The following is a 72,089-nucleotide window of genomic DNA, read 5'->3' on the forward strand; positions in this document are numbered from 1 at the left end:
CCAATTACAAACTTAACTAAGCTAAATTGAGCACAAAAAAATCAAGTTCCGCTTAAATCTCTTAAAAATTTAAATGATCAAATATCTTATACACACAAACACCTTGCAATTTTTAAAACTATTTATCTATATATATATTGTAATTTAAAGAAATGAAAAAGTTTTGCTCAGTTCGGCCGTGCGATTCTAAATCCCACCCACAAAAACACTTACCGCAGATCACCTGTACTATATAGGGAGTCTTTCGATAAGAAATGTTTGTCGAAACTTCGCGTCATTTTTGAATTGGCAACATACGACGGTCATTGCATTGATGCATTCACTGATCATCGAGGGAATGGACGCTGAGAGCACATGAACAAAATCATGATTCTGAAGTTCATAGTGAACTTTCATTTGAATGAGTACTTAACCAATCAAAACTGTCTCCAAAATACGAGAGAATCATCTAGCTCTTCTAACCACATCGATAGGTAGGTTGGTACGCTTTTTCACTCGGTTATGTTATTCGTCCAAATTTCTGCAAATGCTGCTAATGAAGGCGTTACGTTATCGAACAAAGTCGACTGATCTTTGTGGTGCAAATCGTATTAAGTTAAGTTTGTGCCTATGAGGCTCCGAAGTACTTAATGAAAAGGCAAAATTTATCGGCCGATTCAGAGTAATTTTTTGAATCAATTTAAGCTTGTCTGTTCATCTGATGTGTGTACACTTATAGTATAGAATGTGTTTAATCTACAGGTCGCAATTTTTAGAATATTTTGAGTCAAGAATGAATCCTTCTCGCAATGGATTAAATCGGACCATTTTTCCGGTCATTCTCCATATAACGCTTTATTCTGAAAATCTCATTGAGTAGCAATCTTTCGACCTTATTAATTAGATGTGACAAATTTGAATCCGATTAACCAATTTTTAAAACCAATTTTTCCCCATATAACCCATCTAACCATTACTATAACAAATAGGCCGTGATCTAGCGGAGAACTTTTTTCGCGGCAAAAATTATTCCATTCTAGTAAATTAACTGGGAACAAAAAATTCATATAAGTCTATTTGTGAGACGCCAACCATAAAAAGCACGCCGTTACGTGACAGGAAAGGTAAAGTTTTACTACTTTATGAAGAAAATAGAAAATTAAATTTTGCAGAATTTGGATCTCGAAATTCGCATTGCAATGAAAAGAATTACTTCAGAAGAAAACAACGCATAATTTGTGATCTTTGGGCGGCTTTATCATGTAAGCGGAGCAATGTAGCTTATTTAATAGTCGACTTTACACGAGTATAAATCTTCTAGTTGCTGGTTTTTTTTCAACAGGACAGCGCCATCGGACCTTGCTTGTGAAACAGTGACCCTATTGCGTGGACGTTTCAAAATATCGCCCATCCCAATTGAAGACTCGCTCTATTGCTTATCGACTTAAGGTTCTAAGTTTATTTAATCGTTTCAATTTGCCATAATTTGTCAATTGAAATGGAGATGTGAAACTTGGGATATATACTCGTAGTTAATGGCCATAGATTGAATTATGCCCGTGATTCGCCCACAATCAGTATTGCATTGTCATTTGTAATCCTTAGCAAATATATGCCAACGTCATGTACAATACCGAGACTCGAATAACTTTCCAAACGACACGTATGCAATTAATATAACAATATACGTTGCGCTTGTTGCAATCTATATACATGCACTACTAAGTTATACTACGTTTTTTTGCTGGCTCGAGCGTTTAGAAACGGTTCTTCTCGACTTTCGTTATATAACGGATTAAAAGTTCCCTGGAACCCGGCCAAACTGTGAATAGCGAAAATAATTGAAGCAGATTGCGTGAAGCTATTCACCAGCATTTGGGAGAGACATCTCATAGCTTTTATATCGTAATAACGCGTCTTTCGAAAGACTTACTCGATATGACCTCTCTCTCTCTTGCAATTCTCGAAATTATCATGGATTTGCAAAGAGGAAAGTAGAGCAGCCTGCTCACGTAACCAGTATCGTAAACTATTTTAAATCAAACTACAATAACGTGAGTAAAAATGTTTTGAAAAGAAAATGATATATATGCTGCTTTTCTTTCTCTATTCATATATATAACATTTACTGCCAAATAACATTGTGCGATATTGTGCAACATGTGTACCTTTTGTATCTGTAATCTACTACTAATGTATTTCACTACTAAATGTGCGCACACATATGTATATACAGAACTTATTACAGGAATCAGGAATCAAGAAATTTAAACATGAGAAACTTTTATAGAACATAAACTACATCTATAACCATCTCGTTAATCTATACAGATGTTATTTTATATATATATATATATATATATATATATATATATATGCAGTTTTAGTGAAAAGACTCATACTTACGGTTACATGCATGCCTTTTTTAAAGTTTGGAAGCTTGCAAATAAAGTAGTACAAGCAACTGTTATTCATGTAATCTGTACATTGTACATGTGTACATGTGTACATATGCCACAGTACTACGGATAATTATATAATTCAATGCGGAACAGAGAGGTGTACGTGCGTATACGTGTTGTATGGGATTATTAGGTGTAATTGATAGAGTATTGGTAAAGCAATTGAACGCTTAAACGCGCTTACAATATTTCTATTTCATCGAAACGCATACACATACAATAATCATTTGAATGCAACTATATTTTGAATCATTTGAATGCAACTATATTTTATTATTTTATGTTTCCGTTTGGCTTGTAAAGAATTAAAATGCGTATCTATTACGAGAGTTATTCGCATAGTCGCCCATCCCAATGTGAAACCAATGCTCTTTTCGCCAAATTCACAAATAGTTTTCAGAATAGTGATCAGAGTCAGTCTAACGGTTCTCGGTTTCCATAATGACGTCGTCATTTGATTTACATTTTTTGCCAAACTCGAAGCATATGCTTTCGAGATTTATCAAATGCTAATCGTCGCTCAGTGTCACTTAGTTTGGGGAATGCGGTGAGTGGGGCAGTAATGTGAACTTCCTCTTATGCACATTTGTCATTATAGCCACCGACTTAAACGGTGAGGCTTCCTGTTCAACTATAAGCGAACTTGGCAACCTACATTCGATCTCCTTTCTCTAATTTATCATATATGTCCGCTTTAAATTCGATGATCGTTCAGCAACGCTTGACAAGCTTGAACAATATTTTCATCACTGGTTAAAGTTTTTAGGCATCTCGAAAGCTCAGCATTACCCAAGCAGCTATGGCCAGCCTTTAATTCAGCTACCTAACCGTGGCAGTGTACCCGCACAGCGTTCGAGTCGTCTTAAATTCTTGTACCTATCAAAAACAATTACTTAACGACGCCCTGATATTTAAATTTGATCGATTATCTTCTTTTCATGCTAAAAATACGAATAGCGTCTATTTTCAGCGTTATATGCCACACTCCTTATGAAACAATGTCTGTATTATCCCATCCTTATGGTCGGTGTTCTTTTTTTTTCGCAGTAGAAGTAGAAGTCTGCCGCGAAGCATTTTCTCCTTAAAAAATTATGACATGGTTTTCAGAGGCCTTGAATAAAATTTTCTCTCATGCCGTTCCATAAATGCTGCGCAAATCGATCCAAATCATTGTCGTTCAGTGCCAGCTTTGAACTGTAAAAGGGCTGCATTGATGCCTCCTAGCCAAGCTTCCGCAATTCTTAGTTATCTATCTTAAAGTTAAATATTAGGGTGTTCGGAAAGTCATTTCGTTTTTTTTTAACAAATACAGCATTTTATTTATTATTTTTTCGCAGGCAAATTCACACTTAAGCCGCATTATCGTTAATATATATATAGTTTGGTAGCTGATGTAGCAAAGCTTGCTTGCGATGGCGTGTTGGACTACGCCCAGCCATTCCGCAAAACTTACGCATTCTGCCTAAACTTTGCTCGTCTTTCGACGACTTTATAACGGCTATATGCCTTCGATAATGTTTTTCCCTTTCAAATCTCTTTAATTCGAATTCTTCCGAGCAAAGGGAAAATTTAAACACCACAAATCGCGTAATTATTTATATGATCGCTGGAATAACGTAACGTAACCGCTTACCTGTTTTCTATGACACAAACTTTTTAAATGCAAGCAATTGTGCTTTCATTAAACGCTTGCTGAAAAATATCTATGTACATATATAGCAAAAAGCAATTAAAAGTTGTAAAAAAAACACACCTTCTATGTACGATTTACATGTAGATTTCAATTATCATCACAGCCAGCAAATCTTTCAGATTATTGTAGCAATTTTCTTGCTTTTCAATGATTTCCGCCAAATGCATCTTACCGCTATCTGTATATGACACCCTTATGATTAATATTCCTAAAGAAAAAATTATATTCAAAACACACGCTTCGTGTAAGTAAGACCGAATAATCTACAATTGATGATATTCTTAAAATCAAGGACTAAGACTAGTTTGTAAGCAAACAATTATGGAATGTTTTCTTAAACTTATTGACAAGAAAACCAATCAACTAATTCTAACACATTTTCCACACAACCTTTTTGTTGAGATACTCAAAAAAAAAACTTTTTAATAATTTCTCGCAAAAAAAAGATGAAAAAAAAAAGAAAAGGGATTTTTTTACCACCTCTTCGACTTTATTCCCGGAGATTGCAAGTTTCTGTCTGGAAATATTCTTCAGCATCGAGTGAGGAGCATAAGGTTTTTTCAAGTAAAAGTGTTGGTTTTCTCGCAAAAAATCGGCTTTCAAATCGTAGAGCTATCTAAAAAATCTCATGCTCTTCAGTAGACAAGGTTCCAGCTATAACTATAACAATGTGAAATTTTCCATCAATAGGTTTGATGGAAAAAAATCATTAGAAATACGGTGAGCAAAGCTGGATTAATGTTTTAATTAATGATTTCAGCCACAAGATCGATCTTTCTCAACCGAGCAGGTATTCGATTCTTAATAAGCAAACTTTCACAAAATATGTTACGATATTTACACATAAGCTACAGAAGGGGAATATGAAAAATTCATTCCAAGTATTTTGTTTTCGAACAGTTTGCCAGTTTTATCATTTCAGGCAGATTAAGTTAATGTTTTCAACCGTTTCAATTTACCCCAAGGTCTCTTCGGATCCGGTAGTTTGTTCCTTGAATTCTGCAAATTGCACAATTCCAAATATAAATTGATACGAAACTGCATTGAAGATAATAATTTAGCTTTTATTATAACTTCCTTGATCAAGTTTAACTGTAGGCAAACCTTACAGTCCAATGTGAACATCAACAAACGTTTGAAAGAACGAAGCTAGTTTGAGAAAAAACCCATTGAAAAATGATTGTCTTTGGGTTGTTGGCATACAAACCATATAAGGACAAAATAACGATTTTCATCTATTGATGACCTACCTGAGTCTATGCATATTTTCTAGCGATTGTTTTCGAAGGAAAATATCTTCCGTTATGGAAATATAGGAACACATGAATATTATCTTGCAGAGCAAACGGCACGCATTCTAGACGCCATAAATTGCACATGTTCTGAATCTATGTAAAATTCGAAATTGATTTTCGCCTGAGAGCCTGTTTGCGGCTCGATATCGTTTTAATATTCTCGCAACGTTATATAGCGTATGCATTGGCTAATAATAGCAATATACATATTTACTAGTTTATAACATAGTATATATATTGTAGTATATATATACATATATATATTTGTATGGATATACGCATGAGTAGCCGACTATCTAGTCACGACTATCAAGTCAGATTTTGCGAATTCAAATTTCAGTGCTTTACGAGCCACTAGTCTGCGGCAACCTGCTCATCCTTTCCCCTCTCCTTACTTCTTTCTGATAATTTCTTCGATAATTTCCTTCTTGAAGTCCGCAAATAGAAATGCTGCGTTCACTAGCATCGGTTAGAATAGCTACGAAATTGGACCAATCGGAATGAAACCGAAAAACCCTTTAACGCGTTCTTTCGCTAATAATTTCTGAATCGTGTCATAGTGTTCGAGAAAAAGTCCTTTGCTTAAATAAATGGTTTTACGAAACCTTTCCCTCTTTTCGCATGATGGATTCGTGTAAAAAGAGAATTAGATATCACAATATCAAGGAATAGATATAATCTTTAAACAAGAGAACTTATTCTGATTATTATTAAAAAATCTGTAGAGAAAAACAAATACGAAAATTACATTCAGTCGTGACCGTATCTTTTACACCCATCACTACGGTCCGGAAAAAAGAAAAAGACCTGAATTTTCGTAATCCGTAATATTAGATGGGCGTGGCTGGGACTTTCTATTTTCAGAGTACAAGTAGAAAGTCATATCGTGTACGCGTTGTACTTTATTAGGAACAAGCAGAAAACACGAAAAGCAAAGGTGTTCACCTGTTTTTGTTACATAGACATGTGGGCATTGCAGACGTGTTCTTTGAAAAAGTCGGGTTATCTCAAATTCTTTCGCAAATTTGTAGGCGGCCATGCGAATGTTTATAATAGACATTACACGGGCGGACGGACGAGCAGCCAGACAGACGGACAAAGGGACAAGTGGACAGACGAACATGCTTAAATCGATTCAGAATTTGATGTAAATCAAGAATATATAAACGATGTAGGGTCGCTGACGCTTCCTTCTGGGCACTGCAAACATTGCGAATGAAAACACTTGGGTGATGGGTATAAAAAAACAAAAAAAAAAATACAAAAAATACAAAAAAATACAAAGAGAAGCGAAGAGTTTTTAAGAGCTGCTGCTATAACGTTAAAAAAAAAATGTTTTTTAACAACGAAATTAAAGAATCTTGAAATTCAATTTAGAATTCACACGCGTCCACAAAAATTTGATATACCCTTTTACGCTTGGTAGCGACACAGATATTGATTCAGAAAGAATAAAAACACGGTTTGAAATTGTTTTCAATGCTTCAGTGGTTAAGGTTAACCATGAAACCGTAATCCTACAGTTAAATTTTTAGTTTTGCGCTTCAACAAATAATGAAAACACAAAAAACTAATTCGACTCGCAAACTATGAGAATTGCACAGTGTTATCAAAAGGAGTAGCTGGTCGAAATAATAATAAAATTGACCAATGGAAATGGGAATACTTTCAGTCAAGGACAATGTCGGTCTATGAGTTGAATGCTTTTTAGATTACCTAACATAATAATATGTTCACTAGGAACTCTTTCAAGTAAAATCCGGACAAAATGCCTTAATGCCGATCAACCTTTCACAGAATGTAAGGATTTACGTACGGAAGGCGAAAGAGGTAAGACTTAAAGCCTTTGCGCAAAGTATAAAATTGAAATTGTGGAGCTGTTTTGTACACTTTCTTCGCCTTCGCTAGGCTTAATCTGAATGGTCATTGATCTTATTGAAGTCTATCTACTAATCGAATATTTTTTCACGTGAATTTTTCGTCTCTTTGGCCGCCACTGCCTGATGCCTGCCATGTACACGGCACAGAAACTTTTGCGCTTTAGTATCCAAAGCCTTGAAATGAAAATTTTGTGAATAGTCTTAACAAACTTGCGATCTATGTATGTGTGCTATTTTTATATTAAAAAATATTACTTGAGTGCTCCGATTGAACTGTTTCCAGCAAATTTTCATATTTCAGTTTGGAGGCTCAAAACCTAGACCTGGAGAATCCAAATTTGTTACAGTCGGTCATTTCTATATCAAATTCCTACTCCGGATCAATTTTCATCATAGAATATTAAAAACCGCAAATTTTTGCCGTACAAAGACTTACTTTTCCTTCGAAGGGAATACAAAAAATTGAATCCTTCAATGAATTCGGAATATTTTTCGCATAAACTTCATATGCCGAAATACTGCTCAACGATTTTGTCAAACATTTTGAAGAGAAAAAATTATTTCTATGTAACGAAACAGAGCATTATGTGAGTAACGGTCGTCAAAATTCATTGTTGATAGGATTCGTGGTTAGAGCAAAACACGTGAATACTCCAAGCTTCTTTGAAATACCTTAAAAGTTCAGATCACTAGGGTGAAACTGATAGGTAAACCGATTAAGAAAATGATTTCAAATTTATCGGTGTAATATATAATATACGTTCATACTTTTCAGTACCTTTGGATGTTACTTACGTGATGTAGGAAACTTTCATTTAAAAAACTTTAATTTAGCTTAAGTTAGCCTAAATTGGAGAAAAATCAAATATAGGTTTATACAGATAGAGAAAAAGAGGTCAGCTTTATTCTTGCCGCAAATTCGAACGCCCATCTGCCTCTAGCAGCTGAGAAGAGCCTTAAATGCATTTACTTCTATTATGATTGTTCAGAGGCCCCTTTTAAAAACCCTATATAGTATCAGTTCAACGATTCAACTGCTGTTCTTCAGTTGCAATTCACCACTACTATTCAATATATGTTTATGGAACGACAACGATTTGTAGTTAAATTTTAATTCCACGCTAACTAAATCAAGTAGAAACACTGTACGTCAAATATTGGTTTTTATACGACGTAATAAATCTTTGACGATGTGAGAGTTAGAGTGAATGAATGGTAAAAAAAAAAAAAAAAATCAATGAACGAAAGATTGAAAATTAAAATCATACATGAATACAATGATTATGCATTTGGCACAGCACGACTGTCTATGCGCGCATAAAAACGCATAAACGCGTAGTATTTTAATTGTGTTAAACAATGAGAAAAACAAAATAAAATGCCATTAAATGGAGATGAAGGAAAAATTAATTAATTTCCTATTTTAGAAATAACTCAGCTGCTCTTTATTAAACTATGCATGGACTTACACATGCTAACCCAACGAACCGCAGCCTCATCTGTTGAGGATTTAATAGATTTTATCCTAAGGACATAGACGTTGACGACGTCAAAAGACGTCATGGCTAACCTAGAATTTCTGAGTCGTCTTAATATCCATCTATCATCTAGAAAGACTTTCGCTTGCATATGTTACTGCCTAACAATCAAATCTATCCAAGCAAATGTAACTTAAAGTGAATGCTAATAAGTACTTAAGGCTAAAGGCTTCATAGTCTAACTTCAAGCTCCACGGGAGTCAGGAGCCCACTCACTATGTAACGAGTATCTGCGGGTAAAAGTGACAGCATTGGTGTACTACAGATTGGTGCTTGCCAAGATCCTTCGGGCGGAAGCTTACATATTTACATACATGTGGAAAGCGCGGTGGAAGCTAGTATCCTCAGTTTGCACGCAGCAGTCAACCAATGTGTGAGTCTTGAATGCTGGGTATGGCCCTTCGGGGGTATCGTGGTGATTGTGGTCTCTATGGTTCCTAAAGCGAATAATTAGAGGTAATGATAGGCCTCAATACTCTCCAGCGTGGACTTGTTGAGTCATACACAATAAACATATCTGGTTTCTCCACTGTAGCTTAGGCTCTTAGCTTATAGGGATTGCCTAACTCTCTGGAGGGCGTCGGTTACGCAAAATCAAACCCACTGTGCCATCGGGCACCGTGGGGTTAAACCATCAAGGTAGTTTACCCACCTCACACCATCAACGACATCGTAAATCGAATCATAGAAATTCAGGACTTATTAAGGCCCCTCGGACTCTCCAGTTGGCTAGACAGTCGGCCCTTTAGGTGTACCGCATTGCGCCTGCTTAGCTCATTCAATGCTTGAAGGCATTTTCAGGTCAATTAACTTTGTTCCTTAATGTTTAAAGTTATGCTGTGAGAGATTACCTTTGTACGTTATTCGTTATATTATACTCGAGTGAAAGTTAACAGAAATTTATTCGATTCATTTGTCTTTGCGTTTTTAGCTTTATTTTATTTCGTTTAAATATTTTTTTTTTTTTTTTTTTTTTTTTTTGAACAACACGGAGTATCAAAGGGATTTATCCAAATTACTAATAACAGCAAAAATATTGCAGTCATGTATGTTGGCAGACATTTACAGAAAATTTAAATGGCAGAATTATTTATGCACAAGCACACACCTCTATGCAAGCACATTTGTTTATACAAGGAACGTATTTGTATGTATTTGATTCCGTATATGAATCAAATGATTTAATTGTTTACGTTCGCTTTCATAAAACTTTTATCTATAGTTACCATCGTTATTGGTATATTGCAGATACGAATAAGCACATATATGCCTGAGGAAACAGAAAGATAGATAATCAGCCAGAGATAAGTTAAATTCTATTTGAGCCGAACTCCTTTTCACATGCGTCATTATTTGTATAGTTGTTAGTTTAATCTCCTGTTTAACTGAAATTAATTAAATAAATTGAAGTGAAGTGAAGTGAAATAATAAATAATTTATTATATTTTTCATTCAATAATTTGCAATAGGGTTCAGTTCTCAGTTAATACGTCTATACAGAAATTCATAGGAGATTTAGGTGAAATGTTAAATCCCACTGGCACACATGTTAGACATGAGCATATAAAATGTCTTATCTTAGCAGATAACAGTAATTTAAGATTTTTTTCTGCATTCAATAAAAGCCTATCTGGACTATTAAAATAATGATACAAAAAAAAGAACATTTTAAATAATTAAAAGATTCAATATATCGATCGTCATCGTAGGAGTCCTTTGAATGCGCTGCATAACTAGGCAAAGTAATTCCCGATGAAAACAACAAATGATGAAACAAATTGGAAGTCAATCCTGTCATGTTCATACTTGTATTCAAAACCCCTAAACCTATTTTATGGTGTACAAATCTACAATTTGTTCTTCCAAACAGAAACTTTAGAGGCGTTTTTTCGCAACAATTTTTTTCGAGTTTACCGCAACCCTATATCCCCTTCAATTTTTGCCCAATAACATCGATATTTAAAAATTCATTTTGAAGAAAAAAAAGAAAAATTATATAAAAAAAGTTGAGAAAATCCTGTTTGCATTTGGTCGAATCTCCTACACCTATCATTTTTTTAATAAAAAAAAAAAAAAAACCAAGTGAGAAATTTATACTCGGCGAGAGCCGAATCTCGCATGACCACCACTATGCTTTTCGCAGTCTACTCTCCAAGCGCTCTTATTTGATACCCATATCGCTGGTGTTATTCACAAAAAATTAATCCACCAAGTCGCGGTTTCATATTCATTTTAGAATTAACCCATTTTCGGACAGATAATATATCTTCATTTCAGGAGTGTACAAAAGAATTTTAAACATTCCGTCCTGATTGCGTTATAATAAATAGGCATAAGACCTCAAAAAAGTGAAAAAAATAAAATTTAATTACTTGTAACTTTGTGTGGGCATGGCCGATTTTTGCACGGAAAGAGTAGAATGTTTCGTAAAATAAGTATAGAAATTTTCAGCCTTCGAGCTTTTCGAATTTCTTAGTAACGAGCAAAAACATCGACATTTTTGTTAAGAAAAACAGAATTTCGGTGAGTTTATGCTCCACTGCAGGCTTCTGTTCTGACTAATTTGGTCCACTTTTAATAGCAATCTGCGTGCAAGAACTTCAAATGTGTCTACCAAATTTGAAGTCGATGTCCTCATTTTTGTGTCCAAGAGAGTGCCCACAACAAACACCATGCAGACGGACAGACATGGCTTGATCAGTTCAGAATTTCACGCCGATTAAGAATATATATACTTAATAGGGTCTCTGAAGCTTCGTTTATGGTTTTACGTACATTTTCTTTCAGCGGTTGGTATAAAAAAAAAACATTTTTCTCTAATCCGTAATATTGGATGGGCAGTTTTTCCACCGTTGTAGGATCAACTATAGAAGATACGTGAAAATTTTTATCTCTGTATCAGTTGCTGCTGGCATTTTTAGTTTCTGTCGACCGACTCAGTCCACTTTCAATATCGACCCTTGTGGCAAAATTCAATTTTGTTTTTGCCAAATTTGCAACCGATAGTTTCTCATAAAAGCATACATAGAGAGTAAGAGAGGCAGATATGGCTTGACAGAATTCAGAATTTGGTACGGATCAAAAGCATTTCTCTAAAGCTTTCTTGTGGATCTTACAAGCAAGCTAATGAAGTGAATGTATCGCCCAATCGACACCAATTAAATGCAAACCTTGCGCATCGATACAAAACTTGACGCTAAAGAAAACTATACATGCCTTTTATAGTCGCCAGGACAGTGCAGTAGAGCAAGGATATATCTATGTTTGATAGATTTACAAAATGAAAAACAAACTGGCAGTGAAAACTAACGGGAATTTTTAAGAAAAGGCCACTTGGCTTACAAGTGTGCACCTCATGCATATATGTGAGTGAAATTTATTTTCATGTTATGCATAAGGTCATGGCGAAAATCAAGTAAGTAAGCACGAAAATAACTGGAAGTAATTACCTGGCTAATGTCGCATTATCTCGTCGACTCGGGTAAAACCACATTTCGCAAATAGTTTCCAATGCACACTTTTATTCGTAGAGCATATTATTATTTATTTATTTTTTTTTTTTTTTATGTTTACACGAATTTCGTCTTTCAGACAATGTATAGCACTTTATATGTTTAACAAATTTGCGAGAGGTTTAAAAAAAAAAATTGCGAACGACATTCTTCACCGTTCCTTTGCTTAGACTCATTACATTTACACAACACGAGTCTTATGTTTGCACAAACCCTGCACTTGAGCAAGTCTGAGAGGATTTGCATACTTCGCAACACGCTCAACAACTATTAACGTATTTGTATAAAATTAAGAGAAAAAAAAACAAAAATGCCTTATTTTTTGCATGCCTAATGGGAAGCACTCCCGGCTATAAAATAAAAATGCAAAAGAAGTAAAAAAGCTTTGCATTTAAATTCATATGCAACTTGGATACTCGCCACCTGACGCAAATACGACCTACACGAAAATTTTGTTAGCTTCCCTCACAACCATACCCGTAAGGCTGTTGATTATTTACACTAAATGGCCCACATCTCAATATCTATCCGCAACTCTCATCAAATTGTACATATTTTGTTATTCATTGATTTGTCATTTTTGCTGTTGTGGGCATAGTAGTAGGAATATTAACTACCTGTGCAAACCCGATTAATAGAGTTTGGAGTAACTCTATACATATCGAGCTTTAATCTATTGCGTTAATTTTTCGATTGCAACAGCGGGTAGATAGACAGACGAGTCAAGCCTTGCACAAAGCGGTTTGGGAAAATTTCATTGCCTGTCAGCCTAAAGATGAATTTCTTTTCATTGTCTACCAAAGACTTTCTCCTATGTACAGCCTTGATTAGCATAAGATTCTATCATCATTCGATTATTCGTCTACTCGTTCTCTTTACCGATTCCATCTGTTCGTTTGCCTGTCCCGTCCATCCATCGATCCCGCCAAATCTTCCATTTATTACATCTGTTCGCCCATTCCTCCCGGCATGCATATCCCGGCAATCAAATGCTCGAAAGGGTTTACATGAAAATTTTAAATTTGACATAATAAATACATTTCCGCGATCTATACACTGTCACCTATCGTTTATAGAATCTTTGATGTAAATCTATGCTCAATCAATCAACAAAACTGGTCCATCATTGAAAAAATATTGGAACCATTTGCAATTTAACTAAAATGAGGAGAGGAATAGAAAGAGAAATGGATAACAAATGTCCTTATGCCCACTTCCTTCTCCGCCCCATTGACATTTAACATGAAAATTGTATTATAATTAAATTTGTTTTAAATAAAGATCAGCTACTTGAGTAACAAAATCTGATTACTTTTCTTCGTTTGCCTCATTCTCTTGAATTCCATTTAAGTTAAGATTATTGATTACTAAAAAACTTCTGAACTTTTCATGCAACTTTGACAGATTATGAAGATGTTTTTTATTTTGTTTTACTTATGAATTTTTTTTCGATTTGATAGGAATTACAAAGATCAGATCGAAGCCAAAGTACAAAAAAATATGTACTTGCAATAATTATTGGATGGGTTGGTTATCAATTATTGCTGATGTGCCTGCCAGTATGTACGGCGATTGTGCAATAAGTTCATCAACACAATTACATAGCATTTCACTTATATATAAATACATGCATGCACGGTGACAGTGTATTATTATGTATAATACATGGGTGAGCAAAATGTGCCGTAAATAACTACAAGTTTCGCCTACCGCATTAAACACACATACAAATGCGTCCCAGACTTTGAGAATACATTCACATATTATAGGCTATAATAATATTCACCTATTAAAACAATTGAAAAATTTCGATTTACCACCGATTCAGCCAACACATATGTAATCGCGTAAATTTGAATTATATTTGCTATTCAAAGTGAGTCGTCATCTTGACCTCTTCTGACGAGGTCAATGCAATTCAACCGTATATATGGAATTTCGAAATATTGCAAGCGGTCATCCGCATTCTGCCTCATAGATTTCCATTACATTTCATCTTATAGGAATCCCAAGTCCTAAGATCTTATGCCTAACAAGAGTTGCATTGTCTTTACCAAGATATCTTCGAATTATAGAAAAAAAAAAAAATTCTTTCAAATACATTTTTTTATTGTAATGAACTAAAAATGAAAGATAAATTTCCTGGCAAAGCTACTTCTATGATAGCTTGAGTCTTTCATATGTAAGAATATCGAATTCTCTCTAATTCGCTCTAAGACATGTAAGATGTAAAACTACATTTTCCACCTTTAAGTCTATTGAAAAAAAAAAAAAGTTTATTTGAAAAACTTTGTGTATTACATATATAATGTTTTTCTTTTTCTTCACGATACTCTATTATAAAATGCATAGGCTACTGTAAATTCAAATTCAATTTCATCAAAGAAATCCCGGCGCCCTTGCGCCCGGCAAAAATTCAATTTGGAATTAATGTACTTAGGCTAGACATGTCAAAGGACCGCATTTCATGGCAGAACACATTGTGAACACTCAACAATATTAAAAACACTATACTGTATTGTTGGTGGAATCAAAGCGGTGCGCAGAACACAGGGGGTAGGTAATACCGAAAATAACGATTTTGAGTTTTCGTACTGAGTCAAGTAAAGTTTCCTCTCCGTTTTCCTGAAAGAATATGAGAATTTCACCGTACGAAAAAGTGGTCCTTTGAAGCCTACTGCGTAAGCATCCCCTTTTTTTTTTGTATCGTCATTAAGAATATTTAGATAAAAAGACTTTGGTTATTAGCCAAAAATACGGGTATAAAGAATGCTATCGAACAAATGCATTGTACTCATGTGTGTGATATGGCTTCGTATGATATTTTGCCGCATCCGAAAGTACAATTATCTTTTCGGCAAAGACGTTTTGAGGAAAAAAAAAATTCACAGATGCTATTAAAGGTCATACGTCAATCAGCCTACGTAAACACTATGAAGAACTAGCGAATGACACAATCGCCTTATAAGTGATGGATCGAGCCTTAAAGTACAATTATTCCGAAGAAAAGGAAATTCGCAGAAGATATCAAAGGTCATATTTCGAAAAACCTACGCGAAAACTATGACTAAACTATGTAAACCAAACTTGATTTGGGACAGCCTTTAGCCGGCGAAAAATGAGTAAATCAATTAAACTCTTTTTCATTTTGGATATACTCTCGATGGATAAATCGATAAACATTTATGATTGAAGTGAAGAGGAAAATCTCTGGTAGCACGACGAACCAAAAATGATTTTCAAGTATTTCTTTTATCGTAAGTAGAGGGTATACGAAATTCGCCTTAGTCTACTTTTTAAAATTCGATAATGAAATTGAATACAAAGTCAGCAAATTCATTCACTAAGCGAACATAGAGAAATACGCTGACGTATGCTGTGTATACTGTGTATAAATAGCTGCTGTGTTTAAACATAATATTAATTTTTATCTAATAATGCTTTCACCGCATGAAACTTGAAGGCAGGCGTAAACAATTATGCATTCTATAGATATGCACGCTCGGTCGTACACTATTTACAGTGTTATGCAAATATATCATCTATTTCACGCTTGCAATGTAATAATATATGTTATTCATGTTCATGGCCATTACAGGGCGAGTCCCGAATGCATTTACGGCATTTTTCGTTTAACAGTTTTTGTTTAACAAAATATATACGTGAAACAATTGCTTATAGTTTCAATTCAACTAACAAACAAACATACAAACGCTTAGTGTAAATGAAGAGTCGGATGTGCGTTCAGCATAGTTTTGTTAAGTGTTGAAAAATGAAGGATCGAGCCATGCTTCACGCAGAGGAAAACACCATCCTGGCAAAAGTAATCGATTGGCGTTACTGATTAAATTTCATCAATTAAAGGAAATGGACAGTAGTTACGATACTTTAAAGGTGGCGTATTTGAAGCGAAAGAGAAAGAGCTTTTAGGCGCAACAGAAAAACTTGAAAAGAAACAAATTAGAACATTGGACGAATCTTTCATGCCCGCCACTTATCTTACACAAACAGATGCAACTTTGCGCGTTCGGCGGGCATGGCCGATATTTTCATTTTTGTACAGATACTTGTAACCCAAACATGAACCTACGCGGCGGACGAGTAGTAAACAAAATTAATGAAAATTTAAAAAAAGAAAAAAAAAAAAAAAACAACCTAGCGGACGTATATCGTTCAGTTACGAAACACAATAAATAAATGTTGATAATTATATATGAAAACTAACACTGACTTTATTAAAACTCAAACAGAGAGCTTTTTTGTTCACATTGGGCCTTTTTTATACACCACAGCGAATGTTCGATTGTTGATTTGCTGACGAAGATGAGGACATTGCCTCGTTCTACAAAAAAAAAAAAGAAGAAAAACAAATGAAAAGAAACTAATTGATAATCTTCTTCTTGCCAACCGATGATAGCTTCATTTTGAAAACGCTATCTCCTATACATGCGAAAAAGCCATTGCTTCAAGTTTCGAGTTATCCAAGGCAAGTGCGAAGTTATCCAAGGCAAGACGGCATCTTTCAACATTAATATGTTGGTTTTGTTTTTTTTTTTTTTTGTAATAATGACTGAACAGAAATCAGAATCCATATTTAAGTCATATTTGCCGTTTATTGCCTTAAATAAAATGAAAAATGAACACAGGCACACAGGCACACAAGCGCACAAGCACACAGGCATACATTCGACGTGCATGAATATATAAAAAAAAAAAAAAAAAACTGTACGGCTATTACTTAAAATGTTCATATTGAAGAAGTGCAGTTAACACAAGTGGCACAAGTTTATACTTTGGTGCTGTCGTCGTATGCAATGTTATCATAGCACTCCTGAGGGGGACATCTATTAAAATCAGTATTGCATCGCACTTGTTCGGTTAGGCGACGTTTCGTCACAAAACGTGTTTTGTTCAGCATCATTAGAGACTTTCGGCTCATCGAGATGTGTTTAACATTAATGTCATCTATTTTAAATAAAAGGAAATGTGCGAAAACAAGTGTGAATAAAAATGAAGGAAATATTTGCAATTCAACTGAATGTTGTAAGTACGCACTTTATGAACTAACATGAAAGTGTATTTGTCCGTACATACCGTTACCGAAGAATCTTCTTTCGAAATTTCGCGGTAAATCGCTATAATCGCATTGGTTCTTGTTACAACTCTCGTGCAATTTGAATATAGTTTGCCGGCGAGCCATACGCACTGCACCGTCAATGCTGTCATCGTTGGCGCGGCCAATGTCGCTGACTGCATCGTCATTACCATCGTTGTCGTCGTCGTCGTCGTCTAGACGTTTGGGCCGTTGCAGTTGATGCGCTATATGTACAGCATTTCCGCGAATCTCTTGGGCAGCATCCTCTTCGGTTAACTGAAAAGCGTAAATGACAACGGTAGCTATTATAGTTCATTTCAATTTCATACGCCTTCAAATTTGATTTTATGCAACCGACCGACCGACCGACCGACCGACCGACCAACCATCGAACACCCAATATATGAGGAAAGTCAAAGAGCATAACGGTGTGGGCAATTGTGAATGGATGCACGTAGTTAACACTTTGCTTAAACTTTAATTCGTTGTGAAACGTTATCCAAAAAAGCTTTTAAGCATTTACAATAGCACCAACCGGACAAGGCTGGTACTTATGCATATCCATAGCAACAAATAAAATTACAGATGCACACACGAAACTAAACTAATTTAACTTTTTGCCATTCACACATGAAATCTAGTTTAAAGCAAACGCTGTTGCTGCACTTACCGCACTCGATGTCCTAAACCAATCCAATTTAGTTGTAGCCAACAACTGTGAAATTGTAGCGAAACGATGAAAGAACATTGCAATGAACTGAATAATCAAAATCACACCAAAAAATACGACAAAGCAAAGACCAATCGGGTCCAATTCTTTGTAACGGCGATAAATATAGATTTGCGAGTTAATATCATCGTATGTAATAAAATCGATTGGATCGATCGGCCACTCTAGATGCAAGTAATCCTTTTTAAGCTGCAATAGAAACACAACCAATACAAAAATCGAATTTATCATAACAAAAGCGAAAGCAAACATGTTGCGTAGCTCTCGCAGGCTGTCGGCAATTTCTAATTTTTTCTCTTTGGTATGAAACAATGGTCGAAGGTATAGTTTAATCAATTCCTTCCAGAAACGTTTCTCACGCAACGATATCTCACCCAATTCGGAGTCAACGAGCAAGGGATCATTTATCCAGCCCGGTAGGTAATCCTTTTCTTTGTTGTTTTCATCTAACTGCTGGCTGGGCGCACTGCTCTCGTCTTCCTATATACAAAAGCAAATAGACAAACATTACGCAAAATCTAAATTGACTTTTGCATAACAAAAACTTTGCATTCACTTATCCAAAGATACAAATACTAGCACGCATGCACATACATATAAATTTGTAAAATTCTTTGGTTTGCATGGAAATTGTCTATGAAAGGATTTGTCTGCGCGTACATCTACATACATATATATATATATATATATAAATATATATATGTAGAGTGCAGCTTACCTTCTTGGGCGCAACCTCTCGTGTACCCCAGGATACATCGTTCATATTAAACACCGAATATATGAGCAATAACATATACATCGATGGAATGGTGATATAATAAATAAAGCCGCAAATTAATGCTGCAACCTCTTGCGGATGTACAAGACCTGTATGTCAAAGAAAAAAAACGAAAAAGTCATATTCACTTTAGATCAACTTCTCCGTACATTTCATCCAAGTTATGGTCAATTCTTTTAAACAATTTTTACATCCATCCTTTAGGCGGAGGAAAAGCAAAGTCCCAACTCACAGCACAGTGACTCAAATATTAAATATCTCTACCGATTTTCAAACACCCGCGATATAATCATTATGCTCTGGCGGGCCATACTGTGACTGGGTTACGTTCGTTTAATCTGTATATTGTGTGTGTAGTAGTATAAAATCGTGCTCTGATGAAAATGTTTTCATATATAATTGCCCTATCTTATGCATTAAATACGTATTGTTATCTGTAAGCCGTTTATAGCATTTTTAAAAATACTCAGCGTATTAAAGTTTTGCACTGACCGGCGATAAAAATTTGCAAGAATACCAATAAAAAGAATAGCGAAGCCGGAGCAAGTGGCCCATCGTCAATTATTTGTATGATAATACCAATTAGAACGGCCATCATTACCAGACAGTACAATGAACTGATAACGAATGCTAACAGTAACTGCAAAGAACAAAAGAATTATCCGGAAGGATTCTTACTAACAGATGAGAAGAAGAAGAAGAAGAATAAGAGGACTCACCTGATATTTTTGTTTCAAATAAATACAAGATAGAATAAAGGTTAAAAGCGGTATAAAATTCCATAGGAACGCGTTCCATATGCCCGTGCTAAAGACGGTAACCAGAGCTCCCACCATCATTAAGAATATGGTGCCCGGTCCCAGCACTGTTCCAATCATTAACATGGCCTGATATATAATGTATGGCATTGATATCGAACTATTGTTTTTTATGACCATATCGGCATCGGAAAGCAAATCAAATATATTCGCTATAGTTGAGGGAACCCAACGTCTGCGCTGATTATAAAATTCATTAAACATTTCGGGTGAATGGGTGTACGCATCAGCAGCCGCGGAATATTCAACACGCAAACCTTGCTTAAGTATAAGAGTGCATAGCCAACGATCCTCGCCCTGATCGTATTGCACATAATGCATTGGTTCCTGGGAAACTGTCGTATATTTCTTCATGACGCTATTCTCCATAAGCGCGCTGCCACGAAACAAACTAAAGCAGCCAGGGCTACATAATACGCAACCGATTACATGTTCAGTCGCTTTTTGCAACCAATGACCAATGGCATATTCAAAAATCTGATACCATACCATCGGTCCACGACCAACGGGATGAATACGGCCGCAAGCAGCACCCAGTTCATCAATAGCTTTCATGCGATCTATCAACAATTGGACAGCTTGGGGTTGAAAATCAATATCGCCATCTAAAGCCAATAAAAATGTATTCTCCGCTATGACTGCCTTACGCTTCGCCGACACGTTTTCCAGTTCCATAATACGAAATCCGAGCAAATAGTACATGTACATGACTTGCGACCAACGTTTTTTGTGGCGAATTTTATCCTTATTCTTCAGATGGGCAATCATTTTCGAACGTCCCGGCAGTGTCCACACCAAGCGTCCCCCATAAGGTGTCTCGATTTTAACGGGCGACTTAATTTTTATTTGCACACCGTACACTTCGAAGGCCGCCTTTTCAATGCTAGTAATCAATAGCTTAACGTATTCATTTAATGGCGGATTTTTTGCATTCTCCATGCACTTCTCATCCAAAACGAACGCATCATCAAAGAAAATATTCGCTATGCAAGCATTTGTTTGAAAACAATGCGATAAAGCAGAAAATACAAAAAAAAAAAAAAAAACCTTAAGTTTACAACTAGTTTTTAGTATGAAACTATTACATAATAATAATGACTTCTTACCACTAAGCAACAGTACACTGAATAAAGTGTTATTTGATGTCTTCGTTTAAAAATCTTTCTAACTTCAAGTGAAAATCACTTTTCTGACTGCTCACTACTACTAAAGCTCAAAAGTTGAATAGGTCTACATATAAAATTTCATTACATAATTCTAATGAACTGTAAAGAGAGTTGAAAGAGTTGAACGAAAAGGTATTAACACATACACACATAAGACGCCTTCATAAATTGGTGCCTCTTTTGTATCCGTAGTAGTGTTCTTATCATAGAATAATCTGTTCGCACTTCATAAGTAACCCCATTAAGTTACGCAATTAAAGGCATACATGCCTACTTAAAGTAATAACATAAACGCAGTTTGCAACCACAGCGGACACACTCGGCAACGAACAGTACAAGGGTCATATTGTCACAAATAATTTGCAATTTTAACAGTGATGACAGGTAGATCAGCGAAAGAAGTATAATAAAAAAATAAAAAAAATTAAAAAATAGTAAATGTAAGAAAAGGGGGGAAAAACAAGAAAACGAAAATTATTTCTTATAAGCCAGAAAACAGAGAATAAAATACGTTCGAGATGTTCTGGGCTTTTTTCACAATTCTCTGCTTATTTTTACTTTTCTTTTTCTTTTCCTTTTGTTCTCACTGACAACATTATGTTCCATTATTGTCCTGTTGAAAAGGATTTACGAGCAAACCTCCACAGAACCGTAAGAGACGGCCGCTTGCTGAAGAATTGCATTAAAAACAAACAATAAAATAACAAATGAATATGGTTCCTTAAATTGGAATCCATATTACACGGACATATGATACGGTTTACATCATACTTTACGTGAAGAATAAAATAAATTAAGCAGAAAATTCGGCAAATTTACACCGAACAATTAATGCTCCCTATTCATATGTATATAGGTGGCGAGATATGATAATGTACATGTCTATAGTCCTTGATTCCCCCCGGGGAATCCCTGGAAGTTTCTCTATTCCTGGCAATCTATGAGAATCAGAGAAAAAAAAAAAAAAAAAACAGTACAGCCTTAGGTGCGTGCATAGCTTTCTTGTTCAGTTCAAGATATGTTGTGTTCTACAAAAAAAACTATCGCTAACTGGGCAAAGATGTGCGTGCACTGCATTATTTAAAGTATTAATTAAAACATCGACTTTCCTAAATACCGCATTTCATTTATGTTCGCCGACCAATTGTGTAAACTCGAACAGGTCGTAATACGTAGTTTCAGTATAAGGTCGCAAAATAACTTACTTTCGAGTTCGTAATATTCATCATCCGCTTTTCCACTGTTTATGTAAATTTTTGCCATACGTCTTGCACATTGATCCTCGTCGAGTCGCACAATTGATTTTAAAAATTCCATCATTTCATCTTGAGTTTCATGCCACATGGTAGCACAAATAATCAGTTGAGGTATTTTATCCGTTTCGAGGATATCTGTTGTCCTATTTCCGTTCGGTGAAGGCGATTCGCTCTGTAGATGCAAAACTGTTTATACATAACAATTTACAAGTGAAATATTTCATTACTCTGTGAAGGATGGGTGAAACGCAGGCAACAACGGCTCGACATTGCGCTGAGTGATGACTCAACTTGTTAAACCATTAGTGGTTGTTAGTCATTTTGTGTATGTGTGTGTATCGGTGTGTAATGAAGTGCAATAATATTTAAAAGGGTTGGTGGACTGTCCGCTGTATATAAATGCAAATAATTTTTTTCGATTCTTCCTTCCCCCACCCCCACCTCCTAACATAAATGCATGAACTTATTAAATTATTGACTTTATACGAAACTCTTGATTGATTTCATTGCCAGTTATTATAGCGTAAAAAGTGTCATGCAACCGTCGAGAATGTATATTAAGATCTGTGACGCAATACGCGCCTTCCACTCAGACAACAATTTGTAAGGCTTTGCTCTTAGGTGTGGTAATATTACTGAGATCGATCGATGGATTACGACCGGTATTTATAATGGGTTTGTTTTTTTTTTTTTTTTTTTTTTTTTTCTTTTCTTTAATATCACCCCAATTAGTCAGGAGTTGTTGACTCGTCGCGTAAGACGTTGACAATCAGAAAGAAGTGACGAACTGGACAACCAAGCAACCAAGCGATAAGCGTTGCCCGAAAGCATTACCGAAAGATCGCTTATAACTTCAATATCAATTAGTTACATGCTTGCAGAGAGTTTGCATTCGTTTCCCGCTAAAGATTCATTCATAGGCGCAAAATATTGAAAAGAGAAACCAAAGTCGAATTTGATGACTTCATTTGCCTTCACTCGAATTCTATTCAATGCGAGTGTGTTTTGTGTATTGATTGCTTGTTTTCTTTGTATTCGTCCTTCGACAGACATTCATCATTTTGCTGTTATTCAAATCTACTTACTTTTATTGATAAATAGTCCTCGTTCCAATCAGCTATGCGTCGATTCATTGTAATACATTGTTCAATGAAAAAGCCACTGTACCACGGACATATGAACAGCTTTTCGGTGGGTAGATTTTTATCATTTTTCGGATTCCAAATATGTTTCGTTACCCACAATTGTGACAACCACCACAGTATCCATAGCCATATATAGTCTTTAGTAAATGCATTCCCCCCCAATCGCCACCACTGCAAAGTTTGGCCAGCATAATCGTCATTATCATCATCTAATACCGGTCCTCTAAATGACAAATAATTCGGCAAGTAGTCATTAAATGAGCAAACGTCCGTCTCACGCAACCATATCAGTATGACAATCGTAGCCGCAGACAGTGGTGTAGCGAGGCTGATTGGCAGAGCAAAGCTGAATTCTTGTATTTTAATTTTGCAGGCAAACTTGCCGAATATGTAGCACAAATATGAAGATAACACTTGCGACAGCAACAAACTGACCACAACGTTCGGATTTGATTGTACGATGAATTGCTGATAATTATGATTATGATGATAATGATTATGATGATGATAATTGTATTGAATTGTTGATAATTCTGTCGTCAATAAATGCGCACTCGGCGAAATTAAGCCAGATGAGAATGTTGATAACGACGGTGGTTGCGATAAATTATGTGAATCAATAGTGCCAAATGAAATCTATGAAATTTAACTCAACATCATCAATAACCGAGATATGAAATTTAATCAATATTATGACTTATATTGTGTTTATGAAATGTCAAGAAAAATGCGTATCGATGATTATGATTATGGCTAAAGAGGAAGAAATTCTTCCTTTATCTGCTTATAAATAATGCATCAACTGCATATGCATATTATATGTATGTATGTATGTGTGTATGTATGTATGTATCATCTTAACATTCTTTAGCATTCATATTTAATACTTATATTAAATGCCTTAAACTATTCGCTTTGTTTTTTGTCGCACACTTTCTGAACGCAATATACACCCACCTCGTTCTCTTTCTTGCCTTCTTCGCTCTTATGTTTGCGTAGCCCTTTCATTTTCGAAAAGTTTTTTTACTTTTAGTTATAACTTTCGCAAAAAATCTTGTTTCTGCCTGGTGCTCTACGAAATGCTCAACCATAAAATACCTTTAGCGATACGTTTTAAATTCAAATCAATTGTTTATAGATTTCCCGATAACGATGTCCCTACGATATTATAGATACGATTAATACCCATATGTAGCTTTAAGGTTAGCCAATTTATGCGGTTAGCTGGTAAGAAAATCTTTTTCAAATACTTTAAATATTACGACGCGTTATAAACAAACGCGCCTCCCACCTGGCACCTGGCACCTGGCACGAGCGTACAGGCAGCCTGGCGTGTAGCAAATGTAACTTGTTAGGAAAATGAATTTCAATGCCACATAAGGTCACGTTAATTATTACTTACATATGAAGTGGCAGTCGAGAAGCCTTAAAATGAAAGATAAACACATCCCCACGCAATGATATGGAAAAAAATGAAAAAAATTTTTCTTTGGAATTTCAATTAATCGTTGATGAGTTTTGCTAACAGACCACAATATTGAAGCTTTAACGAGAAGCAGAGCAGACTATTAACCTACAAACGATAATGTTCACCTTGTATAAACCTTCAGTAAAACATTCGAACAATCTCATAAATATTTGTCGGAATACAAGTAAGTAATCACTTCGCAATGACTGGCTTCTCTATCTAACAACTGAAAGAAGTTGACCTGAATAACCTGAGCATAGGGTTGAGAAAGTTTCATTGTAAACTGAATATGTTTTTTTTTTTTTTTCTTTTTTTTTTTGGTATGTTTTTAACCCTTAACTCTTATTTTACCTTTTTAATTACAATGTCATGAGGTTTCCATGCTTGTGTAAACTTTGTGAGGTACTCTTCCATTGGTTGACCAGTCAATGCGAATGCCGTCAATGTAAACACCAGAATTTTTACCGGCGACAAATATAAGTATGTGTGATAACGGGACTTAGTGCGACGTACCAACTTAATTAAATTGACTGAAATTGAATAAAAAGCACATGATAACGACTTGATGATATTCCGTTTATGCCGAAAAAAAAAAATAAATAAATAGAAGTAACTCACTCTCATGCATATGTACGAATGCGCATTTACTTACCTATGCTGGAATATGAATTGATGTAATTCTCCCACCAACGAAACGATATTAATATCAAGGGCACCACTAATATTTGCATTGCCATTGACTCGTTAATTACGGGCCACACCACAAATGTGCTGGCCTGTGCTATTAAAGCGAAAAGGCTAATTGAATAAACGGCTATAGATTTGCCCCGAATTTTGGTTCCCATTAAAATATCTATAAGAAGACAACACGCATTAAATACTCGCCGGATAGACATTGAAGCACAGAAGCATAAATAACATAACTAAGCTAGCGCATCGATAAATGGACAAAAACTTTAAACGGAAAATGCAACGTTAGTGCACTGCACTGTACTGCTAACTATAGATCGGATTGTTGTAATCCTGAATAACTAACTAAAAGCGCAAATAATTAAAAGGACTTATCACAAAACAGTACTCCTTTGAATAAACTCGAGCGATTTGAAGAAAATAACTGCTACCTTTAGACCATCGACTAAGTTAACACCGATCCGTAGCAACTAGATCATCGATGCCATTATCGATTCTTAACAAAACAGTGGATGAAGATCCACTAATCACTTTTATCAAAAGTGATTATGATAGCAATTCAGGGTTCAATTCTTCTTTAGGTTACTGAGCCTAAAACGAGTACGCGAATGGGTAGATTAGAGACCTAGCAGATATACTGATTAGATAACATAACATAGCATTAACGGACGATTGGATTTTATATATAGGAGCACGCTGTCTAAACAAAACAGGCTATGTAAAGTACGAATGCGGGAATCCTTAAAGAGCATTAATAAATCAATGGGCAGATATATAAAATAAATTCGTATTCTTATTAGAAAAACACATTGACGTTCGAGTAATAAGATATATAAAGGTATGCCTAATATGGTTGATATTTGGGGTTCGCATGAATCCCCATTTTTGTTGTTTCAACTCGATGAGATCAACTTACTCAATACAGATGGTATAAAGCATACGCCGTTACAGAGAAATAGAGCTCGAATTGAATCGATGCGCGGGAAAACGTAAAATATGAGCACTGACAAGCCGGCCACATGCAACAGTTCAAATGCAATAACCTTAAAAGAATAGAAAATGAAAATAAAGCAAATTTTTTATGTTAACGAAGTAAAAATTTCGGATCGCAATTAATTACCAAAACTACTTCGAGCCATGTTGGCGATTTGACGTCTTTAAATACGCAGATACGTAACGAACGGAAAAAAGTAAATACTTCTGGTGCCGCAAATGAAAATATCAAAGCCCAAATCCAAGTGATTCGTTCAACCGTCGGTAGATTTGCTTCAAAATTTTCATTTGGTTCTAAATGATAGATGAAATGAATTTTCATAAAATTACGAAACTATTTACTGAAAGTAAAACTTGAGAATATTAATTCACCAATTGTCCCGCCGATAAAAATCAGAAATTCCAAGGAATATAGCGGGATCAAAAAATAGCTTAAATACTTTTAATTTGAAATGAAAACAAATCTTGACCGAATCTTTTATACCCATTATGGTGACCTTAATAAAGACTAAAAAAAAAAAAAAGAGCACTAAATTTTCATACTCTCAAATATTGGATGGGCGGGACTGATTTTTTCTATTTGCAGAACAAAAGCAGAAATTTATACAGTGTACGCGTTGTACGGTACGAATAAAAAGCGGAAAAACACGGAAAGCAAAGGTGTTCACAGTTTTTGGTGCATGCACGTGTGGGCGCAGAGGCCAGCTTCAAAAACCCCCAAAGTATACAAATTCTTGCACCTGAGCATGCCCGTCGATTTACTCGTCCATCTGTTCGCCTGCGCAGTTGTGTAGTATCTGTGATAAACATATCGCCTACAAACTGGCAAATAAATTTGCATTTGAAAATGACCCAAACGAAGTCATCTACAACGCCCACACGCCTATGCACAAAAGCAGTAAACATTTTTTTGTAAACCATTTAGCCTATCTGCCTGTCTGTCTGTCCGTTTGGCTGGTATCTGCCCATGCGTTTTTGTTTTCAAGCTGCATTTTGCAATCGTTGAGATATTTTGCGGCACAGACGTCATAGACGAGATTTGGTACTACCTGGACGTACTTTGGCCCAAGGACGAAATCTATTGAAAATGGTTTGGGTCGGTCCACTTTGTCGACCACTTCCTATATAATGCCGTATTCAGAAAAGTCTTTATATGGGGAGAAATTGCAATTTTGAAAATTTCTCGGCAAAAGTGGCCAAGTGGTCCTATTTCGGCATTCTGAATGGATGTGAAAAGTTTGGACAAGTTGCGGCACTCTTTTGAGTCTGCTCTCACCCAACCGTCCTCACGGAAATTGAATCTTTATGTGGTACGGAATTTCCAATATTTCATGGCCCGTAATAGTAAATTCAAAAAGAAATCTTACCAAATTTGGACAAGATACCTCTATTGTTTGGCTATCACCGCATATAAAGATTCTCACGAAACGTTAACCCTTTTATTCCAAAAAAGCCTAATATTTAAATTTTTTGGTATCAAAATTTGTTTATGATAATAATTAAAAAAAAAAAAATTAAAATTGTACCTAATTGGAAGTACATGGGTCTATTTCTTGGCTCTACTCCGTATAAGATGTACCATGAATAGGAAGTCCGTCGGGAAAAGAATTAATTTTTGATAATCTATGATGCGTTTCAGCAAAAAAATTAATGGTAGTGAATGTGGATCAGATAGGTATATTTATAGGCGCTATTACGAAACCCAATCTCCTATTTGGATAGAAAATTTAGCCTTGTGTGAAAATAATGTGCACCTTTTGGAGTATTATTACCAAAACAAGTGAATAACTTTATTGGGCGAGGTGGTGTAGGGTATGTAATAGACGGCGTTGTCCAACTATAATATTCTTACTTGTTTTTTGAATGACCTTAACCGAAAAGAGTGCATGACAGCAGAGTTTTCACTCGTTAGCTTTACTCATTTAAGATAAAATTATTAAGAAAGCTATCAGAAGGTGAATCAGGAGCCGGCGCAGGAACGAACTCTTTTTCACTTTTCAATATTATTTCCTAGGAAATGGTTTTTCCATTTTATTAAAAAGTTACACACAGCACACATACGTACATGCAAGACGTTTGCTTTCGCACGTGACTTATTTTCGTTTCTTTACAGAGACTTGCGTCCTTTGGAAGGTTTTATTCGATTTCCTTAATTTCTGATCTTATGCATATAACAATTCCTTTCGTACGTGCGACAGTTCTGCGACAATAATTTTTGCTCTCCACAGACCTGTAGATTGCTAGGCAGACCAAATGCCAGAAACTTAATAGCTGGAACTGAATTTGGAATTTGCAAATAAATTTGCTTCAAAAATTAAAAAAAGAAAAAAAAAAAAATTACGATTCACGACAAAAAACAAAACCTAATAGTCGTTTCCATTAAGCCGGGCCGAATAACAAAAGATCAAATGATATGAAAGTGTATTCCATGTGTGCGTATTCAGTGTATACAGGCGCTAATCATCGAGCATTTTCGATATTCATTTCAAGGTTTCATTGCTTCACAAGCAAAAAAGAGGACAGAGTTTCCGGTGCCGTACTGTGGTTGGCGATAAAAATCGGGTCTCCTACGCGAATCGCAAGCGCAAAAAGTTGTGGGTTAGTCCAGGAGAGCCATCCACATCGACACCGAAACGGTACATTGATGGCCATAACATTTTGCTATGCGTATAGTGGGATCAGCAAGGTTTAGTGTGTTACGAGTTGCTGAAATCGAATGAAATTGTTCCTGCAGATGTGTACCGACTGTTGCAAAATACACCAAAAGCAATAACGACTGAAATGACTACCAGCACACGAATTAACTCAAAATATCGTTTTGGCCACTTATTGCAAGTGTTCTCAAGGATACACTATTGTAGCTCGACTAGGAAGTTCTGCCACACCCGATGAACTCACCAGAATATCACTTGTTCACATCGATGCAGTATGGCATGGCTGGCACGCAGCTACCCGAAGTTGAAGAAGCACAAAAATCGGATCGATGATTGGATCGCTGCCAAGCACGGATTACCAGAATTTGTAGACAATTTTTCTCAATAAATGCTTTTCTCAAGCGAAGAAATGATCAAAACTAATGCAAGCACCTATTAGATGCATATATTATGCGTACTTACATATAATAATAAATTGTTTTTATGCAGTAGCGTTCGTCCTTGTCCCAGAGAGAAGAACACATTAATTTTACTAAATTTTCTCGAACAACAGAAGTGCATAGGCAAACACGTTTAAATCGAATCAGAAAATGATTCTGAATCCATCAATATATTACATATATCCGCACAAACCTAATAAACCCTATATACAAAGTAGTGCAGGATATAATGATGCATGCAATGAGAAGAATTATATTTGATATCTCATCAACATATTCATCAACTATATAAACGAAAACAAACTATTTGCATATGCTTGCGCATATATAGTGCATATAGAGCTCACGCATTGACTATATATATGCCCGCATTTCTTTAATACAGCGAAAGCCAAATAAACTCTTCATTTGGAAAGCAACTACTGCTTATGCTTGTATGTAGTGTGTGTATGCTGCATGTATTTCTTTAAGAAAACAAAAAACAAGCTTTCGAGCTCATAGCATATGGTAACTAAATTATGCACAAATCATTCAACAAAAAAAGAGATGATTAGAGAGGCGGCCGGCCATATTATAAATGGTCTGAGCAGATAATTTTTCGGAATATGACAAATAATACAAAAAGCCATTAAACTAATTGCATGTCTTCAAACAATGTTTACAAAATTGAATTTTGAAATTTGAAGGTATTTTTCTCGAAATCGGGTTTCTTAAGCATGCTGGCGCGTTGTAGTTGCCATCTGATTACCTTGAAATTTTGATTGCAATCTTGAAATAAGGACTTCCACTATGTAACGTAGAAACTTTCGAATAAATGAATATTCGGTTTTTCGAAAAATGGTCATTCGTTTTTCGTTTCGGCATTGGAAGCCAAGGCGGAAGAAAGATAGTCTTTCGAGAGCCGCCAAGTGTCCGCGTTGTTTTTGAAAAATGCAGAAGGAAACGTCTTATGTATAACGAAAGTTTTCATTTACTTATGAAAATAACTCTATGCCTACAGGACTTAAGTCCTGTAAATATTACCACTTAACGGATTCTGGATCAGTATAAACGTTCAATTAATTGTGTCTGTCTCTCGATTAAGAAAAATAGTTAGGAAAGAGCGCTCGGGAACACTCAGAAAGTCTCTCTTTTAAGACAAATAATTACATATAGATCTACTTGGAGATCTAGTCAAAGACATACTCCTTTTACTTCTCGTTAAAATCTCTTCAATCAGTTATCTTACTATGTTACCGTTATTTCATAATTAGAAACAATAGAACAATTGGAAACACGAACCAATAGTTTGACAATATGTTACATTATCTCTCAAACTGATCTGAGCCGCCATGAAGATGAACGAAACTTTTGATATAACTGCTGTGCCCAGCATAACCACAAAGACGAACAAATATGTTAAAGTTTTAAATATTTTAAGTACAACACCAAGTTTCGACCAATTGGCCGCCGAACCCGTAGCTCGCTTGGATGGTGGATCCTGAAAGGAATCCCATAGCGGCGGCCGTTCTCTATTCTTACTACAAAAAGAATAAAAATAAATTGATTTTTATAAAAATATTTTTCCATCAATATATTGACACTCAATATTATATTATTGAACACTGACCGATTTTTATTAAAAATCTCGTCACTTAAATAATCATCGACGTTCATTGACATAGATAGATTTTATATAAGATATTCCGTGCGGCAATCGTACAATTTAAAGAGAAACAAAAAAAAAATGTGAGAAGAACCCTGCTTCCTCGCTTTGCAAGACGAACGCTTCAACTGAATATAAAGTGAACGTAAATGAAAATTACATGCAGCATACATGTTTTCCATTGCTTGTTGTTTACTGATAAAATCGATGGTAAGATAATAATAAACATATGAACTTGACAATACAAAAAAAAAAAAAAAAAAATCCATTGTGATGCACCGCTTCGCTCTCCGCTATAGTTTTTGAGGTATAACCAAAAAACCAACTTTTTATTCCTCTTGAGAAACAAAGGTGTTCTCAGTTTTCGCGGTGCTGTGAATGTATCCTCCAACCGATTTGACCCATTTTCAATACCAACCTCCGTGCAAGAACTTCCAATGTTTCAGTCAAACTTGGAGTCGATGACTTTATTTTTGCAACAATCATTATACAGACGGAGGGACGGACATGTCTATATCGATTTAGAATTTGATACCGATCAAGAATATATATATACTTTCTAGGGTCTGTGATGCTTCCTTCCTTCTGGGCGTTGCAATCGGTTTGACAAACTAAATATACCCCTCGTCCTTCGGTGATGCATATAAAAGGATATAATACGATCTGTGCCGGCGTTTATAGGGATACAGGAAATAATTATATTAATATTGCTGCTTGTTCATTACAAAGCATAACAATACTTGGATACATGTCTCTACAATCAACGTAAAAAAAAAAACAAACATTTATTATAAACACAAAAAAAAAAAAAAAAAAATGAAAAAAATTGTACATTAACTCGTAAAACATATAAGTAATTACAACATATAAACAGTGCAACTATGAAAACCAATCAAATTAATTATCGTTACATTTGCGGTGATTAACATTTTTGCTTAGTTGGGATGCTTCAACCATTGTAGTCGGCAAAGTTTTATTAGCCGTCTCCGGAAAAAGAAGCGTCAAACATCCGCTTACTAAAGCAAACGATGCGAACAAAATTTGCGGTGAAAATTCATAATAGTTAACCTTGACGAATACATAATAAGCTTTAAAATGAATTATTTATCACGGCATGCATTCGTGTATATACTTTACCAATAACGGAGTTTGAGGGGCCAGCATTGAGCCGAAGCGTCCAATCATTGAGCACAAAGATAATAAACTGTTCCGCACTTTGGTGGGAAAGATCTCCGAAGTGAAAAATTATAAAATTTGAAAACTGCATGTAATAGCAAATTTTCCAATTAGAAATAAAGCCAACTCTACACCCTGACCATCTAGAAATGTATTAAAAATGCTTTTAAACAAATCAAACTATACGCGCTTCACACTGAACCTTAGATATCCATCACTTAGATGTACGTTATTTATGGCAATTCTTAGATCTAAACATGACCAACAAGGATTACATATACATAAGGTTTTCTTTTCCCAGCTACAAGACATTTTCCCACGTCTCGTTGCAGTTCGTCCCATTTTTCTCGAAAATAAAAACAAAAAAAAATAAAAATTCGATGACGTCCGCGACAGTCAGTCAATATGCTTGGAAAAAGTTGAACTCTTTTGCATAAGAAACGTCGAGATCTGATGACGCATGCTGGCGAATTCGAATCACATTCAAAATTCTCGCATACAATCAGAATATATTTTTTCATTTTTTTTTCATACAGCGTTAGCATGCAATGAATGTAATGGAATGTCGCTGTAGCATACGCTTAAACTGAATGAAGACGTCAAGAGATATTAGAAACGTATGTATGTCACATAGGCACAATTCACTCTCAAAACTAGTAATAACGCTGTAGTGGGACACGCTAAATGCAGTGATACATAATAAACGCCTGCACTGAAAGTGGTCGGAACAGTCGGCCGATCCGAAGCATTTTCGATAGCGTTCGCCTTTGGGCCTGTAGGTTGAATGCAAGAAAACAAGCCGGACGGATGGACGGATGGATGGATGGACAGACAGACTTGGATCGATTCTAAATCGATAGAAGGTGGATCTGCCTTACATCCTTCTGGATGCTGCATGCGTCCGCACAGGTGGTGTAGAGTATAGAAATCAAATCACTATAAGATGTTACTTAAGTATTTACAAAAATACACTATATATATATACATATAAAAAGGTGAAATAGCTTGTAACGACCGGGATGCTCCTTGACATGGAGAATATGCCCAAGTCGTTTTCTTTTGAATATATTGTAACAACGGACTAACTCTATACGAAATTTCAATTGCACCTAAACACAAAACTCCGTCCAAATATATATTAACTTAAGAGACAGCGACGATCAAGAAATTTTGTACTTTGCTGCATTATCGTGATATGATCTGATCGTAACTAATCCAATAGTATTGATAAGCAATAGGAGGATTAAACTTATTTTGTAGTATCCGATGAGGGATAAAAAGGTTCAGTGAAAATAGCTTGACAGTATCATTACAAAATACATACATTTGGCGAAAAATATTGTCGCTGCCATACATAAGGCACACGTTAGCATTGAAGCGAACAATGATACTCGTCGTCCCAGGGTATCCATGATAAAGAGTGGCAATATAAGACCAGGAATTTGTATTAAGCCGTTCCATATGAAATTGTTATACTTGTTGCCTCCTAAATTAACGGAAGTCAAGCTTAAGCCCAATGCTATTAGTGTATGCGTGAACCAACATAATGAACAATTGGCTATACGCCAAAAAAAAACTTTGATAGCATCTTTAATTGGGTAAATCTCCTCAGCGTTATCTTCCAGTTTCTGTTTGTTCGATTCCATTAGGTTGACAAGATTTAATTCAGGTATAAATTTGCCATTAACACGTGCGGCTTCTGTCAACACTGCAACGGCTTTGCCTTCTTTGCCTTGGCTCAGCAGCCAACGGATACTCTCCGGTAAAAGTGTTAGTAGAAATATATGTAAGATAGCCGGTGCGTACAGAACGCGTAAAAGTATTCGCCAATTGTGAAATTGTTTCGCGAATACGCCCAGCAGAACTTCACCTAATGGATAGAACATGGTAATAATTGTGGCAGCTGCAACACGCCGTTTCGGCCCCACCAACTCAATAGCCAAAAGAAATGCGGTTGGGTAGAGGGTACTACCTACAATCATGTCGAACGTTTCGAACGTGAGAAACATGCCATAGTTCGTTGCGAACGATTTAATTAAGCCCATAATTGAACTTAAAAAGCCTCCAATAGCCAGCATTGTTCGACGACCAAATCTGTAAAGTCAAAGGCAACAAATATGCTTGTTAAAGGTGATATGTATCATAGTATATTTGTATTAAATCTTTTTGATCAACATGAGAATTGTATACGACTGATAACGACCTATTGACAAGAAATTTGCTGATGAGTCGCAAATTATCAAAAAACAAATGAAAATTTTACATTAAACATCCTACGTCACTTACGTCACAAAAGCTTACTTTCTTCAACAGAACCCTTACGCACAAATTTATTACCGTAATTTCATATGTCGAATCACTAGTCCAAGTCCATTTTCACCATAGAACATTAAAAGTTGCTCTTCATTCTGATGCTAACTTTTAATTTTTCAAAAATCTTCATACCCCACATAGTTTTCATACAAGAACAAGGCACAGACGTCAGACAACAGACGGACAAATATTAAAATTGAAATAATTCAAAAAATTATTGTAAATCGATCGATATAATAGAAGTTGGAACTGCCTCAAGTCCCTCTAGTTATTAAACACATAAGAAAAAATTTAGTTTAGTCTTATTGCAAGCGATATAAGGCAATAAAAGCTTGTTGTTTTTTCATATCTCTCATGCGATCAGATGCGATTTTTAGCGATAGAATAAAGGTTTATGTATTTGATGATATAATTTGTTGGCATTGATTTCGCGCAATCCTTGTTTCAGACCCCAATATCAATGAATGTTACAACCGGAAGACTCTCTAATAGAAAGTGGTAAGCCAGATGAAACTGCAATTCGTTTATATTTACTTTAAGAACACGTTATTTTAAGCTAAAAGTTAACTAACTCGGTGACGACTAGAAGTAAAGTCATTTTATTTCTTTTTTAAACGAAATTTTTTAACACAAAATTTGAAAGGATTTTTTTAATATTCTTTATTGTACTATTCAGTCGCTTTTTTAGGTCTAGAACCAATCTATTATTTTCCTGTTCAGCCAATATCTTTTTTACACAAATTTTTGGGAACGTATCGTATCATGAAGAAAGAGAGTTAGGTGTAGTTTATTAATTGCTAGTTAGATTATTATGACAGAAATGTTACACACTGTGATTTTTGCCTCCTGTGAACGAAACATTAAATTATTTTTTAGCAAATATGTACTGTGAGGAGTGAAAGTCGTCTCCCGTTTTGACCTCATATATCCTCTGTCTTGCTGGGGGAGGATTAGGCTAAGCTAGTAATAAGTTGATTATTGAGGTATTTCTGCTTGAGGTACGGTAAGGTTGGCAAAGGACAACTTTCAACGAAATACGATTCAGGTGACTTCCGTCATCGTCCGAGTCGAGGGACCGACTATTTCTGTCTTTGTCTTTTTTGCCTTCTTCTAAAATAAATTTTCTCTACAATCATCCAAATGATAATGTGGAACAAGTAAAGACTTTTAGAGCGAAAACGACGCTCAAAAGAGATAAGCGGTAGGTGATCTATGGTTATTTGAAGAATTAAATTTATTAAAGCGATTTAGGAAATGGGCGAATTGCCCATCCATCGCTCTTATCGTTTAATATTTTTTATTTTTACGTGCAAAGAATTCTTATAGAGTTTTGTTATTTCATTTTACCAATCAGATGATTCGTGTTATCAGCTGTTTTCTTTTATTCATTCCACCCGTTCGTAGCTAACTAGAAGAAGTTGTATGGTAACATTAAAGCGCCAGTTAAAGTCTAACTGGATGTTCTGAAATACTTTTGATATAAACTCCAACTTAAATATTTATTGAAAACCGCACACTGGATGCAGTAAACAAATATATATATATATATTTATATATGAAACGTTTTTTGTTTTTACTTACTTGTCGGCCAATAAACCACCCAATGGAATGCCAATAAATTGCCCGATATTATTAAATGTCCCGGCCATAGTTAGTTTCCATTCGTTAGAACAAAGGAAATTGAACTGCAAATGTATAAGATTTCTCTTTTGAATATAAGCAGTCAGCCGCAGGATGAAAGAGATATATATGCTTAAATATTTATAAGTTAACTGGATTCACCTCGTTAGCAATTGTGTACTCTAGGTCTCGAAACTTGTAATCGTAACAATTCTCCAGCTGTGAACTGTTAAAGTTCTCCGCAGAACATTTCAGCTGCGTATCGGAGCTATGAATAATAGCGTAGCGATGACATTGATCGAAATTGGAATTAATAGATGGTATTGTGAAATTCAACCACGGCTCCCAATATTCACTTCTGGCGCTATCGCATAATGTTACATTGCATCTGTATATATGTTGCATATAAATTTGGATATGAAAATAATTATTTCACATGTATTGCTACTTCCAACCAACGACAAAACAGTTGCTGCTACAGTCCATAGATGTGTTGACTTTAATATTTGAAAGCTTAGACTTGAGAAAAATCATATTCACCCTAAAACTAAGCTTTAAACAAAAGTGAAATCTCATCTGTACGATGTCGTTCATCATTGATTTTCCTCTCATAGGATATTATTTGACTTATATTGAATGAGTTCTTTTGTGGGTTGCTTTATATTAACCTGCGGTTTCATTTCTAACATTTTGATAGAACTCTTCTAAAATGACTAACAGACAGATCGGTTTGAAACGGACCTGGGTCTCTTAGAGGTGTTTTCAATCAAAAATTAAATTGCAAGTTAGAAAACTCTAACTTCCAGTTAACACTAAAACTAATATTTAAATTTTTGCTGTAAAATTTCTTTCAATTAACCTTGAACTGACGGAACAAGTCCAAGGCAACAGCAAATAGACGAAGAAAAATTGTGAATAAAAATTCACAAACGGCAAAAACGTCAATCTCAGTATGTGATCATATTCAGTCACAATAACTTTTAGTTAAGATTAAGATTTAGTTAAAAGATCCGTTTGCTAATAAACTTTCAATTTAAGAGATTTGATTGAGTTTTTAAATTGAAATTAACTTATTGAAGACGGCCTTTAGTGGGATTTTTATGATTCTTCAAATTTTTAGACTTTCCAAATTTTGTACTCCTAGAAAGCCCTACTCATGCGAACGGATATTCATCAGATGTGCTTATCTTATTCCATACTTAATATTGATTTTTCAAAGGTGTTGTGATTTAGTTATAAGAAAATTTCAAAACGTTGCAAATAGAATAAAGCAGAAATAATCTCAAAGTTTGGGTTACCGTGTTTTTCGGTCTATAAAACGCACATCAAATTTGTGAGATGATTTTTAAAAAAATATATTTTAATATTACTTTTGGAAAAAAATTTTAATTTATTGTTAACCTAACTTGTACTGACAGTATTCAGTTCATCTTCACTCTCGTCTTGTTAATGTCATCGTTCGTATGACTTGCATCTGAATTGTTGTTGGCGTATCACACGTATCCCAAATTAAAAGACGATTTATTAAAAAAATATTTTAATGTTACCTTCGCGCCATAGGATGTACCCAAAATTTGAGTTCATTTGCGTGCTATGTAAAAAGGTGGGTCTTATAGTCCAAAAAATACGGCAATTTTCAAAACATATCAATCCCTTGCAAAATTGCTGTCAATTATTTAATGGAGGAAAAGTTGCTTCATACAAACAAGCTTTCATATAACAAAGAAAATTGCAACAGTTTCATCGCTGACTGTTATAAGCATATTTACAAACGCATGTACCTATAAACGACGGAACTTGCTGTAAAAACATAAGAAATAGATTGAAAAGCGTTGAAAATCATGGGGAAGCAAAGTAATACATAGTTGAACAACTGAAAACGTCCAAATTCTCCAATACGAACGAGTATAGCATCCAAACTGCTCTCGTTAGCGATCTCTTTATCCCGTACCTCGGACTCTTCATTAAGTTCGGTATCAATCATTCTTCGTCTTTAATGAAAATGAAGGATTCGTTTACCTATGCGGCAGACAGAATAGAAAATCGAAACAGCTGAAGAAAAAGAAAAATATTCATAGAAAAACTTTCAAATTAAAATGCAGAAATTTCGCAGTTATGTTGAATTCTATAAGCTGTCATACTTCCTAACTTTTGTATACCTTTCTGAAAGTATTGTTACACTCTCTTAAGTTTAATAAGCAAAAATTGTGAATCCCGACAATACTCTCATACATTCGGAAAACAACAATAATTAAATGATATTGAATGTTTCACTTTCTCCCTCTGGTTGCGTTTCCAAAAATTCTGACCATAATAGTTCGTCATTTTTATACACTACATCTCCTGTACTAAAGGTGTATTAAATTTGTATGAATGCATGCAATGTCTAGTCAACATTGAAAGGGTTTGAAGGACTTTTACTAGACTTCCGACTTCCTTCTAAATCATATTAAATGCGGCTGTGTGTCCGTCTGTCCGTCCGTTCGCTGCCTCTCAATGTATTCATGTATTCAAACTACAAGCCGCAATTTTGTGTTGAGCCAAGTTGAGCAGAGCTATTAGAAATAACTTGGATCATGCCACTTTTATCACCACTTTCCATATAACCTCCTATTTTAAAGAAATCGCTGTACGAAAAAAACAACGCATTTTAAATATTTCTCAATTAGGATCGTTGAAAACTAATATTTAATCGTACTAAATGAGTGCGAAAAATCTGAATCACTAAGATCAATTTTGACATTCTTACAAGAAAGAAGCCATTCCCAGAATGTCTGATGCCTAGCAGTTTATGATAAAATTGGTACAAAAGCCCAAACTAACTGCTTGAAATAGTCGATTTTCACATAAGCGCAAGTTAGCGATGAGTTTACAGTATCAAGACATAAAAGCCCCTCTTTTAATTTGAATATATTAAAACGAATAAATTCTCATTTACACACACATTACAGAAAACTTAAGCTTCAAAGCTTCTCTTGGTAAGAAAGCGTTTTATACTTTTTTTTTTCATTTCTACAAATGTAAACAATTGACACATGTACAGTATAAATAGTATTATTTTGCACTTTTTATAACATCACTGTATGGAAGATTTGTACTTATTTTACCACTAAAGTGAAATATGTATTCCACTTCGCAAGAAAGATTTTCATTAATACATACAGTTGCTCTCCTCATCGCCATTGAATAATAAATAAATGATAAGGATTGTTAATGTCGAAAAATTTCGTATCTTTGATATAATAACGCACTCTGGCGGAAATTTACCAACCAAACACCTGAATTGTAAGTAAGAACTCATGAAAAATACAACAGATACTAATACGTAAAAAAAAAGACTTTGCTGTGTGTAGTCAAGCCCATGTCATGATATAAATTATTCTTCAACTTGTCTAAATGCATATGGAACTTTATTTTCCCTCGGCAGACGTGAAGAATCTATTTATTTATAAAATAAAATCTTCCATACCTTATACAATGAAACTACGCGAGAAATCTTTTTCAATCAACTATTTTCGCACGACTAAAAATTATTAGAAGTTTTAATGAAAGCCGGCATTAATCAACCATTTGAAGCATAAACCGGTCTGTAGATAACCTACCTATTATTATTGCATCATATTTTGTAATCTCTCCCAAGAAATCGATCGAAAATTAAACATGCGAATTTTAATAGACATAAACGTTATTTAAACGTTCCGAAATTAGCCCGCAAATATGCTCTCAAGTATTATAAAACAAGTAAGAAAGTTATATTCGACGGGGGCGGAAACATTCTTCCAAGCTCTTTTATTTGACACCCTTATTGCTAGTGTTATTAAAAAAGATTAATCGTGGTGTCTACAATATTCGTTTTGAAATTAGCCCATTTTTAGGCATTTGAGAAATGTACAAAATAGTTTTAAACATTCTCTCTTTTTTGTCTTGTGATAAATAAGCATATAATGTCAAAAAATTAAAAAAAAAAATTAAATTTAGTTTTTAGTAGCTTTGTGTGGGCATGGCCGAGTGATTACAGAACGAGCAAAATTCCAAAAATTTTTATTAAAAAACCTAAGTTGTGTTTAATTTACGCTCAATTACGCGCTTTTGCTCTGACCAATTTTTCGTCCATTTTCAATACCAACGTGCGTGCAGAAACTTTCGTTTTCACTTCACTTTCAAATTTGAAGTGGACATCTTTAATAACACACATCGCATAGACGACCAGACGACCCGACGGACGGACGTGGCTAAATCAACGCAGAATTTCACGCTGATCAAGAATATATATACTTTATAGGGTGTCTGAAGCTTCGTTTTGTTTGTTACATATATTTTGGAACAAAATGAGTATACCCCGATCTTAGAGTGGCGGATATAACAAAATTTGTATAAACAAAATTTAATTGACACTGATGCTTTTTTTACTTCTCTTTTTTCTGCTTCTTTTTGTTTACTTTCTTGTCTATGTTTTCTTCTTTACTTTAATAGATTTTTTGGAGGTTTTTTAACAGATTGGCTGTGTTAACGAAAGTGGCCACTCTGTTATGACCGTTTTAACAGACAATGGCCGCTTCAATAGAAAATGGCCCATCTGTAGATCACGGGAAACCGTGTAGCCACAAGTCAAGGACTTAAAGCTCAAACTTATATTCAGTAAAAAGTATCTATAGAGATATAGGAAATGCCAAAATCTTTTCTTATGTAAATCTAGTAAATTATTTATTTTATTCTACCACTAAAAGCACAAATCGACAAATAAAAATCTAGCTCTAGGAGAAATTGTTTACTTTTGCGCGGGGAAAAAAAACCGAAAGGGGTACTGACGCACGTTTACAAGTCGATATTTTAGTCGATAATTTTTAAGCAAAATATGCCTCGCTCCAATGCGCCAATCACTACAAAAATGAATCAGTTTTACAAAAAAAAATCAAAGCGATATATAGCCTTGCTAGAGTGTTAAATATAGACCATAGGAGTTTTACTTTACTTGCGTAAGTCTGCATGCATAAAGAAGCTCAACGTTTAATTGCATTCATGTATCAATTGCTGCTGAGTCATTATTCTCCGTTGTCCATTTAACCAATTTTGTCCTTTAGGATGTGTAAAAATGAAGAAAAACGTATAAAAGATTCAGTGATAATAAAAAGCTGGTAAACTAAGCTCTTTCGACTTCCAAGACCGCCATATTGAAAATCGTAAGCATTTCGCTAGCTTCAATTTGTCTGACGGACTGCGTTTCTTAATTGATCTATAATGTCCCTGTGACATGTATAAGGAAAAACTTCACCTATATATATATATATATGGTTTTAGTGACAAGAAGACTGAGATTCCTTCTAGGCTTGATGGTTTCTGGAAATATCGTCCTTCGGAAAATATCTTCTTTTGGGTAGTTAAACAAAGTTCCGCACGTGCTATATGTATACTAACGATTATTAGAGTCTGGTCAAGTGTTCGCATTCTTCTTATTCATTGTAGAGCAAATCTTTTTGATATGATGTGAAGTACTCGTGGTTGATAATTGTAACCACAGTCTCTCTGATACGGATATGAAATGACGTAAAGGAAACGAAAGCGATCAGATGATCTTATCTATTTGCTTCACAGTTGCCAGAAAGATTACAATGTCCTGACCTAAATTAATCACAAATATAATATATCTGAGATACATTGTTATGACCTGACCAAGCTCTTTCGACTGATACAACTATTCGTCTATTGATATGAACTTTAATTAAGAACTCCATTTCAGTTAAATAAATAAATAAATTCACTACATTATTAAAAATTTTAAATATCACTTTATAAATATTATAAATAATTTGTTTTTCTTTTTTGTTTGTTTTGTAAATCAACATAATCAGCCATAGTGTAGAAGAAAGTCGTTTCTCCTGCTGCATTCGTTCGTAAGAAGTCACTTGGTTCTTTATCTACGCTGCTTATAATACTATTGTATGCAGAGGTTCATTGCATAATAAATAATCATTAAAATAAATCAATCAAAAATAAAATTTGAATATATATATGTATATAATATAAAATAATACGAGAAAAAATGAATAAATAATAATAAATAAATAAAAATAAATAAATAAAATGTTTTTGCTAAAGTATTGCTTAATTGCTATGGTCGTAGAGTTACGCATTGTTAGAAATTAAATAAAATTTGTGCGTGTACACATAATCCATACATATATATATATATATATAAAATCCATAATTATAAAATTACCTTAAACATATTGACTAAAAATATATTTCGAATTTTTCAAACATATCAACAATTTCTGAAGAGACTGTAAATGCGTATTTTTCTCAATATAAATAAAAATCTGTCAGATTCTTCTCTATATATACTAAATGGTATTTACTACTATTAATTTTAATCCATCTGTATTATGTTGTGTAAATTTGATCTATATACTATTAGAATCGAAAGTTAAAAATGTTTTTTTTTTTTTTTGTTTTTTTTTTCAAACACTTTGTTTAACGTTGTATACTTATTGTAGAGAGTAAAAGAAGAGCATTTACCGACTTTGGTGTGGCAAAATGAGATCTTTAACAGACGGAAATCATCTAAAGGTTATACATGGGATTGCTGGTAGCATCAAATAGTTGTTTACCCGTTGACTCTATCATTGATCGTAATGCAATGCTGCGTTGTTTGGCAACAGCTTTCCTTAAAGTCATCTCAAAAACATTATCTTCATCCACATTATCCATGGGCACATGATCACGCTCTATTGTGGTTAAGAAAGGATCCTGACTTACTTCACAAGCTAAGCCGCCACCGTCCTCACCCATAGTCGTCGTCTTACACTCAGAAGCAAACTCTTTACTCCATAAATTCTTATGACGACTTTGCAGCACATCGGGAGGAAAGCATTGTAGTAGTTCTTCGAATGACAAATCGGCCGCCAAATTGTTAAGAATTTCTTTAAATAAAAGTTCATCTTTCAAAATGTTGTATAAATTTTTGTTAAAATACACACACATTACCTGTTATGTGAGTTTTCCAATTTGGTAGCATATCTTTTTTGTTCATTAGCTTTTTCAACAACGACTCCCATTGTTTCGGATTGAAGTTATTTGACTAAAATTTTAATTAATTATATACCGCTGATTATATTCCTCATATTATTATACCTTGCCATATTGCCACAAGTATTCCGGACAAAAGCTTAACATATAGTTTATAGCTAAATTTTTGGGTAATACTATTACCAAGAAACTATCGATACCGATCAGATTTGGCGTCTTCTGCACAAACGCAATGAATTCCTCAACAATTTCCCGATCAATTTTCGTCGACGCCAATAGAGACTAAAATTGCGGGTATTATAGATAGATCTAACTGTATATGTGATCGTTTTGCCACATTACCTGAATTTTCAGAGTCAAAGTTAGTAATTCGTTGTGCCAGCCAACAAAATGTACATCCGTCTCGCCTTCATCCTTATTAGGGTAACTGAAATCGCCGCGTCTAAACGGCGGCAAACGATTCAGATATTGGGGGCGATCCAACAGGCATGGTATTGGTCGTATATACGATATCATGTGTTGCTCAAACGCATCGCCGTTCAACTTGTAATCGGGTATAAATGGCACAAAAACTAATTTCTGTTCTTCGGAACGACCGTTTATTAATTGCGATTTGCCAGCGTAATATAAGTGATTTGTCGATTGTAAATATTGCCGCTCCTGACGCAACTCTTGCAAATGGCGCATCATAAAACCGATGCACTCCAATCGTAAACTCATGAAATCTTCATGTAAAGACTGTTGTTCGACATCGGCTGATTGTAGATCCGTGATAAGGTCGCTTAGTGCTTTTAAACGGCCCATATACATGCGAAAGAGAATTTTCAAACCTTTACAATTGATTTCGCTAGCGTTGCTTGGTTCTTCTATTCCATTTAGAAGCGAAACATTTGAGTTACGTTTATACGGTGAATGTTGTTCCTGAAGTTGATCGTAGACAATGCGATTGTAATGCGATGTCGCGCGACGATCCTCGGCGATGGATGAGCTAGCAGCGGAAACGCTTTCAGCATTTGAGTGGGCTATAGACTCGGTATCCTGCTCGCTATTGGCTTTAGAAAAGCCACCTTCTTCGTAAGCGTCATCGATTTGCGGCGGCGAAGGGGAAGGAAGATCCTGATGCCCACACGAAGGATTTACATCAAAGAGGTCGTAATAATATACCTGAAAATGAATTATACGCAATAATTGTGCTTTTCATCGCTTTTTCTCTTTTTCCTCTTCTTTTTATCAATATCACGCACCTGTAAAATATTAACAAAAACTTTTTGCGATGTCTGATAGCCCTTTTGGCCAATGTGCGAAGCTATAAAGTTCAAAAATAATTGCAGCAAACATTCTAACGTGATGCTATGCTCTACGCATAACGCGTGGATAAAAACATCACTAATGGCTTCAATTAATTCTTGCTTTTCGGTGGCCAAGAGTATGGTTTCCGTAAAGTCAGAGAACGAAACAATTTCATTGAAGTGTGGGTACACACCCACACCAGACGAACTTCCCCGCTGACGATTGGTTCCGATAAAGTTGCGTCTTGTATCCTTCAATTGCGAGTGCGAGCATTTTGAATTGTCACCTCCATTGGATTTTGTGACTTTACCTCGTTTCTGCCTCTGATACAATGGCGTGCTATCATCGAAAAGAACATTTTTATGCTTAATTAACGCGATGGCCAAATCGTGCCTATTAGTCTTGCATACAACCTCTTGTGAGACTATATAGTTAGACATGCGACAAGCCGTAACGGCCAAGAGTAGATTCTCATCAGCATTTCTATAGGAATAAATTAAAATTGAAGACATAGTAAGTTAAATTTGCTTTTTCATAAACTGAATACTACTTCTAATCATGTTCATAAGCGCATTATTAACCTTTAATTAATAAATCGGAACTTACAATGAATCTAGAAATTTCAAATAGTTAACAATTTCGCCGCTTATTGAATCGGCCACGACAAGGGAATCGAGCATCACTTGTGGTATATCCGCTGGGGAATATTTAATAAACAAATTAAGAAATTCCAGTGAAAGAGGCACCTGTGTATAGCCTTGTTTGATAACACGACTTGGCGTAAAAAATGGTTTAACGGATTGATTGAGAAACGAGGCCTTCAACCGATCCGTACCCAAATCAATTAGAAACAATTTTACGGTATAAATTAAGCCAGCCAACTGTTCACTATCCATTGAAGGATCATCGCCGGGTGTTAATGACTCGTGCTGTGATGGATGACCCACATCGCCGTCAGCGTCTGTATTGAGAAAATTCTGAATGTAATTTGTATAGATTTCTGGTAACTGTAGATTGCACATTTTATAAAATCCCGTGGCCTGCATGTGTACTTCCTTTTTTTTCGACCTTATGGAAAAGTCTGCCAATTTGCGGCAATTCTCCATAAATTTATTACGTAATTTTGCTTCACGGTTATCGTGAAAATTTTCAAATTGCAAAGAAATGCTCATTCTTAGCATTACGTGGGCCTCCTCCATGAGATCATAGAAATTACTGCTACTTGCAGATCGATAGCTTTCCGCTATATTTTCTAAATCATCAATTACATGCTCTACTAATGGAACTTCTAGATTATATAAAGTCCACTCGTTAACCACAACCGCGTGACTTGAGGTACTTAAGCGCAGCAGGTTGTGTTTTGCTTTGGCTTCGGCTATTAACCGAGCAGCAATATTACGTTTGCCATTATCATTACTACCGGCAGCATTTCTCCTTTTTAGTGTAGTGATAGTGTTATCCCCGTTATTATTTTGGTTGCTAGGTGCGCTGCCGTTACTAATTAACACTAAATTATTGCGATTGACGCACACATATTGCACGTGTATAAACGAGCATAGACCGATGACTGCAATGGGAGCATTTACATCGGGGCTGGATTCTTCGGGGAATTGTTCGACCAAAGTGGGATACTCAAAGCGGTTGTTAAATAATTTTTGACCTACACGCGACGTATGGGTCTCCACAGATTCAGTTGTTATCGCATATATAACGTAATCGTTAATGTGAACTTGTAAAACAGGTGCGGTAAACGAATAGGTAGCAATTGGCTTCTCATTTTCATTGTACCATTTACCCTGTGCGCAAAACTGATACAAATAACCATCGACACTGCTTGCTACCAATAAAGCGAAACCAATGCAACTTTGGTGTTTGGGAGATTTTAAAGTGCGACGATTAATGTGTTTGGATGTGGTTATAGCTCCAGGTACTTGTTGATTGCCCATTTCATATTCAGGGTCTTCGAGTTCCCCTGAATCACGGTCATAGTGTTGGTAAATTGCTTTGAGATCCATACAACGCAAAATGTCGACAACACGCCCACCACCTGATTCCGATGATTTCATGCATATTTGTAACAGTTTGCGTATATCATACTGAACCATATTGTCCTCATTATAGGCGGACACAATTTTACCATTGCTTGAGATGCGCTGCAATTGCAAATAAATTAGAACATCCTCCTGTAGGAAAATAATGACGTTCATACCTGAACATTCATTGCTTTAGCCTCGTTGACTAGTTTTATTTTGATTTCACTTGCTCTAGTTGGAGTAATAATGATCTCCTGTGTGTCACAATTTATATTCGATTTTCCGCAATTTATACCACCAGCGGCGCCATTGCCATCATTATCGCCTATTTCCCATTGAGACCGTAGATCAACCTCAAATTCGCGACCGCAAGCAGAGTTCACGAGACGTGCTACGTTGAAATCAATAGCGGTACGTCCAGGAAAACTAGTTTGCAAACGTCCACTGACTGTCGTTTCCAATGAATCAGTCTCGAAACTATTGTGACTATGACTGGATGGACCCACACTGGTCTTACTTACGATACTTGAAGCTGAACTTGAAATAACTTCTCCACTTTCTGGCAAATCAGCATTATCTTCCGCATCATAATTACCCTGATCGTATACTGTCGCGTGAATAGCTGCTGTTCCATCGCCAGCAGTACACACATTGCTTGCTAGTACATCCACTACACGAAATGCCACGCAATAGCGATTGCTCATGCAGGCGATTACATTTTCGGCAAGATTCAATTTTGACGGAACAAAATTCAAATTCACAAAAAATTTAAATGGCAAAAAGTCAATATATTTGTATCGTGGCTGAGTGCTCTCGTGCACGCACTGAGTATACTCATATAAATATATACGCTCCTTGCTACTCACGATAACATTGCCCGATGTCTGACAGCATTGTATTAAATCTGGTGGACTGCGTAATGGCAGCTCAATGACATCAATGCTTTTAACTAATGGAGCTTTCGGCGTAGTCATTGAAGCAATTCGTATAGTTATGGGAAGGTCAATTAGTTTAGACTCAGGAAACTTCCAAAAATTGGCATAGACCCGCACAAACATCTTAATATCATCCTCCGAGTATACAACGGTATTATTGCTACTGCTAGTGCAGCTAATACTGGTTGAATTGGCATGCACCGGACTTGCTACATTTTCTTTTTCCAAAGTAATTAAATATTTTCCTGGAAAAGACGCACTTATTAAACAATGGTTAAACGAATGTCCCATTGCTTATTTACCCGCTTCGCAATATATTAAATTAACAACTTCGCCTACAGTGGCTAAAGAGTATTTAATAGGCAAACGATCATCATCGTTTATTGTTGCAGCACCGATTTCTGCTGTCGCATCACTGTCACCACCCTCGCCACCTCCACTACAGTGTGGAGCTTCAGCATTTGTCCGTCCGACAATATCATAAATCTCTATAAATTGTTCGGCACTACTAATGGCAATGCGGTTGGAATCTATCAATGTCGCCGCCAAGATCTCGCCATTTAAAGCAAATGTATTTTGCTTTGCAAAATTATACGCTTGCAATATTTTCACCATCTTAAATATCTTATAGGTTGTTACGCGCAATTAATCTGTAAATATTTGAATAAATTATTTACATTAATTATTTACAAGAAGGTTTATGCTTACGTACCTTAAGCTGCGTATACCTATTTACGCATACGATTGCTAGTAAGCGAATGGCAACATCCACAAAAGAAAGAATACAAGGAGTTTATGTCTATTAAAATTCGTATCATTATGCGTTGGAAACGAGGAGAAAAAATTTAATAAATTCATTCAGTTAAATAATATGACTGAGACGACGCCCTTTATGATTAATTTTAATTGTGTGTGCATGATAAAAACATTTGCTTTGTTATATATACCAACCAGCTAGCCATTCATATATGTGGACATAATCACTTATGGGCGTGCATACTTAAGCACAGTGGATGTAAATTCATGTGAGAGTCTATAGCATGTAACAGAGGGTTTATAATAAATATGCGAATTTCAAGCAGATAGCTTTGATATCGTACATTATTAAATAAGGCTCCTTGTACTTATTAAAGGTTAATTAAGTTTCTTTGCTTTTTTAGGCGCGTCCACAAGCTGACTAATCATTTTAACAAAGACCTGCACTTTTTTCCTGAATCTTAAAATTGATAATTCCTATAAAATATATAGCATAAAAAGAAATACATTGAACTTGGAATCTCATGCTGATCAAAAATATATGGTTAAGAATAAATTTGCTTTTAAACATAAAATTCGATGATATCGATGTCATCCCACTATCTTCAGTTGCGTTCCTACTTGCACATGTGTAAGACGCAGGCGATAAAGCGTTTACTTCTAATTCATTTTCCTTTTTCTATTTTCAAGAAAATTAAAGCCTGTCCGGAAATGCTTAATGCTTAAAATTGATGTCGATCAAATGAAATTTTTAATCTACACCGATCAATGGATGATTCATGACTACAGTAATCGGGTATAACCTTGAAAACTTGATTAAAAAATCCAAAGTGCTTGAACGCAGATAAATTACTTTCCCATTTAAATTACACTCTTGATCTGATTGTCGCTAACGGAAATTTATATTTTACATTTTTCCTCATTTTTTAATCATGGAACTTTACAATATATATTAATGTGATAAACTTAATATAATTGTATTCGTTAGGATTATACAACAGTAGAAAACTAGCCTAAAATTGTAGGGGAAAAATCAATAATTTTATGTGGAAAACCTTCCGTCGAGGAAATATATTTCCGATTTATTTGTTTTAATTTATCATATGAAAGAAATTGTCACAACTCTACTACTGCGGTAATTAATGCCACTTATAAAATACCTTATAAAATAATCAGACGTTAACATTACCTCAACGGCTTTGAAAATCTTAAGAGGGAACGAAACATGCATCCAATCGCTTGTTGTCGCGTAGTATATAAATTACACCGGCGTTTTGCCTACATCTCGATTTGTTACTAATTTTGTTTATGTAGTGTTTGAAAATCGTTTTTATTTGTTTATTATTGAATAGCAAACGATATATTATTGTTTTCGATTGTTGACAAATCTTTCCAGCACGAAGTTTCATAACTTTTTATCAGCTGATAAAATCGAGACGAACGTTTCCAATGAAATAAAGAAGATGGCACATAAAATTAGCTATCGATTAAATTCCTTGACAATTTTCTTATAAGAATCGATAATTTCATGATAATTCCTTTGTAATCCCTACATAGTTATCTGCACTTACATAAACCCTTATTATTTTTGTCGCAAGCTCTATTATTTATGTCGCATGCGCTATTATTTTTTGTCGCAAGCTCTATTATTTTTGTCGCAAGCTCTATTATTTTCTATTTATTTATGTAAACAATTCATAATAGTAATCAGCTGTAATTATAAGGCATAACGATGTATATATTGGCATATTTTTTCACCACTATTTTGGTGTTGCCCAGCAACAGGCAGATAAATAAGTAAGTTTTCTCCGTAGATTTCAAACATTACGTGGATTTAAGTTATTGTCTTTTAGAATTGACGATATTAGCGAGCAATAACTAAAATATTTGAACAACCATATGTTAAAAATAATCTTATTATGAAAATAAACGAAAGTCAGCTGATCGAAAGTAATATCAGATCAAAATTGACTAGACGTTGGTCTAGCCGTTTAATATACCAAAACACGTAAAAACTTACTGAATTCAAGTCGAATTGTAAGAACGAGAAAGTAAGACTAGGAAACAGTGGTAATCATCTAAGCAGGAATCTAATCATGTATTCAAATTTGTGGGCGATCATCGTCAAATGCAGCTATGTGCCCGAGAATGGCAATGACGAGGAAACGGCTACTTATGAATTTTAGTAACGAGTAAATAATAGTATTAAGAAATAACACAAAAACTAACTAACGTTCGTCATCTCAAAATGTAGAAGGTGTCTACGCACCAGATTAATCATTTAAAAATGTTACTATTGAATTTTTACGTGTCCTTTTCCATAATAAATAGTGGTTCAAAACGACTGTTAATTGTGCACCAACATATTAGTTCATACAAACAAATTTTTAAATAAATTTTCTATATTTATTTCTTTCACAAATTTTAGAAAATTCCTTGCAATCTCCAAACAATATGTATTCACGGATGAAAGCAGAAAGCAGATGTTATTATAAACGAAAGAGCGAAGGAATAAAGGAAACTTGTGGAAGATATGGAAAAGCTTATGACAAAAACAACGTATTTAGCGAATTTAATATTTTTTTGTTAAGAAAGTCAGAATTATCAATACATAGCTTTTATCTGTTTTTTAAAATTAACAAAGTTATGGGCTTTTCGAAAGTAAGGCCAAGTAAAACAAATATGGTAATGAATTTGAATTTATTAATTTTTCCTAGCACCTCTGTATTCATAAAGACTGTTTCTGGGGCTGCTTTATCGGACGTCATTTTATTATTATCGAAATTTATTTAGACCAAAGAAGTAAATTCTAGAAGTAAAAATAGAGCAATCAATTGCAGCCAAAACTATTGGATCTTTTCAGAGATAAAAAATTTCATAAACCCTTACTTACAATTTATCTGTTCTTATCGAGATATATTTTATTTTTCGGTTTTATTCGGTAACAATTTCAACTATTTTCCAAAGTTGCAAATTTTGTATAATTTTGCTAAGAGCCCAACTAGTACGTAAGTGCACCATCGTTTCGACATTGCACTTAGACGGCTAACTTTTACTTTTTCTACGTTCAAATACAATTTGGACGTAAAATAGCAATGCTTATGTAGACAGAACAAAAATGTTTAGTTATCTCAATACCATAAGATTTTCCTGAAATACTGCAATTCAAATTTCTTTGTCCTGTGGTTAAATGTATTGCATTACACGATGCATATACTGAGCCTGGATTTTTAATTAATAAATTGGTTGATGCTCTCACATACTAAAGCGCTAAAGATTATTATTACGAATAATCATATTTTTTGTAAGAATGTTTATATTGAAAAGTGGCCAGAACATGGTTCCATGTCTTCTAAATTTTTCACATTGATTTAGTATTTAGTAGTAGTTGAACACGGAAGTACGGGAGCGTGCATTAGGAAGAATAGATTCAGAAGATGATTTTGAATTGATTGGAACAGTAAAATATCCGTCTATCTTAAGTCGTTTTGCTTGATACACACATTTGTACAAACGTTACCTACTCTTACTGCAACTACGGTAGGTTATAAATACTAAAAATGGTTGCATTCTCCTTCTATGACAGAATTCATCTGGCAGCATTTTATATTTATTCTCTTCTTCATTTTCATTTACATAGACATGTGTTGCTATGCTTACTATTTTCTATGGGCAACTACGATAACAACCGTTATAGCAGGTTATTTTTCGTTTTGATAAATTAAAACCAAATCGTCTACTTTGTTTTTTTTTGTTTTGTTTTTTCTTTTTTTTTCGAAAATTATCGGGGAGAAATTTGTCAAATCTATGTTAAGTATCGAGAAGAAAACGATTTGGAGCGATTAAAGTATATTGCAAACGGGGTAATTATGGATGATAAGGGAAACGCACAGGATTCGCGGATTGATCCATTTGTTGTGTTGAGTAATGAAAATTGTGCTAGGTAAGATGAAAAAATTGTTTTAAGCAGTAATGCCATTAGTTGCAAATAAATAACTTTTCATTACAAAAACTGAAAAATAAAAAATGCCTTAGCGATTTCTCAAGAAAGGATCTTATTATGAATACCGAACAAGATTGCCTATCAGCTACTATACCACATGTGCGATTTCAACAAGACAGGTCGTTTGTAAATGCATTTACTCAAATTTCTTCCTCGTCAATTTTCCACAAAGATTCACAGGAGGTGTGGCATGTTTTTTATTCTTTTTTTTATTGTAATTTTTTTCGTTACCACATAATAAAACATTTGTTTTAATAGCGCATTAATAAGTCGGATTGGGTATCTGATTACTCGAAAGATATATTTGAAACGTTACTTCAAACCGAAATGAAACGGCGCATAATATATTTTCGTTCGCAGCAGTGCCATTTCCGACCGATGCTATTGAAACTGATAAAAGACGCGTGCGATTGTTATAATTTATGCCGCATTACGTTGCATTTAGGTAAATGGGCCCGCACAAGAGTTTGACACACACAGCGGAGTCCTCCATTTACGAACTTTATATCTTTTAAATACATTACTTTTAGCTGTTTATTTGCTTGACTGCTTTATGGATATGCATACCGTACAGGTCGACCGTTTAAATTTAACCGTCCTTGCCTGCTTAATGATAGCTGCCAAAATAGAGGAAGCCGAAATGGATATGCCGAGATTTGCGCACCTTAATAATTTGGTGGGTGACATATATACTTTAGATGAATTTAAAACAATTGAATGTAAAGTATTGGCAACAATTAATTTTGATTTAATACGACCAACTGCCGCAACATTCTCCGAGTATTTTTCGAATAGCTTTATAACTGTAAGCGATTATCAAAGGCAATTGCAATCTGAATTATTGTCATATACCACCATAGCGGATCCGACAGTTGAACACAGAGACCGCTACAGCGGCTACGCTGACATGCAAGCGACTTTGAATAAAAAATATTTCGAATTAATTGATATTTCACTGAATTGTAAGTCATAATCAAGTACAGTTAAAAAAACAAGTAACGAGAACAATGAACATTTCGTTCCATTTTTAATTATATTTTCAGATTTAAGATTTGCTAATGTTAAACCTTCAGTATTAGCATCAGCAGGTATAGCGGCCGTACGAAAAATGCATGGCGTTTTTCCCGTTTGGACAATGCATTTAGAGGATCTGACCACCTATAAGTATGATACTATATCATCATTAGTTGATGCTGTATTAGCTGTTCTCCATTTACAATTTGAAAACGAATGTTTACAAATTCCTTACTCACTTACCACTGCGTTTATGAGCTTTGGGCAGAGCCCACATTCTGCTATTGCGTTAGCTAGCGATTTAAAGTCTGACACGGATAATGAACATGATTATGTAAACGGTAACGATAGTGATGAAGAAGAAGGTGAAGAGAGTGAGAGCAATAAAGAAGAGCGCAGCGAAGATGCCAAGGAAGAAGATGAAAATGGGGCCGAGAAAATTTCTGACCATTGCTTAGAATATCTGCTAACGCCGAAACGTCGACGGTTACATTGAATTAAACGAGATGTACCCCATTATTTTTTTAGGTTATTTTAGTTACTACGAAAACCGCTATTGCCTTTTTTTATATATGGTTTAACCCTAGAACTTATTATTACCTCGTTGTAGATCTCACTTCCTTTACGAAAAAGAAGGCATTAGTGACAGATTTGATTTTATGTTTACTATGTTAATTTTTGGGCGCTCAAATACAAATGAAATCTGTATGTACTTACGCCAGAAGATTTGTGTTTTTGTAAAACTAGAAACTTAATAAACAGTTAAAGTTTAATTTTATTATTCAATTGTGAATTCTCTTTTTCTATAGCCACATACATCATAATACAATACAAATACATCTGAGATCAACTTAAAAACGCACTAAATTGCTAAGAAGTCAATTATAAAAAAGGAAAACAAGAAATTATAATCGAAGTAAATTTAACACCCATCACTTATTTATTTGTAGTGTGTTTTAACAAATAATTATACAAAACTAAAGATATTTTGTTAAAAATATATAACAGTATCGTAAATGTCACATGTTACGTAAGCGTATATTTTATTAATTAATTATAATTTATAGGCAACCTCAGGCACACCTAACTAACATAACATATGTGAATTCCACATCTAACAACATAAGATTAAATAGGCGCAATTAGTACTGTCCGCAGACTTATGAAACGGATTTTTGAAGTTAATCTAGATACAGGGTAGACATTTAAGATGAAGTTCAACGCCCTACTCAACTGCATTTACGTTAAGGGCCAATAATAAGTTAAGATTTAACTCGACGCAAAGAGGCTAAAAGAATCAATCTATCCAACGATCCAACGTCCAAAACAGTAGACATGATTATTCCGTACAGTAGTGCTAGCACGAAGCAAACCGAAACCGTAAGTAGAATGTTCCGAAATACAAATAGGATTGCAGTAAAAGGAGATGAATATTCCGAATTTCTCCGTCTTTGCGTCGGATCTTTAACGCGTCACAATCTGTCTACACACTTAATAGTTGTGGTGAGTCCAAAAACTACAATTACATCTAAGTAAATAAAAACATTTTCGTTTTTCTTTACAATGCAACAATGAGAAATTACACACACATATATATACGTATGTATAGATAAAAAGAAAAATTAATTATAATAAAAATATAGAATTTACAAACATTTACACAAAATTAGAGTCTTACATGTAACTAACTAAGCTGCATACATACATAGTTATAACTCGGTTTTGCAATTACATATTCTATCCTATACATATTACTCATCGCGGCATATCACGACGTTTAAGTATATCAAATATAACATCCGACGAATTCACTTTAGGACCATTATGATCGGTACCATCATCCTCAGAGTCTGTCTCTTCCAGCAACGGTACCATTTGCGAGGAATGTTGTTTATTCAAAAAACTAAAACTAGACGAAGTTGACTCGTTATTAACACCGGCTGCATTGACATTAGCATTAGATGCATTAATTGAGTTATCATTAAAGTGCATTTCATTCGTCTCATCATACGTTTGGAAATCTTCAATTTTAGTTAACATGGAATATTTATGCAGTAAATGACAACAAATGCCGGCCAAGCATACAATTAAGCCCAAAACATTTATTAAAGTCAATTGATCGCCATTCAATTCAACAGCCAAAGCTAATTGAAAGATATCCTATGAATGAAATTAAATGAAATACGAAAGCAAAACTAAATCATTTTCATTATCATTAAATAGAAAATTTTACCTTAAATATACCAGCTATAGAGAGCGTCAAACTAGAGGTCTTTGATAGCACTAGAAATTCGCTGACCTCCATAAAAAAAGCTAAAACTGCACCAAAACTTATCTTGAATAAATCAACAGAAATTTTCGTTTCAGTATTTGCTCCTAGGTTGGCGAAGACCTCTAAAAGTTTTTCACCTTAAATACAAAAGGGGCAATTTTATGTATGCATATATATACATTTATGTAAACTTGGTTATATGTGCATTTATGTATGCAAATGTACACAAGACAATAAATAAATGCAGGTAAAGAAATATACAGTTATTATCATGTTAATTACCCTCGAATGCTATGAGAAAGGGCAGCAACGACAATATCATCCATGGTTGCATGTGATAAATCATATCGATTGGATTGTGTAGACCCAATTTGGATTTTTGCATAATGAATTGTGCCAAACTCCAACGTATACCGCCGCTTAAAGACGCTACCAGTATAAAAATGAAACCCAGAGCATCAAATTGTGTAGACTTATAAGTGAACATAAATAAACCGACAGCAATCAGACTAACAATAAATACCAAAGACCAGTTCTATTAAGGTAAAAAAAATAAAAGTAAATATATACATTTATATATATATATATATATATATATATATATATATGTTTTTTCTTTGCTTTTCTTTTCAAATATAGATAATAGAATGTCAAACCTTTTTCTCCAAACCCAGTAATATAGCAAATATTAATATAAAGACAATAGTCGATGATTTGGTCATTGTGTATAAAGAGATTGGTACCAATTCTAGGCCCCAATTGGAGAAACCAATATCTATACCGCTGGCTATGCCGGTTGGTGCCATTTTTCGTACAGAAGTATGCCAATCCAATTGAACGCGAGTCTTTTCCATGTGACAGCGATAAATAGCTCTTACACATGTCGCTAAAATAAGTTTTGTTACTAAATGATAGCAAACAATGCTTAAAGGAAATTTTAGCTCCTTTATCAATGCCTTCTGATAGAATATTAAACATATCGATAAAGTTAAATAAAGCAGAATGGTGGCCAATGAACCGATAGCCATTTGCATGAAACGGGAATTATTTAAACGTCCACTTAATGTGCTGGCTTGAGGTATAGTATCAACATCACGATCCGTAGGCGCTTTCAAAGACTTATTCAAATAACCATTTGCAGGTAAATTGCTGCCGCGGTCTTTATTCTGAAAATCCTCTTCACCATCCGGCGTGTATCTTAAACGGGCCTGCTCGGTGCCAAGTTCAATCTCTTCATTATCTTCATCGTTATCGGAGAATGTGCGTTGTTGATTTAAAGCATCATCTTGATTATTCAGGCGGGCATATTTATGATTGTCAAAACGTATTTGAGCCATTTTGAAATTTTTTTGACGAACAACGGACGTTTATACCACGAAGCTCTGTCTGATTTCCACTTATCGAAGCAATAAAAAAAAGAAAAAGAAAAAAAAAAGGTTAAAAGCTTTCTACACTTACGCATATATACATAGGTATACGTACATACCAAGTCTTTATCAGAAATCTTTTTAATTAAACAAAACCTCGTAAAACCCCTTTAGCCCGTATTATTACAACACTTAATTACTTATTTGTTTAACAATCTGCTTAGCCATTTGCCATATGTTTGCCTCTTTTAGTTTCGTATTTGCTTCTATTACCGTAAATTTTTACCAATTAATTTACTATTGTTTACTAATTCTTTTAACATTTAACGGGAATGACTTTTGTTAATAAATTTTTATTTACGACTAAATCGTGACCGTCTGTTGTTTACATTTTGTTATGTATAAAATTTCTTTTTTAAAAGCTTATTAAAAAGCGGTGGTAACATTTAAGATCTCCTTTGCGTTTAACCTGCCAACTTTGTTTAATGCTTTGCGTATTTTCCGTTCACTCTTGCTAAAATTTCACTAAAACAAATTTAAGAAAAAGTGTTTACTAATCAACTGTTGACGTTGAAGAACAGATTTCATATGCTCTTCTTCTTTTTCATATTTTTTCAATTACTTTGATTTTACAAAGCAGCATTGAGAGGTTGAACAGAGTTGCCCGACACCGTAATAGCATAAAGAAAAAATTATGTTTGTGTTAAAAGCATATCAAAAAATGCAATCCATCGAAAAATTTTTCCGAATTATTCCTATTATCAATTAGGGTAGAAAACTTTCGCATTCAATAGATTACGGTTTATTAAAACGATTGGCTCGTTTGACACATCTAAATACTTTCAATTTGCACAATGTGATCAAAACTCCCTATTGTTTACGTATGTATTACCTATCGATTTGCATATATTTTCTACATTATTCAGAGAAATCTTATTTGGTAGAGTCTGTAGCATATAAGTACGCACTAGCATTCAAATTCTCTATTAAAGCAGTTTTTAAACGCCAATTTTCGGTCATTTTTATACCCAGCGCGGAAGGTTGAGTAGTATATTCATTTTGTCAGAACGTTTGCAACGCCCATAAGCAAGTTACGGACACCCGACAACGCATACAAATTCTTGATCAGCATATTAAATTTTGCATCGATTTGAGCATGTCCGTCTGGTTGTCTGTGTCTATCTGTGTAAAGTCTGTTGTAAACTTTCTCCTGGTCGCAAGAAGGAATCTATCGCCTTCAAATTCGACAGAAACATTCGCAGTTCTTGCACGCAGGTTGGTATTGGAAATAGACTAAATTGATCTAAAGAAATGCCTACAGTAGTATGTAAACTAAGAAGATCTTTGCCTCTCAAAAGGTAAATAAAATTGGTTTTTCGCATTTTACTCATAAATTACAAAAATTGGAATGCATACTCTATGGATGATGCTACAGTACCTGCATAAAAATGGAAAAAATTGACCACGTCTGCCCAATTTTATGGTGTATAAAATTTTAATTCCTTTTGCAATATCTTAATCACGCCCAGAAGCACGCTTTAAAAAGCTATAATGTATATAAATTCTTGGCTATTTTCAAATTCGAAAAGAACTTAAGCGTGTCTGTCTGTCAAACTGTGTAGTATCCGTGGTACACATTCTTCGATAGCGCTTACAAATTCTCAAGATAGTTTGAAAATGGCCCAAACAGGTCAAACAACACGTCTATGACACCCACAGATCTATAGAATGAAGACTTACAACACTTTTGCTTTTTTTGTCTTATGCTCGTTGTTCATAATCTATGACAGATACACCACACAAAATTTCCACAAAATTATTCTACAAGAATATAAAAAATTAGTCACGCCCACTCAATAGTGTGATATATGTAAATTTATATTTTTTCGTTTTTTTTAATCTTTTATAGGATAACGATGTAGGGTGTTAAGGATTTGGTTGCAACTGTATATAATTTCCCTACTTTTTATAATTACTACAGTGACTATAGTAAATTTACATGCGCACTGAATGTATCTTTCAAATAAGGACGCTTTTTGCGTGAATAAGTGTAACATTTGCAATGGTGTTAAGTTCGATCAAGGTAAAACATTATTATGAAAATTTCGGTTTTGATTTTTTTTCAGTTAATATCTTTTATTTTTTAGATTGGCATGCGAAAAATGACGGTAGCCTTGTAGTTAAACGGTAGTGATTTTTAATTAGTAAAATTTTATTTTAAATTTTACTTTAAAACATCTTGATTTTGGTATCAAGAAGATATATAGTACACGGTTGCTCAGGTGAACATATGAACGGATAGACATGGTTAGAGGTGCATTCCAAATTTGAAGCTGAACGACGGGTTACTTTATGGAAGTATGCTTTTGTGGACAAGAGCTGGACAAGAATTTGTATACTTTATGGGGTTTTTGAAGTTTGTATATTGTAAAGGAAAATGAAATTTTTACTCACTATAACATTGGGTAGCCGTGGCCGATTTTTTTCGTTTTTGTGGAGGTACTATAGCATTGCCCATAGAATATCTGCTGTAGTTTATGAGTAATAAGCAAAAATAAACAATTTTTTTCTTTTGAAAAACAAAGTTGTTTTCACTTTACATAGTACTGTAGGCGTCTCCTTCGACTAATTTGACCCATTTTCAATATCAACTTGCGTGGAGGCACTTCCAATATTTCTGCCAAATTGTAAGGCGATAACTTCATCTTTATGGTCATGAGCAATGTTTACAATAGACATCATACAGATGAACAGACAGAGAGTTAGAGAGGTGAACAGACGGGTATGCTTATCTCTTCAGAATTTGATGCTGATCAAGCGTGTATACACTTTGTCGGGTCACTAAAGCTTCCTCTTGGGCGTTGCAAACGTTTTGACAAGCACTCATCCTTTGGTGATGGATACAAAATTGAAAATTGTTCAAGTTACGCTACGTCCTGTTTTCAAAAAACGTCTGTTGAAAAAAACGCATCTAGAGTATCAAAGTGTACCCGTATACTGCGATACAATTATGTGTGAGGAATCAAAATTTTGCCTTAGCCATAACTGTCTCTCTATGTAATTCTTGACTAAGGGATCGTTTTGGCCAATAATGGAAAAGAAATTGATTATCTGAAAAATGTACAATCGTCTTACTTCTTAATAATTGTACTATAGATCGTCTGGGAGGACCCTGCCTTATTTACTATCCCTTAGGGATTCCGCCTTATCCCTAATACATTACGATTCGTTCACTTCCGATTTCAGATTTTCCAAGAATGTGAAAACTGCTTTTCATGTTAATGACATCGGTTTCGTTTGCGTCGATAAATCAGTAAATGCTGGTGTGTCGAAGCCTTAGTAAAGCACTTTCTTTAGATTTCAATTACTTACATTATTCCTCCTCATCAGTAAATCGTGTAAGATGTAGCTACAAATGTCTAATAAAAAGCTATATGAGCCATTGGTAAACTGAGCATTCTGCTCAAATTTTCCGGACTTTACTTATTACTTTCGCCAGCAAATCATCTTTCTCTCTCTCTCTCTCTCTCTCTTTCTCTGCATGTCAGCATGCAGGGGAGATCAGCAGACGGATGAAAGGAGAGCGAACTTCAGAAAATTATTCCGAATCGATCGGTATTACGCATTATGAAAAAGTGAGTCCACCTTAAGCCGTTTTGCCAAATTTAATGCACTCTGTACCACAAGTGGTGTTGCGTATAATTAGATCCATACCTCAGTCAGAAGTGTGTTTGATTTACGTTTACTTTCGAAACTACAAAATAAATTTCGTGAATTTTGTTGGTCTCGGTAATGGCTTTCTTGAAATGTGGGCACCAAACTTCATCTTTTACTCAATGTACGGCATTCCGTATGACATCTAAGAGAGCGGAAAAATAATTATGAACGACATTGTTTGGGATTTTTGAAAAGCATTTTGCTTTTGGGGCAATAACGCGTGTATGTAAAAGAGATGATAAAAGAGTTTGGGGTGACGATATAAAGAGAGCGAGTGAGATGCGAGTTGTGAGAGCGGGAGAGAGAACGTGAAATTGCGCTGAAATAATTTTCCTACCAACATAATAGTTGGCAAAAGCTAATTTTATTAATGAAACGGAAATACTACACCCGGTCGATATGATCGTATAGGTAAGCTATACGATGTATTTATAGTCTATAGTCTTTATTCTGATTTAATTGTAAACAGAAAATTCATCAGATTCGATTTCACAGTGTTAGATGATACGTGTGATGTATGTCAACTCGATTGTCTTTGTTTTTATGGTGTTAGTGAAAACTCTTCCTTCTTCCCTGTCTATTGCGCGTGCTCTAAACAAGGATAACAATGAAGTTGGCTGCATTCAATCAACTACAACCACCACTAATATACACTTGTTAATTCTGCTTTATGAAAAGACGAACGAACAGCCTGCCTGTGTACAATATATTACAGTTAAGCAGGAGTAGTTTAGTTACGTTAGAAGGATAATCGAGATTTTTACTGTAAATTAAATTGTGCGGAAAGATAAAAACATTAGTTAGAAAAACATATAAGAAAATAATGAAAAAAAAAAAATATGTTCTTCATCAGACACATATATTTACACACATATACATACTGAAAACATATTCAAACAAGTGTTAGAAACTAGAAATAAAAAATAATATAAAATAAAGAAAAAAAAAAAAAAAAAAAATTAAATAATAAAAAAAAAGATAGAAGAGAAAAACAAGCAAAGAAAACTAGAATATATTTGAAATGCAAAACTGACTTCAACATTACATTGATACACATTATAATATTTAAGAAGGATTTAAGAAAAAAAAAAAAAACAAAAAAATTACGTAAATACATATATACATGCATTGTCGGTAAATGTCGGTATATTGACGCATCACATCCTATAGATAAAGCTAAAGAGAAAAACTTGGAAAATATCATAAAAACTCGTTTCTATAATTTTGCATACACTGAAGTAAATAGAAGTTTTTTTTTTTTGTTTTTTTTTTTGTATATAAAATAATTAATAAACAGAATATATAATAAAATAATGAGCAAAATGTCCTCCACGATTGAAAAGGTATTTATAAACGTATATAATTTAAGAGAACCATTTTACACACGCTTCCATGTATGTACCATATTATACGCAATGTACCATGAAACTCTTTAGTAGTCTTTCCTGCTCTTTCCTGCTCCACCGTACACAAAGTACACACATATGACTTAAGTGTTTATACATTGTAATGGATTAAATCGAATAAATTTTAGACAGATGATTTCCGCTAAGGTCGGAGAGTTGGGATGAGTTCATTATAATTTCATATATAATTTTTATTTATGTGCAAATGGCGTAATGCGTGTGTGTCGTATGCGTTTTTGTAACCATGTTTCATAATGCGACAACAATTTTCAACTTTCACTAAGCGTTTGCATAATATTCGAACAGTAAGCCTGAAGGATAATGATAGAGCTTCCATACCGCGTATACGGGTACCTCTGACGTGAGGCAAAATAAATTCATTTCAATATGTCATGAATATTGTACACGAAACTATGCTGGCTACAATTATCATGCTGGTGGTCTATCTAACTTATTATTTTCCTGCAAGAATTGAACTGAAATATATCATTCAAGAAATTGTTCTTAAGAAAGTTTTTAGAAAATCTTTATGAAAGGCTGGTCAGAAACTTTTCTAAGAAAAATTCCGAAAAAAATTAAAACAAAACAAGAAAAATAAATAAAAGCACTAGAATAGGCCGCGACTCTACACCATCCTACAGTTATTCTTATAACGAGTTTTTAATAGAAGGAGTCGAAAAAGTCGTCCGACCCGAGCCGAAACATTGTCAATAGTTTTCGCGTTCTTGGACTAAAACAGGTCAGTGTATCAAATTTCAACAAAATATATCAAAAATTTCGGTCTGTAAACGGACAGACGGACAGACAAATTTAGATCGATTCTGAAATTGATTCCGAAATCCAACCTAAGTTGGTTGCTGTAATAAAGCTTGGATTTATTTCGTGTCGTTCTCGATTTTGCATATATCCGCGCAAACTTAATATATCCTTGTACCATATGCAGTGTGGTTTTATCTTTTACTTCACTCCAAAAATGAATCTCTGTCTTCTACGTGTCCGTGAGAAATTTAAGACGACTCTCTTCTTTTCTCGATCGAACTGATTAAAGCTAGGTTTACTATAAAATTTGTAGCGTTTCTGTTGGCTTATGATCTCAGACTTTAAAAAACGGTATAATAAACGTTTGTGCTATGCTTCAGACAAAGCATGGCCAACTGTTGGCTCGCTAAATTTAAAACTTGAAATAATTCAGTTTACTCGCACATAGCGATGCTGTAAATGGATTCTATCTGCAGGCACTACCGTTTCAGCTGTGCAAGTATCAAACATGAAATTTGTTTGTGTTTTTTTTTTTTTTTTTTGTTAATTAAGCCATTAAATGAAAGAAATTGACGCAGAATGCCGCAATCCGTTGATAAAAAATGGTTTCCCACCTCTCTATAAGTGTTAAGCTTTCGACTTTTCGACCAAAGATAAGAAATTCTCATATTCAAAACTCAATCTATAATGTATAGATAAGGGAGTAGAAGAAATGAAAACGAAAGTAAATTATAGTTAGACTCACTGATTTGTTGCAGACAAATTGAGTTGAGATGGTGTGTATTAAAGTTTATTCAGAAAGTAAATATACATATTTTTATTCATTCAAAGTTTGATCTAAGCGAAGATATGAACGGTTTTCGAGTTTCATCTTAAGTTTTGTAATTTTAAAGTTTCAATTGAAGTTTGAAAATTCAACGTCTTAATCGGATCAAAAATTTACATACATTATGAGCCATTTAATGAATGCCTATGTGATGCAATAGTTGGTATAAAACCATACATTTGTGTGGTGAATTTTACGATCAAAAAATGGGTTGAGTTTAAATGTTGTGCTTGGACCTTTTTAATTGCACTGCCGGAGAATGGATGTATACTAATTTTATAAGAACATTTTCATCGCTCAGAAAGAAGCTTCAGAGACTGCGTAAAGTGTATATGTTTTTGATCAGTATCAAATTTTGTCTGTCCGTCCGTCCGTCCGTCTATCCGCAAACATTAAAAGGTCACCTTGAAATTTTGCAAATACATTGAAAATATTTGCACGCGGCAAATTGATCAAAGAGTACACTTACATTGCAACATAAACTAAGAACATCTTGCTTAAAAAGCAGTCTCACTCAGTATGAAAGAGTACACAAATTCAGTTTTTTTTTGCTTTTGTTCAAGTCTTTTTTAGCGTAGAAGTGGTGGATGTATAAAAGATTCGATCGCAATCGTATACGACTTTCTTACTTCTTCTGTTTATTTTTCTTTTTCATTTCTATTCATATTTAGCTGAATTAGGATATTCAACATAATTGTTTTTTTTTTTTTTTTTTTTGTCAATCTTAATCACTTTCATATATAGCAGCTTAAGGTGTTAGCTAAGCAAACAAGAAAGAAAGAAAGTTGAAACTTCCAAGATTTCTTAAGTTAAGTGTTTTTACTCTTTTTTGTATTAAGAAAATTTTGAAATTTAAAATTCAATGAAATTGAGTCGATTGAGCTTTTTCTTAATTAATACGTAAGTTTTAAGAGCGCGTATATAATGCATAATAAGAGTTTTAAATTTTTATTTATTAACCTATCTAGTTATTCGGAAAATAAAATGAAAGACGATTTTCTCATAATGACGTTTCACGTCATCAGGACGCGCCCTCCCTACCACAGTGATCTGAGTTTGCATCAAGAATGCCTTTATGCCTATATAATGGTTATGTGGCTTAAACAAAAAGCGGGTTGTGAAAAAACCCAATTGAGTCGTATGTTAGGAAAAAACGAAATCGCTTTCCGAAGAATATAAAAAATTTTATTTTCATTTCTTTGTTCATCGAAGACTTTTGTTTACATTTGAAAGTTTTATCTGAATTATGCACACGTGCTTTCTTCTTTGTTTCTTTTTCTCTTTCTGTTCATTATTGTTTCGGTTTTGCTTATATTTAACTTTTATCTGTTATTACAAGACAAGAACAGGAAAGCTAATTGTAGTTAAAGTTAATTAACTGAAGCACAACGAAAAAGAGAAAAAGAGAAAACGTCGTAACATGTACACTGGCTTGTCACTGATGCCTTAGATTCCTAATACTTTGTAAATGCATATTTGATTGTCTCGTAAGTAAAATCTTATCAAGTCATATCATACGTTTAATACTGTTTAATATTAATATTTTTGATATTCAAGAGGATATCATTTTCGAATTCATTTTTATTAAGATTACATTACATTACATTATATTATATTGCATTATATTACATTACATTGCCTTACATTACATTACTATTCATAAACATTGACGATGATAGAGTAATGCAACATAATCAGTTAGTTTGCCTTCGTCATAATTAGCACGAATGCGTATGAGTGACAAACAATTATAAACATAATTCATGTTAATCATACTATGCAGCTTATAATCGTAATTGCTGTGGTGGCCAGAAACAATAGAAAATTAAATAACAAAAGAAATCTGACTTAAATATAATTGTCAGAATTAACGCGTATATATACATATATATATATATATATATATATAGATATATCATATATAAATGCGATCACATTCTATGCTACATTAAAATCCTTGGGAGAATGTAGAAACAAAAATTAAGAAAAAAAAAAAAAAAACAAATCAGCCTTTAGGGGAAAGAGACAATACGAAAAGTAACTGTGCATACTATGAAAGTATAATATTATCTCAGCTATGTTGCATGAATAAAAGAAATGAACGATGTTGTTAAAGCAACAATGTAAAAAAAAAAAAGGAAAAAGAAACATAAAAAAAATTATTCATAGTAACGGTAGATTAGCTGGAAGTGAGGGTAAAATTTAACATATAAAAAAAAAAATGAAGAGTATGAATGAAAAAAAAGTACAGAGAAAACTTATGCAATTGTAATTATTCCGCGCAAAACTATGCACTATTCATATTACTACAGCATGTCTGCTGCTTATACATAAACATAAGGTAAAAAGTGCCAGAAACTTTTTATGCAAGATATACTTGTGCGAGCACATATCTACACCGGTGGAGAGTTTCTTGTAAAAGACTTTAAAAAAACTACAAAAAGAAACCCATTAACTGTTTACGTTCATCTAAAGGTAACCTCATGTATATATATATACGTATGCGAGTGTACATAAGTATACATACATATATACATGTGCATTTACATATATTTATGTATTTTTATACGTAATCATAAACATATATAGATATATGGATGTATCGGTAAAGGCATCTGTTATATACATATATATATATATATATATATATATAAATATATGTACATGTATATGGGTCGCGCGCGCCTCTGTGTATGTGTTTTTATGTAACTTTATGCTTACTTGAGTGCATATGTCACTGTCTGCTACCCTTGCTAAACGTCAACACTGACATGAACGTATAGCAAACTATTTCTTAACATACTAAAAACGAGAAGAAGGGCAAGAAGTAGTAGAAGAAGAAGAACAAAAACAACAACAACAACAACAACAACAATAACAATAATGATAATAATAAAAAAAAAAGAAGCAAGAATAATAAAAGCAATAATACAACAATAACAAGAAGGACAGCAACAACAAAAACAACCACAAAACAGCAACAACAAGAACAATAGCAACAAAATAGCATACAAAACAAGCACGGAAGTTGCCGTACTCACACTTGTTTCCTACATTGCCGTTCACTTGATAACTATGCATGCATCTATATGTATTTGATATGCGTGTGTATGTATATATATTTGGCATTATTCCTTGTTTTGTATGCATGTATGGAAAGCTTTATGCCAATGGCTGACGGCAATGGTGACGGTTGATGATGGTGATGTTTGTTGCTTGATAATCAACTTGGTTATAGTACTTGGCACTGCTTGGCGTGCATATGCGTATGCACACTTATATACAAACACACAGACACACATACAAGCAAGCTGCATATAAACAAAAATAAGACAAAAGTGCAAAACCGTGCTTGATATCAACCAAATTGTAATAAAAATGCCTCTGGTGATATTTAGAAAGCATTTTTTGTCTGCCTTTTTTGCCTGCTTACTTACTTCCCTCCACATATATATATATATATATATGTATGTACATAAATTTATATATACATGTAGCTAGCTTTGGCGTGTCTATTTAATTAAAATGTATATATGTACGTGTATGGTTGTAAGTATCGACAACACGATCAAAGATAGAACAAGTGTTAAAGAGTAAAAATCTAAATAAACTTGATTAAATAATAAATTAAACAAAAAAAAAAAAAGAGGAAATTTTATTATATTGTCGCGATGTTGGCACCACATGACGTACTTATGTATGTATTCCAAAATGTTTATTATTATATTATTTTTGGTTTTTGGCGATTGATGACGGAAAGAATTTATATTTGAAAGTCTGAAAAGGAGAGTGAAAGAGAGAGAGAGAGAGAGAGAGAGAGACTGATAATATTTGCAAAAAAATTAAAGAAATTCCTGACATATTACCATTATTACTTCCCTATATGTATTTATATATGTAGGCCTGTTTGGTCATATCTATTGCCTTAGCAACATATATATGTATCGGTTGGTTGTTTCAACAAAATACCAACTTTTCCGAATAGCTGCATTCAATATGTGGCACTTGGTAGGCTTGCAAATGAAAGCCTCTATTAAGCAAAAGAAAGGTATCAGTTTCCGTCTGGCAAGAAAACAATTTTGGACGAGTAGATAGCCCGTATGGTAGCATTTATTAGGAAATCAGATATCGAGTCACCAGAGAATCGAAATTCAGTTTCCCAATGGCGAGCGTGCCAAAGTAATATTCAAAAACATTTTGGCGAATGACTTCTAACCTAAGCAAAAGAATAAAAAATGAATAAGAAGAAAGCAATCCTAGCAATTCCTAATATTCCTAGTCGAAGTAGATTAGGGATGAACAATAGTTGTCCTTGTAGATCATGTTCGATTCAAGTGCGAGATGGGTGCATTTCCTCCATAACGATTTTTTGCAACAGTTGTCAGTATACGAGCGAGGTAGATCCATTCACGCACTTGTTGCGCTGGCGACAAGACGTAATGGTTTCGATGCATTTGGATTTCTCGGGGGATTTTAAAGATCTCTATTCAATCCGTGTCATGATATCATCTTTATCTATTTACTCGATTATCTCGCATAGAACCACGCATATCTATATATATATTTTTTTTTAATGCATCCGCCATACAGTCCAGACTTGGCACCAAGCGATTATCATCTTTTTCTTGCATTGCAAAATTTCTTTAATGATAAAAAATTGTGAAAATCGACTACTAGAGTTTTTTGCAAATAGAGACCAGGACTTCTATGAGAAAGGCATTTTGAAGTTACCTTTAAAATGGCAACAAATCGTACAACAAAACGGTGCATATTTGACCCAAATCGGACAATCCGAAGCATGTTAAATAATGTCCTGAAGTTCATATAAAAATAATGGATTTCTTTTTCCCCAAACTAATATATGTATATATCTTTAATACCATAATGCCTGATGTGGACGTTGCCATCTCTATTCCAATGCAAACTAATGAGACGCCTCATCAAGTCATGTTGCGATTAGTCCTTCTTAGGACAAGTTCTATACAGCGTTCTACATATGTTATTAAGCAGATAAAATGTCAGGATTCATGGCCATCATGTCATACATTTTTCGCTCTCTTTATGTGCTCAACAGCTATCTCTAAACTCTTATACACTAACTTTTTGCAAGAATGCACACATGTTCAAGTACAAGTATTTTAGTATAACTTTGAAAAAAAAAAAGTTTATAGACATTTTAAGATTCAAGATCTCTACGAGAGAATATAATTTGATGGTAGCAGGAAAACAGTTGTCTTCCTCAAGCATACTTAAACAGATTTCCAAAGGTTTACATGCATATGTGTGCGCACATTTTTTGCACTTTTAACTAAAAAACTTTCATAAATTATGATAAAACGTACTTTCAGTGAATCCCATCTGTTAACATATGTCATGTGTGGCTTTGTTGAGGTAACGTAAACTTACATATGTGTACGAACACAAAGTCAAAATATAATTTATGCTCTCTTATTATCATCATTTTCTATCAAGTTTGCAGTAATGTTTTAAAGTTTTTAATACCCAGCACCGAAAACGTTGCACGTATATTAATTTTGTCAAATCGTTTGCGATACCCTGAGCTGGGTTTTAGGTGCCCCAAAATATATATATATATATATTGTTGATCAATATGAAACTCTCGATCAATTTAAGTTTATCAATTTCAATCGTTTTCTCGCAGATATGTAGTTAGATACCTTAAAATGATTAGTATTAAGTATGGACTTGGTCGGTTAAAGGAGATATCTGTACACGGTAATAGCAGTTAATTACTTATCAGCTCTGCGGCACATACACGATAAAAACTTTTACAATATATTCGGCAAAAGTTGAAAAAATCAGTTACGCCCTGGATGGTGGGCGTACCATAAAAATAAAAATAAAATTTTTAATTTTGTTTTTATCGAAATCATTCTTAGGATGAAAGTAGCGCTCACAGGTATTTAGATGCTTGATCACCATCTAAGTCTTAATTGGTTGACGTGTGCCCTCTGTCTCCGTCCATTTCTATAAAATTTGTTGTAAATAAAGTTGTAGTCGCAAAAACGGCGTTATCGACTTACAATTTGTGCGAAAAATTGGAAGATGTTGCGAGCGGATTGATATTGAAAATGGGCCTGGTCGGTCGAAGGACACGCCTAAATTATCGCATAAACTAAGAACACCTCTGTTTTCCAAAAACTATCTAAAATTGTTTTTTTGCATATTACTTATAAATTACGGCAGATAGATGTAATAAATAATGGAACGTGTTACTCTATGGATGATGATATAGTATTTGTATGAAAATGGAATAAATTGACCACGCCTACCCATTACTATAGTGTATATAAATTGAACGCCCAGAAGTAAACTTCATAATGTATGTAAATGTATGTATGTGAATTCTTGGCCATTTTTAAACTCGGAATGCAATTAGGCGTGTCCATTTGTCCATCTGACCATCTGCCCGTCCGCCAAACTGCGTAGTATCCGTGGTACACATTTTCTCGTTAGCAAAATAGCAGACATCGCCTACAAATTTTCAACGTAATTTAAAAATGGCTGAAAGAGGTCGTACAATACGCCTACAATGTACACACGCCCTTTTCAAAAAAAACCAAAAACATTTTTGTTTTTGGTGTTTTTCGCTTGCCACTCAGAAAGTGCAATGCAAACAACATATAAATATTCACTTTTATTCTGAAAGTGGAAAGCATCAGCCGCGCCCACCTATTCTTATGGAGTATGGAAACTTTAATTCTTTTCCTTATTTTTAGGATGACAGTGATGATGAGTATAAAAGTTTCGGTCACGAGCGAATATAATTTTCTTATTTGCTCTTACTCGCGAGTCATAGTCGTGATGAGTTTTACTTTATACTTTACTTTACAAATATTAGGAGATGCCTTAGCGTACACTTTACTTGCGGTTGCGAAAATTTAAAAGGAAAAACTTGCATTTGTTTTTTTCTTTTAATATTTTATTTTACGTGATACACATACAGATGTATAACATTTATGCAGAGAACATTAAACGAAATTTAAAGTTCTAGGTGACGTTTCGCGGTAGTAAATGCGATTTTTATTAGGGATAAAAAGGCGTGAGCTTTGTTTTCGATTTATAAATGATCCCGAGAGTTTTGAATGATTTTTTTACTGACTTATGCATGTCGCATGTTAGGTAAAAAGAAGATAATCTCGGAAGGAGAGAGTGTCTATAAATCTATAGGGATCCTCAATGCACACTTCAAAAAGCATTATCACAAAGTTCGCAAAATGATGTGATGTACAAAGAGAACATCATTAGCAAAGCTATGTGTCAAGACTCGCTTCTAAAATTTTATTACATAAATTTTATGTAATATCCCGGGCACTGTTTACAGTTCTTGTTATCAAGCTGCGTCGACAGCAAGTTTTCATTTTGGGTTAGTGATTCTCGCCTCCCCAATATTATAGTGTATTAAAATTAAATTTTTTTTTCCAATACTTTTATAAGGCGCAGAAACAAGCTTCAAAAGTCATAAAAAGTATAAAAATTCTTCGCCAGTTTCAAATTTGGAACGCACCTAAAATAGAAAAACCAGCCGCGTCTTCTTCGTACCACAGACAATGAATATTTAATTCTTTTACTTATTATGCCTGTTTAGGACAACGGTGATGGGTGTAAAAGATTCGGTCACGACTGAATATAATTTTCTTACTTATATTTATATGCAAATATTTTATTACAAATGAATTGTTTTGTACCCAAACGTACATATACTTGATCAGCATTAAATTTGGAATTGATTCAAGCAGGCTTTTATTTGTCCATTTGTCTGTGGTAAACATTCTCCTAACAAAAAGATACCAACCAAGACGTTCCTCGCTCGCTATGCCCAACCAATAACCGAGTCGAAAGCTTATTTATCTCCTGATGGCGGATACAGTGTCTAGGCAAACATAAAAAGCTAATACTGTACGGTTGAGACGTGCTTTTGATGGCAAAACGTGAACGCTATTTATAATGACTATGATAAGGTGCCCGCGAGACCTTATATAATACGGAAAAAATGCGGCTACTTTTCCTTGCATTTAGGAGAAGTTCCCTGAACTTAAAACATTAGAATCCGTCAACAAACGACAAGTGCCTTAAGTGACTTACTATAATCTATATATATATATATGAATAAAATTTGGCATTAAATAGATCGAAAATGTTTACCAAAGTCTATTGGGCTATTCTTCAATTTTCTTATGATCTAATAGCCGAGAATGCTTTTATTATGATATGTCGATCGTAAACTGATCGTGTTATCAAGAGATTAATAGGGAAATTTTAAACGGCAGTGACATTAATTGAAAAAATCAAAGATTTATATATCATTATAGTAAGTA

General features: G+C 34.4%; 6 protein-coding genes across 8 annotated transcripts in view; 2 read left to right on the forward strand and 4 right to left on the reverse strand.

Moving 5' to 3' along the window:
• Window positions 1-17,116: 17,116 nt before the first annotated feature.
• LOC119631759 (chitin synthase chs-2) lies at window positions 17,117-31,299 on the reverse strand. Its single transcript, XM_038024248.1, has 15 exons — window positions 31,202-31,299; window positions 30,874-31,112; window positions 26,626-26,792; window positions 26,422-26,548; window positions 25,468-25,668; window positions 25,167-25,345; window positions 24,524-24,542; window positions 23,288-23,880; window positions 22,152-22,374; window positions 19,682-20,763; window positions 19,455-19,602; window positions 18,903-19,051; window positions 18,125-18,664; window positions 17,454-17,730; window positions 17,117-17,324 (listed from the first exon to the last, which is right to left on the reverse strand). The coding sequence occupies exons 1-15, from the start codon at window positions 31,252-31,254 to the stop codon at window positions 17,146-17,148; spliced, it is 4,176 nt and encodes a 1,391-aa protein (XP_037880176.1). The 5' UTR covers window positions 31,255-31,299; the 3' UTR covers window positions 17,117-17,145.
• A 793-nt stretch (window positions 31,300-32,092) lies between these two features.
• Window positions 32,093-39,881, reverse strand: LOC119631678 (solute carrier family 22 member 3). Its single transcript, XM_038024095.1, has 7 exons — window positions 39,816-39,881; window positions 38,128-38,398; window positions 36,509-36,734; window positions 36,308-36,411; window positions 33,738-34,507; window positions 32,375-32,556; window positions 32,093-32,305 (listed from the first exon to the last, which is right to left on the reverse strand). The coding sequence occupies exons 2-6, from the start codon at window positions 38,328-38,330 to the stop codon at window positions 32,483-32,485; spliced, it is 1,377 nt and encodes a 458-aa protein (XP_037880023.1). The 5' UTR covers window positions 38,331-38,398; window positions 39,816-39,881; the 3' UTR covers window positions 32,093-32,305; window positions 32,375-32,482.
• A 2,510-nt stretch (window positions 39,882-42,391) lies between these two features.
• On the reverse strand, window positions 42,392-49,633 carry LOC119631747. 2 transcript variants are annotated; one of them, XM_038024223.1, is made up of 10 exons: window positions 49,576-49,633; window positions 48,343-48,429; window positions 47,933-48,280; window positions 46,872-47,875; window positions 45,269-46,815; window positions 44,617-45,145; window positions 43,715-44,536; window positions 43,478-43,654; window positions 43,331-43,424; window positions 42,392-43,266 (listed from the first exon to the last, which is right to left on the reverse strand). In XM_038024223.1, exons 3-10 carry the CDS (start codon window positions 48,243-48,245, stop codon window positions 42,908-42,910), a joined length of 4,845 nt encoding a protein of 1,614 aa, XP_037880151.1. In that variant the 5' UTR covers window positions 48,246-48,280; window positions 48,343-48,429; window positions 49,576-49,633; the 3' UTR covers window positions 42,392-42,907. The 2 variants fall into 2 exon arrangements, with proteins under 2 accessions (XP_037880151.1, XP_037880152.1); XM_038024224.1 differs by having other exon boundaries at window positions 48,343-48,377; window positions 49,576-49,607.
• Window positions 49,634-52,129: 2,496 nt separating this feature from the next.
• LOC119631990 (cyclin-J) lies at window positions 52,130-54,101 on the forward strand. The gene is made up of 5 exons (XM_038024650.1): window positions 52,130-52,329; window positions 52,422-52,572; window positions 52,648-52,834; window positions 52,920-53,351; window positions 53,433-54,101. The coding sequence occupies exons 1-5, from the start codon at window positions 52,256-52,258 to the stop codon at window positions 53,897-53,899; spliced, it is 1,311 nt and encodes a 436-aa protein (XP_037880578.1). The 5' UTR covers window positions 52,130-52,255; the 3' UTR covers window positions 53,900-54,101.
• Window positions 54,102-54,997: 896 nt separating this feature from the next.
• Window positions 54,998-57,508, reverse strand: LOC119631412 (solute carrier family 35 member C2). Of its 2 annotated transcripts, none has more exons than XM_038023588.1 (5): window positions 57,162-57,508; window positions 56,332-57,071; window positions 55,958-56,210; window positions 55,637-55,812; window positions 54,998-55,563 (listed from the first exon to the last, which is right to left on the reverse strand). In XM_038023588.1, exons 2-5 carry the CDS (start codon window positions 57,010-57,012, stop codon window positions 55,159-55,161), a joined length of 1,515 nt encoding a protein of 504 aa, XP_037879516.1. In that variant the 5' UTR covers window positions 57,013-57,071; window positions 57,162-57,508; the 3' UTR covers window positions 54,998-55,158. The 2 variants fall into 2 exon arrangements, with proteins under 2 accessions (XP_037879516.1, XP_037879515.1); XM_038023587.1 differs by having other exon boundaries at window positions 57,158-57,508.
• Window positions 57,509-61,803: 4,295 nt separating this feature from the next.
• The window catches only part of LOC119645186 (tight junction-associated protein 1), a 63,271-nt gene continuing 52,985 nt past the window's right edge, over window positions 61,804-72,089 (forward strand). Inside the window, exon 1 of the mRNA XM_038045172.1 lies at window positions 61,804-62,102. Coding sequence (XP_037901100.1) covers window positions 62,073-62,102 — 30 coding nt within the window. The 5' untranslated portion in view covers window positions 61,804-62,072. The remainder of the gene's footprint in view (window positions 62,103-72,089) is intronic.

This window comes from Glossina fuscipes, unplaced genomic scaffold (genome assembly GCF_014805625.2).
Source record: "Glossina fuscipes isolate IAEA_lab_2018 unplaced genomic scaffold, Yale_Gfus_2 1, whole genome shotgun sequence".
In the NCBI taxonomy this organism is placed as follows: Eukaryota; Metazoa; Arthropoda; class Insecta; order Diptera; family Glossinidae; genus Glossina; species Glossina fuscipes.

What these genes read in the sequence shown, in the direction of transcription:
- LOC119631678 (XM_038024095.1), bottom strand. Translation starts at nt 38,330, where the DNA reads ATGATTGATACCGAACTTAATGAAGAGTCCGAGGTACGGGATAAAGAG. An exon ending in GCAAGTTCCGTCGTTTATAG is followed by an intron (nt 36,735 to 38,127) that starts GTACATGCGTTT and finishes ACATATATACAG; the next exon opens with ATGCAATGTAACATTATGCG. An exon ending in GACAATATTTTTCGCCAAAT is followed by an intron (nt 32,557 to 33,737) that starts GTATGTATTTTG and finishes ATACATTTCTAG; the next exon opens with ATGGTCAGGGTGTAGAGTTG.
- LOC119631747 (XM_038024223.1), bottom strand. Translation starts at nt 48,245, where the DNA reads ATGGTGAAAATATTGCAAGCGTATAATTTTGCAAAGCAAAATACATTT. An exon ending in CTTTGACTCTGAAAATTCAG is followed by an intron (nt 43,655 to 43,714) that starts GTAATGTGGCAA and finishes CCGCAATTTTAG; the next exon opens with TCTCTATTGGCGTCGACGAA. An exon ending in TTGGAAAACTCACATAACAG is followed by an intron (nt 43,267 to 43,330) that starts GTAATGTGTGTG and finishes TTTTATTTAAAG; the next exon opens with AAATTCTTAACAATTTGGCG.
- LOC119631759 (XM_038024248.1), bottom strand. Translation starts at nt 31,254, where the DNA reads ATGTCAATGAACGTCGATGATTATTTAAGTGACGAGATTTTTAATAAA. An exon ending in CATGGCTCGAAGTAGTTTTG is followed by an intron (nt 26,549 to 26,625) that starts GTAATTAATTGC and finishes TATTCTTTTAAG; the next exon opens with GTTATTGCATTTGAACTGTT. An exon ending in AAGAAGATTCTTCGGTAACG is followed by an intron (nt 17,325 to 17,453) that starts GTATGTACGGAC and finishes TATTTAAAATAG; the next exon opens with ATGACATTAATGTTAAACAC.
- LOC119631412 (XM_038023588.1), bottom strand. Translation starts at nt 57,012, where the DNA reads ATGGCTCAAATACGTTTTGACAATCATAAATATGCCCGCCTGAATAAT. An exon ending in TACTGGGTTTGGAGAAAAAG is followed by an intron (nt 56,211 to 56,331) that starts GTTTGACATTCT and finishes TTACCTTAATAG; the next exon opens with AACTGGTCTTTGGTATTTAT. An exon ending in CTATAGCTGGTATATTTAAG is followed by an intron (nt 55,564 to 55,636) that starts GTAAAATTTTCT and finishes TTTCATTCATAG; the next exon opens with GATATCTTTCAATTAGCTTT.
- LOC119631990 (XM_038024650.1), top strand. Translation starts at nt 52,256, where the DNA reads ATGGATGATAAGGGAAACGCACAGGATTCGCGGATTGATCCATTTGTT. An exon ending in TCCACAAAGATTCACAGGAG is followed by an intron (nt 52,573 to 52,647) that starts GTGTGGCATGTT and finishes TTGTTTTAATAG; the next exon opens with CGCATTAATAAGTCGGATTG. An exon ending in CCGCATTACGTTGCATTTAG is followed by an intron (nt 52,835 to 52,919) that starts GTAAATGGGCCC and finishes CATTACTTTTAG; the next exon opens with CTGTTTATTTGCTTGACTGC.